This window comes from Sturnira hondurensis, unplaced genomic scaffold, assembly GCF_014824575.4.
Source record: "Sturnira hondurensis isolate 20B ecotype Veracruz unplaced genomic scaffold, ASM1482457v3 Scaffold0020787, whole genome shotgun sequence".
NCBI lineage: Eukaryota > Metazoa > Chordata > Mammalia > Chiroptera > Phyllostomidae > Sturnira > Sturnira hondurensis.
Window position 1 is genome coordinate 4,752,341 of NW_028093418.1, and position 70,017 is coordinate 4,822,357.

The 70,017-nt window shown below is 50.6% G+C and overlaps 3 protein-coding genes across 4 annotated transcripts; 2 read left to right on the forward strand and 1 right to left on the reverse strand.

Moving 5' to 3' along the window:
- The first annotated feature begins 14,555 nt into the window (after window positions 1–14,555).
- On the forward strand, window positions 14,556–19,491 carry RTP3 (receptor transporter protein 3). The gene is made up of 2 exons (XM_037030590.1): window positions 14,556–15,126; window positions 17,860–19,491. Exons 1-2 carry the CDS (start codon window positions 14,960–14,962, stop codon window positions 18,602–18,604), a joined length of 912 nt encoding a protein of 303 aa, XP_036886485.1. The 5' UTR covers window positions 14,556–14,959; the 3' UTR covers window positions 18,605–19,491.
- Window positions 19,492–22,625: 3,134 nt separating this feature from the next.
- Window positions 22,626–49,418, reverse strand: LRRC2 (leucine rich repeat containing 2). 2 transcript variants are annotated; one of them, XM_037030545.1, is made up of 9 exons: window positions 49,256–49,418; window positions 37,642–37,785; window positions 35,248–35,455; window positions 32,488–32,644; window positions 31,242–31,378; window positions 29,656–29,801; window positions 26,798–26,953; window positions 23,815–23,951; window positions 22,626–23,151 (listed from the first exon to the last, which is right to left on the reverse strand). In XM_037030545.1, exons 2-9 carry the CDS (start codon window positions 37,764–37,766, stop codon window positions 23,102–23,104), a joined length of 1,116 nt encoding a protein of 371 aa, XP_036886440.1. In that variant the 5' UTR covers window positions 37,767–37,785; window positions 49,256–49,418; the 3' UTR covers window positions 22,626–23,101. The 2 variants fall into 2 exon arrangements, with proteins under 2 accessions (XP_036886440.1, XP_036886439.1); XM_037030544.1 differs by having other exon boundaries at window positions 49,137–49,417.
- Window positions 49,419–60,525: 11,107 nt separating this feature from the next.
- On the forward strand, window positions 60,526–64,176 carry CRIPTO (cripto, EGF-CFC family member). Its single transcript, XM_037030469.1, has 7 exons — window positions 60,526–60,609; window positions 60,744–60,802; window positions 61,526–61,578; window positions 61,660–61,794; window positions 62,242–62,356; window positions 62,448–62,557; window positions 63,790–64,176. The coding sequence occupies exons 1-7, from the start codon at window positions 60,526–60,528 to the stop codon at window positions 63,897–63,899; spliced, it is 666 nt and encodes a 221-aa protein (XP_036886364.1). The 3' UTR covers window positions 63,900–64,176.
- The last annotated feature ends 5,841 nt before the right edge of the window (window positions 64,177–70,017 follow it).

Here is a 70,017-nt window from a genome sequence, read left to right on the forward strand (position 1 = left end):
ATGCACCCCTTTTCCAACGCCACAGACGTCCTCATCTTAGTGGACTAGCTTTCAGTCAAAGGCTTGCAGGTGACCCCAGAGGGGTCCTCAGCAGCCCAGGACCTCTGCTTCCAGCACCTTCCGGGGGTGGCCCTTCTCCAGGGACACACTCCCCCTCCTCCCAGAGCTGGATTCTCCCCTCCTCTTTCCCTCTCTGCTCTCCTTCAGCCGAAATCAGAAGTAAAGGCAGCATGAGCTCGGGTCCCTTTAGGAGGTGTTGCGTGTGAACTGAGCCCTTTACTCCTAAAGTGTGAACTATTACTGACATTACACTCTCCCACAGCCGCGCAGCAGGCGAGTAACAGAGAGTGGAGGCCCAGGGCTCTCTCCAGAGCATCCTGTCCACTCATCCTCAACTGCCTGCGTGTTCACGTGGAAAGGGAGGGCGGGGCAGAGCGGCGGAGAGGATGGCCCCTTTTCTCGCTCCACTGAGCAGATCCTGATCCCAAGCGAAATCTCCCTCCAGGGAGTATCAAGTTCCAGAAAACTCCATTTGGGATGAGACTCTAAAAGTTCAGCCTCCTGGCTGACCCTTTTGAAAAGAGATTTGAGGTCCCTGGAGCATGCGGTGTTTGTGGGGGTGAGGAGGAAGCTGGGGGCATGCGGGCCATGGCGCAGGACCAGCAGCGCCGTTGCCCAATGCTGCCGCATTTGCCGGGGGAAGTTGGCAATCAAAGAGCTTCTCTCTGCTTCCCCCTCCTGCCCCTCCTTCAGGTCTGCCTCTTCCCTCTCCGAGCCCCTGTCCCTCCTTCAGGTCCTTTCCTCACCCCTGTCTGGCAGGGGCGTGCCCAGGCTCTCAGCTGCTCCCTATACGGGCCAGCACCTGTGTGTCCCTTCCGATGTCCTTCTCCCTCACTCATGGCCTGTGACCTGATGCCCAAATGTCCTGCCTCTTGTGCCCACTCATTCCTTTTCAACCTTTTCAACGGTCACGAAACAGCCTTGAGCTCCTCCTGAGCGCTCCCCGCACCTCTCGTCTCCCCCACTGCGGTCCGTCCCTCAGGGAACCTTTCCAGACCTTGGAGCTAACAGTGGTTCCAAGGGCCCTCTCCTCACCCCTCCTCTCTTCTCCCTGTACTCTGTCCCTGTCGCACCTCCTCTCAATGAAGGAAGGCTCTGCCAGTAGGGCCAGGTCTACACACCAACCACCACACACTCTTATCCAGTCTGCTTTCTGCTCTATTTTATTACAGGCTGTGTTTACTGAGGGGAGTTACTGTTCCATTAAGATAGTGTCTATTTTGAAAAGCAAAAGAAAGGAAGAGAAGAAAGGGAGTAAAAGAGGAAAGGAAAGGAAAGGAAAGGAAAGGAAAGGAAAGGAAAGGAAAGGAAAGGAAAGGAAAGGAAAGGAAAGGAAAGGAAAGGAAAGGAAAGGAAAGGAAAATAGCACTAGTTTCTCCCATGACTCTGAAATCAGGACTTTGAATAGGCACGCAGGTCGGCCAAGCCAACATATTTGAGAAACGCGGGTGTGTGAGTGTGTGCACGGGCTGTGGAGGAGTACTCGTCATTGTCTGGGTGAACTCCTGTGAGAAGAGATCACTTTCTTATCGTTCTCCCCCCACACCCCCTCCGGCTTCTCTTGGTCCTGCCACCCTGTGAAGGGCTGCCCTCTGGCCTCGTGGTTGTTTCGATCTAGCCGCAGACAGCAGACCGTTGCTGGCCAAAGAGCCTTTTTGCAAACTCTTTGAATGACTCATACAGAGCAGTGCAAACACATAAGCATGTAATTTAACACATGATCCCAAACACTCAGGTTAAGCACCACCTGGGTCAAAAAAGAAAACATCGCGGAAGTTCAGAAAGCCCCTCACCCCCGTGCCCAAACCGGCACCCTCTCCCCACCGCCCACTTCAACTGCCCTCCTGATAGCTAAAGCTACAGTTCACCTTGCCTGTATTTGAACTCTATGTAAATGGAATTATACAATATGTTTTCTTTGTAGCTAATCTCTTTCACTCAACACGTTCGTCAGGTCATCCATTTTTTTCATTTTCTATTTCAGTTTCTAATGATTTCTAGTATTAGAAATACAAGCTACTTGGCATATTATCCCAATACCTTGCAGCCTCATTAAACTCACTTATTAATTCTAATTACTTGGGAATTTCTGCAAACACACCAAGAGGAGGGGAGCTTTGCTTCGTCCTTCCCACCGGTCTGCACTGGGAGAGGCTTGGGGTGCCACGCTGAGGGGTGTGGAAGAAGTGGAGTCCAGCTCAGAGAGCTTTTCACCGTCCCCATCAAATGTTTGTGAATTGAGGCATTTCCCGTCGGTGCCAGTTTTTAACATAAATGAATGTTGAATTTCAGCCTCTACTGACCTAACCATTTGGTTTTTCTCTTTTATGATGAACTGATTTATTTATAAATGCCACACCAGCCTTATATTTCACTTTTTAAAACCTTGGTGGGAGGAAAATGCAGACAACTGTAATCGAACAATGATAAAATAAATTTTTAAAACTATTATTAAAAAATTGTGTGTGTATGTGTGCATATATGTGTGTGTGTATAAATACCTTTCTCTCAGTCTGGTAATACTCAGCTTTTAAAAGCAAACTTTTTGTTGAAGTGAAATTTCCATAACAATGCAGGTACAAATCATAAGTGGATAGTGTGATGGATTTCAAAAATCTGAATTCTCTCTAGAAAACAGCTCCCAATTCAAGAAGCAGACTGTCACCAGCCCCCACATGCCCCCACGTGCCTCCTTCCCGTCACCACCCCAAAAGGTAACCACTACCCTAACATCTCACACAATGTATTTGTTTCAAGTGTTTGAGGTTTTTATAAACGGAACGATATAAAATGTATCTGATTTCTTTGGTTCAAACTTTCATTTATGAGGTTCTCCCACGTTGGCCCATAGAGAAACAGTTCTCACGTGTTCATTGCTACGTGCTCTTTGTTTGCGAGAATATACCAAATAACAACTTTTTCTCTCAGCAGCAGACACGTGGGCGGTCTTTTTAGTGCAGGGCTATCACCGCAGTGCCACCGTAAACACACGCCCTCGTTTCTGTCGGGCACACACACAGCTCACACTGCTGCCGTAGAAACTTCTGCCAGTTTTCCAGTTACCCGCGACAGATGCCCACCAGTGGGGCGAGTGTGCTGCTCACCCTTGCCAGCACTGGGGACTCTCTGCCTGGCTGTCTCCCCCATTCTGCTGAGGGAGCAGTGATGCACACAGCATTGCGGTTTTAATTTGAACTTTCTCTGATGCCTTATAAGCTGAGCACCCTTTCATTTTGGGGGGTGGGGTGGGGGGCATTGGGGTATCCCCTTTGTTCATGCAGCTGCTTGTGTCATTCACCCAGTTTTTAATTGCTTGGTCAGTGTTTTTTTTTTCTTCTTGGTTTAAAGGAATTCTTTATATAGTCTCCAAGTCACCTTTTCCCTCCAGTTCCCTCCCCCCAGCCGCCCCCCCACCCCCCGCCCTGTGCTCCTCTGCCCTTGGTTCACTGCATCCCACCCCAAGGCCATGCCCCTTTCCAGGTGAGTCCCTGGTCCCTTCCATCAGCCACTAGATAGGCTGAGGCCCTAAAAGGCAGAGGAGGTGATGGGAGTAAATACAACCACAGACAGGGGAGTTGGAACTCAGCCCCACCTCTCACCCACCTCCCAGATCTGGGGGAATTATTTCACCTGCCAGCCTCAGTGTCTCTGTGCGTGCCTCTCCCTGCCTCTGCGGCCTCCCTCACGGCCCCTGCCCTCTCCTCTCAGCCCCACCGACCCTCAAACTTCCCCTCCCGGCAGCCTCAGCGGCTCCTCTTGGCGCTTCCTGACTTGTCTCCCAGCTCACTGCCCCTGGCTGTCCGTCCTTCCCCTGCCTGTCGGTCCTTCCCCTGCTCTGCACCTGTTCCTTCCCCCAACCCCAAGGCCCCCTGGGCTGCAGGGGCGCCTTCCCAGAGCCCATGTGGCCACTTAGTCACTTCATCAAGAACTGAAGGTCACTACGTTGGTGCCTACGGGCAGGTGGTGGGCTCTGCCTATCAGCGGGCAATGGCAGGGGCCACAGAGAATGCTAGGGGCCAAGGGGAGAGTCCCGGCCCAGCTGGCTCTTAGCCGTCACCCCTGGTGACCAGGGAAGGGGCAGCCTGTTGAGGAAGCAGTGGCAGGAAGCAACATGGCTGCCAGAGGACCAAGACCGGGAGTGAAAGGAGAAGATGACTCAGAGAATGAGGAAGTGGGGGGCAAGGTCTGTGGACTGGTAGACGAAGCAGAACCTGATGGCTATTTGGAAATGAAGGAAAGAGGCAGGGAAGTGAGCGATTTCCAGGATATTTGGAAATATCCTAGCTTGAGGTTGCTCCAGTGAAATAATTTGGCAAAAAAAATCAGCCTCGAAGATGAATGTTTCCTTTGACACGGTGTCTCCAAGCCCAAAGGGGGTATGTGGCCTGCCCAGGCCTACCCAGCTAGGGCCACACAGAATCAGGCTTCTGGCTCCTCGCTGTGTTGGGGGATGGGGTAGGGAGCTCACTTCAACTGAAAACATCCTCGTGGAGCATTTACCCTGACCCCAGGCCCTCGTCCAGGGCTGGGGTCATCAACATGAGTCAGACTTGGTCCTTCCCCCAAGGACAACAGGCAAGGAGACAGGGAGCCACCGCCACAGGAGAGGAGAAAACGTCCAGGGAAAGGCGTGGAAGACCCGACCCCAGGACCTGATAATGGGCAGGGAGTCTGCCTCCCACCTGTAGCAGCTCTGGAGGGAAGAGGGAAAGCCCCCCCCCCCGCTCCTTCCCCTTGGCCTCTTCCAGCAACCTGTACAAGGTCAGCTTGGCTGGAACCAAATGACCAAGGGGTAGCTATAGGCACCAGGAACTGGGGGCCCTGTGGGTAACTGGAAGAACTTCCACCTTTACTCTGGGGGAGTAGGAGGCACTGGAGGGCGCTGAGAATAGAGAGAGAGATGGGGGCAAGGGAGGAGAAGAGAGACAGTTGCGCAGGTTCAGCAAGAATCCAGGGGAGAGATGAAACAGCTTAATCTGGGGCACAGCAGTGGGGAAGTGGGAGATGGGCGGGAGCCTGGACGTGTCTTACAGGTGGAGCCGAAGGGATTTGCCTACAGCACCGAGGGATGCCGGGCGTGAAGGCTAGGAGTGGAGGATGGCACCAAGGTGCTTGTCCTGAGAGGCCAGAGAGAGGGGCTTGCACTGCCGGAGATGGGGAAGACTGCGGGTGAAGCTCCGGAAGCGGGTAGACCAGACGCCTCATTCTGGACCCCACCAGATCAACAGAGCCTTGGGCCTCCAGGTGGATAGTGAGAAACAGAGCTCCCTAACTTGCTGCCACCAGAGTGTCACCAGTACTACAGATGTCAAAGGTACAGGTCTGGAACTTTGTTTAAAATTCTTTGTTTGGACCAGGAGTCCGTTCTCTCCCCAGGATAAGGCTGATGCCTAGTTACACAAAACGCCGTGTCTAACTCCACAGGCTCGTGAAATACCCTGCATCGTGACTACGCATGTTCTCACATTTGGGGACTCTAGGACCCCACAGCTTCCCTAACCACCCCTTCAAGCCCCGCTCTGACCTTTCTGCCCCGCCCTTCACCCCTTGCCTGCAGGGGTGGAGTGCAGACTGTGCCCTGAGCAAGCCCCCGGCTCAGTGGCACCCTTGAGGACACGGTGGTTCCTTCCTTGCAGGTGAGCTCAGGGAGGCCGAAGCTTTTCTCCGTGCAGTCCACGTCTGCCACAGAGCCTGCCTCTGTGACTCTCACAATCCAAGCTCTTTTCTGGCGGGCCACTGACCGCACTCGACGTGGCCTCTCCGCGAGAGAAGCAGAAGGAAGCGCTGGTCCTGGTTGCAGGGAGAACAATGGGTGCATTCACAAGCCACCGGAGGGTTTGTGTGCGTTCTGGACAGCATTTGCTACCCCACAGGCCACTCTGCTGCCCACAAATGTCAGCACACCAAAGAATTTATTGACACTCATCTGAGCAGTGACGCAAAAGACGTGGGAATTATGCCTTAGGAGAGGCCTCTAGAAAAAAGCAGAGCTTCCTCAAACTAGGCATCTGCTCAAGGGGACAGCCTGGCCCAGGCTTCCTTCCAGGAGGGCCAGGAGCCTGAAGCTTTAAAGGACAGGAGACCTGGACAGCAGGGACATATCTGCCAGTGGAAACACCCCCAGGTCCCCACCCCAGCCAATTCCCAAGGTATGAAATCCTCCCCCGTGGCCGTTTCCACATTACCAGCATGGATGGACATCACTAAATTTGGATTTAGGAAGAGAGGAGTAATGTGACACTATACAGTGTCCCCACCATACACAGACAATAGGCCTGAGTCACCTCGAGAGCCGCAGGAACGCAGGGGAAGAAGGTCGGAGAGACACCAGATTGCTCAAATCCCTGGCGATCTGACAGCCGGGTCTCAGGAGCCGGGATGAGCCAGCTCCCACACCGCTCCGCCTGGGACCAGGCAACACCTCGCTCGGTACACACAAGTCAGAAGTGTGTGTGCACTGAATACATAAATAGGAGTGTTCATAGGTGTGTGGCCCACAAACAGCCAAAAAGTGTCTTCATGGTAGGCAGGTGCTGGGACGAGGAAGCAAACCAACCAATGAGAAGGAACCCCATGCTACTGGCTGCTGCAGTATCGTTGCAGAACAGGGCCACGGCGGGTACAATACACTATTACCAAAAGGACCCCCCACTAGATTCACTATGCCTCTAGAAAAAAGGAAAGCCATCAGAGGAAAGCCATCCCTTAATGCAGAGATTTGTGAAAAGGAAAGGAAATGTTTATTTAAAGCTATACAAACTTAAAGTAGGGACCTAATGTCTTCATTGAAATATCAAAGTCCTTTAGGATACCCACAGATGCACACAGTCCTTCCTTCTCCCCCTGCCCTAATGTCTGTGATTCAGGCTCCCGGCACCATCAGCTGTGTCGTCGCCAGGATCTTCAGTTAGTCCAAAGCCATGTGGCACCTTCTCATGGCCCACTGGCGAAAGTGCTTTCACCCTTGTTCTTCCAGGCAAAGTCTTTCCTGCTCCACGAGCCATGTGGCCAAAGGGAGTACCCCAAACCTGTGGGGGTCCCCACTCTGGCAAAACCGCATGGTTCCCTCCTCACATGGCTGACCAGTCTGTGTTTAAATCCCCGAGCCAGCCTTCCTCTGTACCCCCATTTCCAACTCCTCCCACAATCAGTTACACCTGCCAGCATTCCTGTATTATCCCAAGTTCACTGGGCTGCCATCGTGAGTCTGGGCAGGTGTGGCCCCATGTCATGGAGCCAATCTTCTCCAAGCTCTCACACAGGTGCTGTAATCTGGGGGAGCTGCCCCCCAGTTACATCTTGGGCGGAAGTCCCTTCCATCCTCCTGGCTCAAAGCATGGCCACAGCTATTTAGCATATCTATGCAACCAGTTAAAGGTTATAGATATGTTAAATGACCATTCTAGAGGTTAGCTGCAAAGCTGATGCTGCACAAAACGGCTCTGCATGCTCCTGCTCCATGTGTCCCTTCCCCCAGCTCACACCTGTTGGGGTGGGGGTGGTGAGGCCATCCTATATATCTTTCTAATATTTCCTGGACACCTTGAGTTCTGGACCCCATTCCAAATCCCTACTTGGGCCCCCCTCTTGGCTGCACCCTGTTTCAATGTGACTGCATCAATAATCCTGAGCAAAAGGGAATGGACACAGGGGAGCACCTCCCACCTCAGCACATTTATAGAAAGCTCCAGAACAGGCCAAATGGGCCTATGGTGTCCCAGGATGGGAGGGGGCAACTTCTGGGCAGAGAGGCTGGGAAGTGATTGACAGGGGCTGGAGGGGGAGCCGGCTCCAGGATGCTGCTCACTGGGTCTTCTCCCCCCCGGCTGGGTGGTGATCACACGAAGGCGTGCCTTGGCGATGACTCCCCCAGCCCCGCACACCCTGACCGGTGTCTCTGAATGTACGCCCCACGGCACTGAAAAGTCTCCTTTTGGACAGGCCCCGACATGGGGGACTGCCTGTGATGGGGCCTTTCCGGGTCGGCCCCTCCCCTCGGCACCCCCAAGTGCTGCCCTTGCTTGGGGGCGTCAGGAATGATCCTCCAGGAGGCCCCCTACAATCCGCAGAGCAAAGCTTTTCTGGGAAAACAACCTCCTCCCTCAAAGGCCGCCCATCGTGGATGGCTGAAGAGGGAAGGGAGGAGGGGGGGTGGATAGTTGTAAAGGAATGGAAGTTATGGTACCCAAGTCAGAGTGGGGTGGGTGTTTGAGGTGGAGCATGGCCCAAGGGAGGGGGCAATGGGAAGGAAGGAGGGAGGGAGGGAGGAAGGAACGAAGATGGTCAGCAGCCCTGGCTGGCGTAGCTCAGTGGATGAAGGGCGAGCCTTCGAACCAAAGGATCACGGTTCGATTCCCACTCAGGGACTATGCCTGGGTTGCAGGCCATTTCCCAGCAGGGGACGCAGGAGAGGCAACCATACATTGATATTTCTCTCCCTCTCTCCTTCCCTTCCCTTCTAAAGATAAATAAAAGAAATTAAAAAAAAAAAAAGATGGTCAGAGACCATCACCCAAGCACAGTGCCCCTACAACAGAGGTTGGCCCTGCTGGCATCCCCAGAGCCCTTCTCACGGTGGGAAGGCTCCAGAGGGGGTGAATTTGGAGGGCCCTCCAGCCTGCCACTGGCCTAGGAGCTGTGCTCTCCTCCGTCCCCTAGAAAAGGAGGGGAGTAGTGGTGTCGCTGCTGGGAAGTACACGTCCCCACTGAGAAGTCAGTTCCCAGAAGGACCCGTAATGTTCTGCCCCAGAATGTTCTGCCAACGTCCCTCCCCCTCCCACACCGACAGCGAGCCATTATGACCTGGGGCCCTATCACGTTGCTGCCAATCAAAATTAGCTGTGGTTGAAGCAGGGACATCAAAGGAGCCCAGGGGAGGAATAAGGAAACAAAGGAAAAACAAGAGTCCAATGTCTTCAACCAGTGCTGATACATGAAGGAACACTATCTCATATCATACTCCCACCCCAACCCACCTCCAGTCAGGCAGGGCGAGAACCAGCCACTTTGGGGCAGAGAGGCCAGCTCTCCCACCCCCTGGGCTCTGCAGAGGGAGTTCCGGACTGGAAAGAGTCCACATGCCCTGAGGCCTGCTTCCTCCTGGCCCGCCTCCTGCTCTCCTGAGCCCCTGCCAGCCCCAGAGGAATGAGCCTTCTTCCTTTTCTTTTGTTGATTAGATTATGGAGCAGGTCCAACCTCAGCTCAGGGTGCAGCTGGAGTTTCGGGGGTCAGGGGAGCTGGTCTCAGAAGGCTCAGGGTGCAGCCTGGCTCAGCCGGAGGCAGGTGCCTGGAAGGGGGGATAAGCCCTGCTGGCTGGGCTCCAGCCTTGCTGTTCTGGGTTCTGGCTGTGCTCTGGGCCCAGACCAGCCAGGAGGGTGACTAGACGCTGGTCCCTGGGAGGGGAAGCAGAGCTCCCTGATGGGGAACAAGAGCGAGCAGGAATGAGTGAGGAGGTTCTGGGACAAGGAAGCAAATGGCGGTACAGGTCATCCACCCACAGGTCCCAAGACAGCTGCTGGCAAAGGAGGACCATCTACTTGCTTCATGTCAGCCCTGGGGATGCTGAGGTCACAGGCCAAGGCTGGTGGAGGTCAAGGTTCTGAGGACCGGACTTGACTCCCAGAGAGAGTGGGAGCCCCCTCGGAGGAAAGAGTCTGCAGGAGGCCCTGTCACGTAGAAGGCCTTCAACCCTTCACAGAACCCTCTATAGCTAACTAGCCCCTCTGCTTCCCACCGGCATTGGCCGTCACACAGACTGCGGCTACCATTTGTCAGGCATAGAAACCAAATTGTCAGCAGCCCACCCATCATCCCTGGGACCAAGGCCTCCCGGTGGGGCCCAGGTATGCATTGTGGCCACAGCATAAGGAGCTTTCCCTTTGTGCCAATGTGTGAGGGGGGCTCCCATCCACGTCCTGGGCTCACGTCACCCGGGAGGCAGTAGGAGGGAGGCAGCGGATGGCATCGAACCTGGAGGACTCTAGAGAGAAAGACCAGGGCTGCCACCCTCCATGCAAAGGACTCAGGAAGGAACTCAGAAGAAAAAGCCTCCTGAGGAACACCCCTCTGAATCTTTGTGGGCCTGTCACAGCCCCGGAAGAGGCCCAGAAAGGTGAGTGGACACAGGTGTCTGGGTTCCATGAACCAGGGAGGAAGGGCCTGTCTGTGCCACGAACCCGCTCTCCTGCAGTCGCACTGACAGACCCCTGCCCCCAGGGGGAGCTAGGAAGCAGCTCCCAGGTTTCCTGCCTTCTGACAGCCCAGAGAAGTGATGCTGGGGACATGACCTCAGACAGGGACAGTCACCTGGAGCTTGAGGGTGACATAAACCAGCCACAAGAGGAACGGCAGCCTCCAGCTTCCAACAGTATGCCTGGGCTGTAGGAGCAGCAGTTCTAATTCTTTCATCTGAATCCCAGTTTTCTCATCTCTAAAATGGAGGGAATAGGCTTCTGGTCAGGACGGCAGCATAGTCAGACATGGCTCACCTCTTTGCACAACCGCATCAAAATTACAACTAAAATATTGAGCAGCCATCACTCAGGACCATCAGAAATCAAGTTGAACAGAAGTCTGACATCTACAGAATTGAAGGAACCACATCCATCCAGACTGGTTGGAGGGGCGCAGACATGGAACAGGCTGGCCCCACATCCACGTAGATAAAAATTGGGGAGGGATATCTCAGGAGTGAGGAGTCCCAGACCCACACCAGGCCCCCCAGCCCAGGGTTCCAGGGCCAGGAGGATAAGCCCCCACGGCCGCTGGCTGTGAAAACCAGTGGGGCTTGAGTCAGGGGAGGAGGCTGCTGGAGCCCCAAGCAGTTCCTCTGTGGAACCCACACACGGACTCACCTACTCAGGCTCGCTCCCTCTGGGCTCCAGCACCAGGGTGGCAGTTTGAAGGGTACCAGTGGTGCACAGGGAGACACTGAAGTGTCTGGCATCGGGTAAGCAGAGACCATTGTCCCTTTGCTGAGCCCTCCCCCCAAACTGTAGGCTGGTGCCATACCTGTGACTCTGTCTACCTGGGTAACACTGTGTGACCCACCTTGGAGATCTACAGAAGCTCTACCCCACCCAACTTACAGGCCCACCCAAGCTGCTTTTCTATAAGAATGGCTCACCTTGGCTTCTAAAGCCTATTGAACAAGGAACAGCTGGCTTCAGCGACCCCTAGTGGCAACCAAGTGAGAGTCACAACTTGGCATCACCTGGGAATCTCTAAGCCCAGCACAAGTAGCAGCCATCTCAGATTGCTTTATAGCTCAGGCAGGGTGGCCCAGGCAAAACACAGGTGGGGGTTGACCTTGGCCTGCACCACCTGGGAAATCCCAGGGCCAGTGCACCCAGTGGACTGCTACAGACCTTGGCAGAGCTCCACCACCCTGTCCCTGCACAGCTGAGCCTCCATGGAGGGTGGAGATTGATGGTCAGTGGTCAGAGCCAGTCCTTGCAGATGACTGGCCTGGGTAAATCCCTCCCATTGACCTGCCAACAGCAACCAAGGCTCAACTACAAGAGGAGGGTGTATTCAGCCCACCCAAAGGGTGCATCTCAAGTACCCAGCTTGGGGGACAGGGGAGGCTGTGCCACTGGACCCTACAGGACACCTACTGCATTAGGCCACACTACCAAGACACGGAGTCAAAGCAGCTCTACCTAACACACAGAAACAAACACAAGGTGGCTGCCAAAATGAGGAGACAAAGAAACTCGGCCCAAATGAAAGGACAGATCAAAACTCCAGAAAAAGAGCTAAACAAAATGGAGATAAGCAATCCATCAGACGCAGAGTTCAAAACACTGGTTAGAAGGACGCTCAGTGAACTCAGTGAGGCCCTCAGCTGCGTAAAAAATACCCAGTCAGAAACGAAGGGCACACTCATTGAAATAAAGAACAATTTACAGGGAAACAACAGTAGAGTGGACGAAGCTGAGAATCAAATCCATGATTTGGAACATAAGGAAGCAAAAAACAACCATGCAGAACAAGAAGAAAAAATAATTTTTTAAAAAATGAGGATAGTATAAACAGCCTCTGGGACAACTTTAAGAGGTCCAACATTCGCCTCATAGGGATGCCAGAAGGAGAAGAGAAAAAGCAAGAAACTAGAAATCTGTTTGGAAAAATAATGAACGAAATCTTTCCTAATTTGGTGAAGCAAATAGACATGCAAGTCCAGGAAGCACAGAGAATCCCAGTTATGATGGATACAAAGAGGCCCACTCCAAGACACATCAATATTAAAAGGCCAAAGGTTAAAGATAGAGAATCTTTAAAAAAAAAAAAAAAACAAGAGAAAAAAGTCAGTTACCAGAAAGTTGCCAGATGGAAGATGGGAGGGGGAGAATGGGTGGAGAGATGAAGGAATTAAGACGTACCAATAGGTAGTTACAGAATAGCCATGGGGATGTAAAACACAGTAAAGGAAATGGAGTAGCCGAAGAACTTACATTCATGACCCGTGGACATGAACAATGGTGGGGGGATTGCCTGGGGCAGTGGTGAGGGAGGGGGGCAACAGGGGGAAAATCAGGATAATTGTAATTGCATGATCAATGAAATATAATTTAAAAAATAAAATAAAATGGGGGTAAATAATCTCTCAGGGTTGTAGTGAGGATTCGATCATTTATGTAAAAAAAATCAGGGCACAGATAATTCAGTGTCTGACCCAAAGGATTGTTGGTTCCAGTGTCCCTTTCTGCCCTGCCTGCCATCCCTCAAAAGCTGCACACGGCTGCTGTGATGCAGCCCCTCGATACATGATAGATGATTGAGTGAAGGGATGGTGGGAGAAAAGAGGCAGGAAGGCGGAGAGGCCCCGGGAAGGAGGGGGACTAGGAGGCAGGGTGGGAGGGCGTAGGAGGGAGGAACGCTGGTCAATGAGGTTCCTCGGAGCCCCCCAGGGGTTCCAAGGGACCCAGGACTCCAGGTGCAGGGCTCTCCCCCAACGTCCCTGCACCCCTCCTCGCCCCACCCCACCCCACCACCTCTGTCAAAGGACTGCAGACTTCACCGAACTTGCCAAGGGGTCATGGAGGTCTCCAGGAAGAGCCAGGGCTGCCTCTCCCCCGGGGCAGGAAAGTGCCTGAAGTTCCCAGATGCCTCTGCCACTGCCAGGACACACGTGTCTCCTCTGTAGTGGCCTCACTACACCCCAGAAGGGACTGAGCCTGAGTGAATGGGTGTTGGGAGGTTTTGTGGAAATGACCAATAACCATGTTGTTCTCTGTCTCTCTCTCAAATCAATCAGACCCTTTCCTAAAAGGCAGAGAGCCGTAGGCCAGGAAGGCTGGATACCCCTGGGAAGGGGAAGCAAGCAGAAGTCCTACTTCCAATGCCCTCCGTGGGGTCAAGGGTTGGGGGCTGAGGCAGCCAGGGTTCAGGCCTGCTGGACACGTTGAGACCTTTACTCCTGAGAGCTTTAACTCCTGAAAATAAAAATCTGCGGGGTCTCTCCAGCTCAGCCAAGCCCTGAAGGAGGGGGTGGGGGGACTGCATAGCAACAGGCCCCTGCTCTTCTTCCCTGAGACTCAGACAGCCCAAGGGGCTCCTGGCATCCGTTCACCCAGCTGACATTTGAGAGCTGGGCTCAGCCAAGGAAATGCCAGTGACACAGGCCCCTTCCTTCCCGGAACTGACTTAGGGGGTCAGTGAGAGGCAAGCAGACAGGTCACATAAACATCCTCGGCCACTCAGAAACATGATTAGAACTGTTGAAAAACAAACTGAGGCATATCACAATTTTTAAGAGTTTATTTGAGCAAAAATAAATTGCAATCGGGCAACACCAAGCCGGAAGTGGTGCGGAGTGCTCCCCCTACAGGAGGTGGGGGGTGGGGGCGAGACCGATACAGACAGGATGTGGAAGCGAAGAAGGATGCTCTTGACTGGCTGTAGCTTACAGCCTAGTTGCCTGTTTGTGATTGGTTGTCCCTAGTGATTTGATTCCCTGGATTTGAGCCATTTACAGGCTTAGGCTGAGGTTTGCTTATGTAGGCCACCAAAACATTACAGCCACCTCTGTCTAGGGGCCTCCTTGTCTCACCCACTCAACACAGCCTCCTCCGGCAGCCGTGTCCAGAGCCTTTACAATCACTACATCTCCTTCCGCACTCACCACATCCCAGATGGTGGGGTGGATCCTCGGCTCACAGCCGGCAGCGGGCCAGCAGGGCACGACCCCCTTCTCACTCACTCTGGGTGTGTGTCCCTAGAACAGGTTCTTGAGCTTCTCCTTGAGGGGGCGGGGGGGGGGGGTATGCAGGGGGCAGAGCACTTAGGGATGAAGCCAGTGGCCCCTCACCCAGGCAAGGACCTTGTAGCCACATCTGGGCACAGGGACTGCCCTGGCTTCTGTCTCTAATGGGAGGAAGATTGGGTTAGGGAGTCACCGTGGGCAGCTCAGCGTCTGTGAAATACTACCCCACAGAGAGACCGGACACGAGAGAGAGAGAGGAAAGAGGAAGTAAGGAGCAGGAAGCAGGGACACGGGACTCAGGGGAGGGCCCCTGGCGACAGCCCTGCTTTGCTGTCTCCACCACGCACAGGCCTCGGGGGTAAGAAACGCGTCCCATACTGAGGGGAGGCAACAGCAGAGCCAGGCTGAGGTCCGTCCTCCTGACACGGGGTCTGGAGGGCTGGCTCCTGGGGTGACATTTTGCTGAATAAAGGCAGGCGCCTTCCATATCGTTCCCCTGGAACGCCTTGCTGCTCTCTGAACGTGGAGCCAGACTCAGCTGAACTTTGTCCTTCGGGCAAAGCTTGGTCCACAGGCCAGGTCCAGGTGCATAAAGGGGAGCAGGTAGGAGCCTGTGCTCTCTAAAGGGGGAACCCTCATGCCCTGCCAGAGACCCGCCAGAGCCCGGGAGACCCTGACACCCCCCAGCTCACCATGCCAGCGGCCACAGGTCAGGACCTAAAGGCGTGGCAGAAATTGTTCCAGGAGCTAATTCAGGAGGTGAAGCCGAGGCACCAGTGGACGCTGACACTCGACAAAGGCCTCGCTCCCAACGTCCTGCAGCCAGGGTGGACGCAGTACCGGCAGTGGGCCTTTGCCAGGTGAGTGGGGGATGGGATGGTACGTGTTCCAGAAAATTCTCCCTGATTTCTTACTGTGTACACTGCATATTTTTCTTATTCCATTCAGGCTTGCTTGCAAACTGAAGAGTACAGGAGGGAAGGTGCCTATCACCCAGGAAGTTTTAGTGTCATTAGAGATTGTTTTCTTATTACATGAACCCCAAAACAATACCAGAACTGGGCTCTGGTGTGGACGAATGCCTTAGGTACAGAGAAATCAGCTGCGAGGGGTGAGGGCGAAGTGCAGAGAGGCCCAGGAGAAATGGGGGAGGAGGGCTTGGTGCCCATACGCCCTGCATCTGGAAACCTGGGGCCCACCGGGGGGCCCATGAGGAGGGCCCTCTTGCACTGAGGACACCTGAGGGGGAGGAGGGGGAGGAGGCGGAGGACGGGAGGAGCTGAGCCACACGCAGCCATCTTAATCCTCTCTGCTCTGAGCTAAGGGAATGGTTAGAAAAACAGGACCCTTAGAAGACATCCCAAGCCTCATCCTCTCTTTCCCAAGTGGGAAATCAGAACCCCCAGGATGGGGGTCACCTACCGAGGATGGGGGCACCGAGGATGGGGGCCCGGGACGGAGATGGGGCTTGTTGCCTGCCCCCTTCCTGGAGGGGGTCTAAGAAGAGGAAACATCTCTTTTCTCCTTATAATCCGTGGTTCTCCCAGGCCAGCAGCTGGCATCAAAAGCAGCCGAGCAAAGTCTCGGCTCTTGTTTTGTTTGTTCTGTTTTGTTTTTTTGAAAACTTTGAACCCTGAGCTTACACACCAGCACAGCAGCACAGACCAGAGGAGGGCAGGGAGGCTGCAGCCCAGAAGAACAGGGCCCAGGCCCCTTCGCCCCAGTGAGGTCCTCTGGCCCACAGAGGTCAGAGCTGCTGGGCACCTTCCCTTCATTTCATCCTTGAGTTCATCCCAGGAGGTGAGACTAGAATCAAGATACAGAAGGGAGCCCTGGCCAGCGTGGCTCAGTGGGTTGGGCGTCATCCCTAAAACCAAAAGGTCGATGGTTCGATTCCCAATCAGGGCACATGCCTGGGTTACCGGCCAGGTCCCCAGTTGGGAGTGTGCCAGAGGCAACCGATCAATGTTTCTCTCCCTGTCATTCTTCCATCCTTCCCCTCTCTCTAAAAACAAATAAATATAATATTTTTTAAAGTGCAGAAGGTAAACCTTGACTGAGTCTTCCCCAGCCCCCTCTGATTTCACCCTCCCAGGCTCCAGGGGCCCCTGCACCAAGCCAGCCCAAGGTTAGGCTTGGCTGCTGTGACCAGTAAGCCCTGCAGTGTCGGTGATTTAACCCAACACACGGCCCCAGGTTCACCGAGGTGCAGGACAGGGAGAGCTGGGAGGCCTTTCAAGGGCCTCGGTGCCAGGTCTGGGAGCAGCGCCCGCCACTTTGGCCCGCATCCCATCAGCCACGTGCTCACGTTGCCCCAATCTCACGGCCAGGGGACTAGGAAACGGGAGGGAGGGCGAGGACAACGTGGGGAGCGCTAAAGCCCCCCCACACAGCAGCCCCCCGCTCTCCCATGACTCCTGCCCTGGGGGCCGTGGCTTCTCTGCCCTTTTTCCTCCCTCCGTCTGTCCTGACAGGTATTTGTCCAGCTGTCTTCACTCAGAAAGTTGCCCTCCTCCCTGTTGGGATGAAGGGTCATCCTTTTGTACCCTGTCTGAGGCCAGAGCATGAGGAATACGTGTTGTTTCAGGCCTCTTTGACCAACGAATTGGGTTGGAGGGGGTAAAGGAGAGAGAGCTGGACACGGTACCCTCCCAGCAATACTGGCGGTCTGGGGCAGAGAGCAAAGCAACACTCGTCCCTAGGACACTGGAGCTTTGAGGGTCTGCCCCTGCCCTGGAGGCCTGTGAGTTGCTGTCTTAGTCTTTTTTGGAGCTGCTATGAAAATGTAAAAATAAATCAATAAATCAAAATTTTAAAACACAGGCCCAGAAGCTTATAAACAACAGAAGTGTCTTGCTCAGAGTTCTGGAGGCCGGGAGTCCAACACCAGGGTGCCGGCTGGTCAGGCGAGGGCCGCCTTCTGGGTCTCAGACTTCCTGTTGTGTCCTCACCTGGCAGAAAGGTCTGGGGCGCTTCCTGGAGTCTCTTTTATAAGGGTGCTAATGCCATTCATGGGAGCTCCACCCTAATGAGCCAATCACCTCCCAAAGGCCCCACCCGCCTCCTCACACTGTGGCCTTGGGTGTTAGGATTTCAAGTTGTGACTTGGAGGGGAAACAGGAGTTCAGCCTGCAGCACTTACTCCGCCCGTCTGTGTTCGTGTGCGGGCTCCATTCAGGCTTCCTGGGGGCTGACATCGCAGTCCTGGTGCACTTCAGGCTGCGTTTGAAGAAGCCTGGCTTCGGAGCCAGGACACCAGGGTTCCTGTCCTGCTGAGTCTCTGGGCCTGATGAGTTCCAAGCGCGTGCCTCACGTCTAAATCGATCCCATTGGACTTCGGAGGTGCCCAGTATCCCTTTCGGCTCTGACAGCTTGTCACCTGCTGTCTTCACAATAGACACCTGTGCGTCACGGAGCACATTGGTGGCGCAGTGGAGAGAGGGACACGTGACTCGGTAGTTCTTTCCCCCTCTCACCCATGACCCCAGCCCAGCCAGGTCTCTGTGATTTGGGGGCCCCCTTCTTCCCTCTGGCACAGCCCACAGTTTAGCCACACTGAGCCAAGCTGAGGGTCTTGTTTTCTGTCTCCACAGGTTCAAGTGCTCCTTGTGCTTTCGCAGCTGGGCCTCTGCCCAAGTGTGTGTCCTTTCCCACATGCACTGGAGTAAGATAGAATCCAAGGGCCAGGTGAAGATGAGGATCTTCGCCCAGAGATGTAAGAAGTGCTCTCGGCCTCCATTTGAGGTTCCTGAGTTCACCGAAGAGAACATGTCGAGGATCCTGAACAACCTGGTGCTCCGAATTCTCAGGAACTGCTACAAAGAAGGATCCAAGTCAGCGGAGGAGATCCCTACAATCAGGGACACCACTCTTGAAGGGCCACACGACGTGAACAACTGTGAGGCGTGTCTGCAGGGCTCGTGTGCTCGGGGCAGGTTGGGTCTGGCCAAACAGTCACTCGTGTCCCCGTCACTTCCCGCACTAAGCTCACCTAGTGGCGGGATACCCGCCTACCAGCCTTCTCCCGCAAGGAGCAGCTTCACAGGGGACACAGCAACGTGGGGCGCCCGGCTGAAGAGAGGGGTGGGGCCTCCCAGCCCCTGGTTTTCTGAGCCCCCACTGGCCAGGACTCCCAGGGCGGTCACCGCCTACGGGAGGGAGAGTATAATCAACGTGTCCTCAATTCAGGATTCATATCCCCACGTGGTCCGGAATCGCACGCCCTGGTATGAAAGTCCTGGATGCAAGATTTCAAGTACTTGTTGCTGCAACTCAACCGCTTGTTGCTGTTTAGTCATTCTAATCTTAGCTGTGGCTCTGTGGTGGTCATTTTCCTAAAAACCACTCTATGAACTTCGAAGATGTTGTGCCAAGTTTAAAAGGTCACATATTGTGCCATCCCGTCGATGTGAAATGTTTGGAACAGGTAAATCCAGGGATGGGAAGTAGATTGGTGGCTACCAGCATCTGGAGGAGAGGGAGGTAGAAGCCACTGGGGTTTTTCGGGGGTGGGGAAGGGGCAATGGCAAAAATGTCTGGGAACGAGAGTGGGTGGCTGTACAACTTGTGAAGGCACTAAATGCCACTGCACTGTCTGCTCTAAAATGATTAATTTAATGTGAATTTCACCTCTTTTTTAAAAAAGTGCTGAAATGTCATTCATTCTCTGGAGAACGGAGAACTTGGTTTCTACGGCTCACAGAACCATTTGGAAATCTCACAGGAAACCCAGGGGCCTTCTCACCAGAAAATCTCACCCGGCCCTCGGCTGCGGGGGCCTTTCCAGGCAGGAGCCTCCACAGTGGGGTGCACGCAGCTGGGGGGGGCAATGCAGGACCAGTTGTGAGGTGGTGGAGAAAGCCTTAAAACCCCATTTAACTCTCCCTTACACTTCGCTGTTTCTTGCCACATATTTTATAACATGCTGGTACATGAGTAGGACAGTATTATACTGTATAAAGAAATAAACCTATACACATTTGGAGCGTGTGCTCAGTCGTTCACTGACAGGCCACACTACGAAAAACCCCGGGGGGCCCCAGGTCTGCAGGGCCGAGGGCGGCCTCTGGGCATGGATTCTCGCCAGGTTTCTGGAGCCAAGGGGCTTTTTATTTCTGTTTGGATTCATGGGAATCATTTTCGGACTCATTCTCACATCTTTTTTACCTGGAAATAGGACACCTTCGGTTTAGGCGGCTAAAATGAAAGCAATGGTCATTTACTGCGAACACTTCTTTTCTCCCCCCACCCCCGTCGCTTCATCTCCGGTTACTCCCCCACGCACAGTGTGGCCAGACCCAGCCTCTGCCTGCACCGTGCCTTCTGGAACCGTCTCTAGAACTTCTCATTTTCCACAACTGAAAGCCGGTACCCACTACACAACCTCCCTATTCCACGCCCCCAGGCCCTGCTGACCAGCATTCTTCCTTCCGCCTCAGACATCTGACTACTTCAGACGCCTTGACACTTGAACTACGCAGCACTCATCTTCCTGTGTCTGGCTGACTTCACTTACCTGATGTCCTCCAGGCCCATCCATGCTGTAGCAGGCGTCAGAATTTCCTTCCTTTTTAAGGGTGAACAATATTCCATCATATGGATGTTGCTTATTCGTTCATCCACCAGTAGATAGTTGGGCCACTTCCCCGTCTCTGCTCGTGAGCAGTGCTGCTGTGAACACGGTGTTAGGGACATGTCTTTGTGACCCTGCCTCCAACTTTGGGACACGCAGGGCGGAGCATAATCAGGCTTACTGTTGTCCATGTGGAAAATAATGTGATAATGAATAAATAACCATACAAGATTAAACTCCGTGTTTCGCGTACTCACAACTGTCAACTCACTTTTGCCCAGCCCGTGTACTCAGCAGTGACATTGCCGAATCCTATGGCATTTGCATGTTTCATTTTTTGAGAAACCACCACACTGTTTCCCACACCAGACGCATTTTGCAATCCCACCGACAGTGCACAAGAGTCCCAATTCTCCACATCCTTGCCGCACACTTATTTTCTGTTATTTTTTAAAATATATAACAGCAATACCAGTGGGTGTGAGGTGATATCTTACTATCTTTGACTTGCATTTCTAGAAAATGTAGTTTTTAAGGTGCAAGTTTACCCTCCAAAGCAAATATCAGAAATAGCACCTATACCTCTCAGCACAGAGATAATTATTGGGAACCCGACAGGCTCGTGTGGGTAATGTCTCCAGACCTGCTATGCGTCCTCAAACACTTGAGCACCGTGCACATGTCCGCTCACTGCAGGCACTTCAAATGCAGTGGTGGCACTGGAGAGACATGAGCACGTGCCTGAGAAACAAGCACGTAAGGAAGCCAGTGTGTCCCAGCAGCTTGCAAACAGCCAGACACGGAGTGACCGGTGAGGTGGGGAAGACATGCTGGGTCGTTAATACACGCATTGTGCAAAATTTTCAGATCTCTATGTTTTTGTTAAGATGCATATTCTACTTTAGAATCTGTATTTTTATTGATATGAATAAATTAAATAGTATCTCTATGAGCATTGTATTCAATGATATATTTGGGGTGCTATGTAACATGAAATAATTATATATCAATGCCATATTACTTATTTATTTATTTTATTCATTAATTTTTAGAGAACGGAAGGGAGGAAGAGAGGGAAACATCAGTGCGTGGTGGCCTCTTGCACACCCCCTACTGGGGAGCCTGGCCCACAACTGAGGCATGTGCCCTGACTGGGAATCGCACCAGTGAACCTTTGGTTCACAGGCCAGCATTCAATTCACTGAGCCACACCAGCCAGGGCTTATTTATTTATATGAACACCAAGAAAAGATTTTTGCACAAAAGACTGGCTTTACTGAAGTAAAATTTATATAAGTTCTGGACAGTCAATTGGTACAAAAGCCCCCATTTCCCTCCCCCTGTTCAGACATATTTCCATTTGACTATAAATAGCATAACCTTGCCATGAAATGAAACACCAAAATCATTCAAGAGGTATAACTAATAAATCTCAATTACATTGTTAAGCACTGAAAAAGAAAAATACAATTGTTTGAGGGTCAATTACAGTGATTTCTCATTTTCCTATTCTTCCCATCTTTTAAACCTACTTCTCGAGTTTGTCTTTAAGCCAAAGCAATCCCCAACGGTGGTTTCAGACTGCTCTGCCTGTTCTACAGATGCTGAGGATAAAATATTTGGAATTACGATTAGGCCCCTCAAGACAAGACACTGGGGTGTCAGGAGTAACCCATGTTACATGCACTCCCCTGGGGACAGACCGATTCTTCAGATAAGAGAAAATAAAAGTCACCCTTCATTTTTAGCCCAGATTAACTTCCAAAGAACCCACCTGGCTAGACCCAAGCTGTCCAACAGGGTAGCCCCCTCTGGCTATTTAAATTTAAATTAAATTAAATATAGTGCTCAAGGAGCACCTGGCCCGGTGGTCCTGCCATGGGACACACAGACACAGGAGTTGCCGTCCCCACAGGAAGTTTCGTTGGACAGCACTGGGCAGACCACAGAGGAGTCGATTTGTGTATAAACTACTTGTTCAAGCTTATCTTCCACACCCAGTCCTGCTCAGGTGAGCCCCAGACAGTGGTACAATGGTGGACAGGGTACAATCTCTCCAAACCACGTGATGTGATATAAGCGTCCAAAGTCCCGTAAGGAAACCACCCCATCGTTAACCATGCAAAACAGTCCCGCGAGCGCACTCTGGGCCACGGCACCTTGGCCGTGGGCAGCCTCTCCTGCGGCACCCTTGAGGAAGGCTTGCCAGGGACCCCTCACCAACTCAGATTAGTCCTGCCCGCCACACTGCATGGCCACTTTAGCCGGGGGTCCCTGAGGACACTGCCTCTGCTCCCTGCTCTCAGGTGGGTCCTGGGACCCTGAGGTGCCCACTCAGGGCAAGATGACCATCCTGCAGGCCATGCAAAGCTTCTGTGACCAGCCTGAACCCCCCTCCCACCACGAGGGTGGCCAGCACATCACCTGAGCGTCCTGTGCCCAATGCAAGGGCAGACACCCTGCCCTCCTTCCTACCTTCAAGGCCCAGTTCTACCCAAAGTCTCTCCTGAGAGCCCACACTTGCAAGACTTAATTTAAAACATTTGGAAATAGCAGTTTGTATACACCTCAGGACAATTATTCTCAGTAAAAGAAATAATGCATTAAAACTCCTTAAAAAAAACAGCCCTGGCTGGTGTGGCTCAGCGGACTGAGCTCGGGCTGCGAACCACGGAGTCGCCAGTTCAATTCCCAGTCAGGGCACATGCCTGGGTTGCAGGCCAGGTCCCCAGTTGGGGCCACGTGAGAGGCAACCACACACTGATGTTTCCCTCTCTTCCTCCCTCCTTTCCCCTATCTCTAAAAATAAATAAATAAAATCTTTGAAACAAAAAAAAGTCCCTTAAAAAATGACAAAGTTAACTCTCATCTGACTAGTCCAATAGAAACACTCTTTTTCACGAGCCCTTTATTCCTTGATTCCTGAAAACTGCACAATCAACTCCAGAATTTGGTCTAAGTGATCATTTTAAAAAGTAATACATGTTCTAAAATATTAAATGGGCATCCTTGGAACCAAGTATATGCAAATGAACCTTTAAATATCAACATATAAACCCACAGATCAATTCCCCAGTCCACAGAGAGACGTATTCACTGATTTGAAATTGGAAAATCATTTTTCCAAACACTTCTGACCGCCGTTTCTGGCCTTCCTGCTTAAGTACAAGCCATTACCCCTCCACGACCTGACCCACAACACAAAGAGGTACAGCCCCACGGACAGGGAGGTGCTGCAGGCTCCCAATGGCGGTGTCAGGGGGTCAGAGCTGAAGGCTGAAAGACACTTTGGTGGTATAGCTGGGAACCGATTCTGTAATAAAAAGAAAACATATACTCAACTTTATGCTCTCCTTTCATTAGGCACCATCTGAAGAATAAAGACGGATTTGCGCCTTTTTCCTGTTTACACATCCTTGTGACGGGAGGATGGGCACTTGGGAAACGGCCGCCCGGAGGAACACTTCCCGCCCTTTCCTGCAGCCGCCTTGCCCCTCTGTGGTGTCAGCGCCCGGAGGAAAGCCCAGAGGAAGGGGTTGACTGCCTAACCTCACGTTTGTGCTCTTGGGATTTTGACATAGGTGTACCCTGATTTATATGAGATGAGTTTCTCAGATGTGGAATTTAAATGCATTTTGAAATGGAATTTTATTGTCACATTAACTAGGATACTTACTCTTCTGTCAATGTCGTTTAGTTTAAAACTCATGTATGATTAGTAATGAGACCCTCCCATTGTAAGTGGATGTTTCTCTGTCAAATGGCTGACAGCGTAGCAAGCATTTGAGTGCGCTAGGCCAATCGGAAATCTTAAGGAAGAGGATCTCTCTTTCTTGGTAAATGGAAAAATAATTTACAAAGTAAACTGCCCCTCACCAGTTAACGTTTTGTCAATCTGTCTTATAGCAATACATGCATTGCCTGAGTTCATGGCATTCTGTTTATTCATCTGAAATATTTTAAATGAGTAACCTACCTCTTTCTTTAAGATCTTCAATATAGGCTTTCATAAATTCTTTATCAAAGTGTTGACGATCTTGTTCACTTTCCACCATTTCGTCACCATCTTGACACTGGGTCTTATCAATAGGATTGTCCATAAGGTTTACAAATCTATTCGAAAAAATATGGACAATGTCACACTTTTCCCTGTGCATTTTTAACTGCAAAAATCCCTCCCATTAGAAGTTGACCTTTGTGGTTCTAAATCCCAGGATCTTACTTATTCTTGAAAGTCACAGTTGACCACATACAGTCGGCATCACCAGTGGAGTTCCACTGTGGGAACTCTATGGGACAGACTCTGAACCACTGTGGGACAGTTCACCGCGATGACGGAATCGGTCTTAAGGCAGAGGCTGTCCAGAGGCCTGATGGGAGAAAGGAGAGCTACCCAGCCCCAGACAGAGGGCGATGGGCGGGAGGCCGAGAGGCAGACAATGACGCTTTCTCTCAGTCAGGTCCGTAAAACAGGATATCTCACTATGCTGGATATTACTCCCAATCAGTGACACCAGCGCTGAAACGGGGTGGCCTAATGAAGAAGGACCCAGATAAAACCCACACAAAAAAGGAGGGGGAGGGGGAGGAGGGGGGGGAAGAGGGAGGAGGGGGAGGGGGAGGGGGTATTCTTGAAAGTCACAGTTGACCACATACGGTCGGCNGGGGGGGGAGGGGAGGGGAGGGGGAGGAGGGGGGAGGAGGGGGGAGGAGGGGGGAGGAGGGGAGGAGGGGGGAGGAGGGGACTGGGAAGAGGAAGAAGGAGAAAAAGAGGAGGAAGAAGCTAAAGGAGAAAAACTGAAACGTCATTTGGTTTTCTGTCTTCACAATTTTAAAAGATGTTACGAGGTAAAGATGACATAATTAATTCAATTCAAAATAGGAAATTCCTCAAATAGCCTTTGGTCACAATGGTAGGAGTCCCTGCTATCTTGGGTATTAGCCTCAGTCTAATTGGTTTTAGAAGATTATATATATTTAGATATAATATCTTCCATTTGCATATATATGGCGTATCCACACATATCTGTCAGATTTTAGCATATATACTTCCCAGTTCATTTTCCTTTTTAATTTTATTTAATATTTAAATATGGAGAAAGCAAAAAAAGTTTTCATTCTTATGTAGAAAGATCCCTTGGACTTTGCTTTACAGTCTCTTTCATTGAATTGTCATTGTCCTTCCTGGCCCCCCCCTCAAAGAAATCTGCCTACATTTGCCCATTCTTCAATTTCTTTTATTAAAGGAATCACTGTACACGCATATGTCTTTTCATCTGAACGATGCAATGGCACCGTCTCTCACCCTGCCTGTGGTGACTCACAGGCCCAGAGGCCGTATCTTCCACAGGCCAGTCACTATTTCAGCTCATTCCACAGCACTATCTTTCACCGAAGGACAGAAAGTTCCATGTGGTTCAGTCAAGTGGAGGTGCCCCCTCCCTTCTCTTCAGCTCCCCAGCCTCCCACCTCCCGATTTTTGTCACCTGTACCTTCACTTTTGCCAAATTTATTATGACAGTTTTCAAACATTCAGAAAAGTTGAAAATTCTATTGCTCATGTTTCAAAATTATCACTGCTGTTTTTAGCTTTTTTACCTTTCACATAGACTTTCAAATTCTTTTTTCAAGTTCCATCAAAGAAATCCCAGTCAAGTGATGATTAGAATCATATTCTACCTGAGCGTAATTTTTGGAAGAAATCACATCCTTAGAGTCTTTTTGTCTGGAAAGAGTATGTCTCTCCAAATATTCGAGATCTCTTTGACATTCTTTGGGGACATTTCTTAGTTCCCTTCACATAAGAGACCTTTTTCCTCCTAGGATTTTGCCTAGATATTTTATATTTGGGGATCATTGCTGTGAATGCCATCACTCTTCCCCTTTTTCTATGGGTTGTTTCTAAGATATCAGTAAGCTAGTGACTTTTTAAAGACTTATGTCTAGTCTTTTTACTGAACTGTTTATTAATTCAAAGAGCTTTCCTCTGGTTCTCTGAGATCTCCAAGCCCTGCAGTTACAGTGTTGGAATTGACTTCAGTTACCTGCACACAGGTTACAATTTTACCCTGACCAGAGGCTTCCCCTCCCGCCCTTGATGTAAGTAAGCTCTGCCTGCTGCCAGTTGTCCCCTGAATGTGGGAGGGGCCCTAGGGGTGGCTCCTGCTATGCCTCCCACCAGTGGGCCGCTCTCACTCAGACGGCATTCCCAGCTACAGACAGTGGGAGTCCCATTCCAGTGGAAGCAGTTGGGTGGGGAGGGGCAGGCTGGGGGGTGGAGAAGATGTCTCACACCCCTGTTACACTTGTGCTTATGCAGGAACAAATTTAGTCTATCTCTTTGCAATAGCTAACCTCTTTATTTGTGTTTGCTGTGCATCTTCCTGCAGGACCAGAGGTAGGAAAGATTCACGCCGATACAAGCATTTGCCATCGAGGGCACTGGGAGTCTAGGGGAAATACCTCCTCGGCTGGTGGCTGGAACAAGCAGACAGGTCTCTGGACACAGCGGGGAAGGGGCTCTCACTGGGGCGGCCTCGTGGGAAGGTTCCTGGGAGGCTTCCAGTGCCTGAGAAGGGGCTAAGATGGGCTGGGGGTGGAAGTGACAGGGAGTCTCCAAAGCTCCAAATCCTGGCAGGATGCTCCAGCGGGGAGCCAAGGGGAAGTGCCATGGAGTCAGCTTCAGGGGAGTGGCAGGCCCAAGAGGCCCAGGCATCTACGCCACTGTGCCCTCAACCGGGACGCAGCATTGTCTAGAAGTCCTCTGAGCTCCCCCTCCCCATGTTGCGTCCCATAACTTCAAAATCCTGTAAAAAGGCATCAGAACTCCTGGGATCTGAGTCTCAGAGTAGGATGACGAGCGTCTGATCCGCTTCCAGAGACAGGTGCCCATGCCCCCCTGCTCCTCGCTCCTTTCCACGTGTCTGAATGTATCTCTGCCGGGACGCTGGTCTACTCACTTTAAAGGGGTGGAGGAGTCGCAGAGGGCGGTGGGCAGCTCCACCAGACGGTCCCCGCTGACAACTAACAGGGTGAGCTTCTTCAGGTTGAGCAGGGCGTAGGGCAGGTAGGTCAGCTTGTTCTTATACAGGAGGAACGTCTGCAGTTCTTCTAGCCTAAGGAGCCGGGAAAGGGATCGGAGCACAAGGACTTAGCTTTGCAGCGAAGAAAACTGGAGTGAATCACAAATAAATCCCAGCAGGAAATCCCCACTTAGTTTACTTTTCATATGTGACCCTTATGAGAAAGATCTAACTTTTAAAATTAAATAAATGAAGCTGTGTCAGTTGATAGTTTTCTGTGTGTTAGTTTTTTACTCAATTGCCAATCGAAGGCACAGACACAGTGGCAGAATAAGCAGAGCGCACATGCGCAGTAGACCATGCACATCCTTCCAAAGTGAGTGTCTCTCCTCTGTGCTTTACACCTGAAACTAACGCCAAATGACGTTGAACGCAAACTGTTGTTGAAAAGCTTTTTTAAAACACCAATCTTTCCCATCCCAGCCTGTGTGGCTCCCTTGGGTGGGCAATGTCCTGAAACCCAAAAGTCTCTGGTTTGATTCCCAGAAGGGCACATGCCTGGGTGGCGGGCTCGGTCCCCAGTCAGGGTGCATACAGAAGACAGCCCATCAATGTTTCTCTCTCACATCGGTGTTTCTCTCCCTCTCTTTGTCCCTCCCTTCCCCCTCTCTCTAAAACCAAAAATAAAATGTTTAAAAATCAAAATATCCCTCCAAGTGCCTGTCTCATTCCAAGGGTGAACAGGGCATGGGAAAGAAGTCGCACTAGAGTTGCAGCGGAAATAAACGCACTTCAGCCACTGTTTCCTTTTGTGTATCTGGAAAGCACAGTTACTCCTCTCTCATCCTATTTGCTAACTTTAAAGTAGGAAGAAACCTGCAGAGAGAAAAGGAGGTGAGCCAACTCTGCTCCAGAGGCATTTTACTCTGTTCAGCTTAGTGACCCCTCCACCCCCGCTCCAATTTTTTCCTTCATTCATTTGCAAAATCTTAAGTGATCCCATAAATATTTCGCAAAGCTCCCCTGTGTTTCAAACGAAAAGAATTTCCCTCGAGTCTCGCAAACCGAGAAAGCATGGGCACACACACCAGATGTACCAGGAGTAGAAACAGAAATATGAGACGGCCTTGAGGACTAGGCCACTGGCGGCGTCCGCGTCCTGACAGTCCCCTGATGCTGCTTTGTGAAGAAGGTCGTGGACTCCAGGAGGCCGGGGATTTTGTTTCACTGACCACTTTAAACCCGGCCCGCTCATCAGACCTCCCACATGGGGCCAGGTAATATTGGCAGGATGAATGAATGAATGAATCTTATGTGATTCGAAACCCTTACTTAAGCATACTAATCTCATTTGAAAGATTAGGTGTAGTAAATCCACAGATAAAATGAAAAATTATTCTCACCAATATCCTAAACATAGAGTGAGGTGTTTCTATCCCACACATAATCATTTTACTTTTCTACTTCTGTGGAGTGAAGAAAAGTTAACGATGCCACTCTGCCGGGGACCAAAGGAAATTCAAGTTCACCAAGGCAGCGAAGATTTGTTCAAATGCACATTAACAGTGGGCAAAACTAGGTTTATAGTTGTCCATATGGAATATACTCCAATAATCAATAAATGCTAATACAAAATAAACTGCGTTTTGTGTACTCACAAGTGTAATCCTACTTTTGCCCACCCCTATATATACATGAGGTCTGTCCAGAAAGTATCCAGCCATGTACTATGACAAATAGAGACATTTATTGAAGAAGAAACAAGATACAAGAAACATGGTACACAGGACAATGACACCTCAGTCCCCTTCAACACAGGCACCTTGGGACCTCACACAGTTCTCCCTGTTGCCATCAGCTGCCCTGTCGTATTTTCCTGAATCTCACTGACGGTCTGAAATCTCTTCCCTTTCGAAGGTGATTTTAGTTTGGGGAAAAGCCAGAAGTTGCAGGGCACCAAATCTGGGCTGCAGGGGGACTGAGTCACCTGAATGACTTGATGGTTTGCCCAAAAACTCTGCACAAGACACAATGTATGAGCAGACATGTTGTCATGATGAAGCTGCCAATCACCAGTTCACAGTAGCTGTGGTCTTCTGAACCATCCAAATAGCTTCCACAGAGGAATGTTTAAGCTCAATGCAAAATCGGATGCATATTCATTGCTCTACTTGCTCACTCATTTTGAATGTGATGGCCCCATAGTACACATGCTCACTCAACAGTGTCTACTGCCCCCACTGACTAGTACAGTGAAGTCGTCATTGTTCACACATGCGCATTCCAGTCCACTCTCCTTGGCTGCCAGGTTACATTGATGTTGAGCAAACCATTCTGGTTATATTACCAATAGCTGGGCTTTTTCCAGCCAGGCCTCCTCATATACAAGTACATGTATGATGTAGACTAGAAACTGTCTTATTACATAAAGAACCAAACTCATTTTCTGGAAACAAAGGACTCTGGAAAATACACCAATTTCAAAGAACATTCATATGTCATAAAAGTTGAAAATGTTGCCCTGGCTGGTGTGGCTCAGTGGATTGAGTGCTGGCCTGCAAACCAAAGGGTCAATGTTTCGATTCCCAGTCAGGGCACATGCCTGGGTTGCAGTCCAGGTCCCCAGTACGGGGTGCACGAGAGGCAACCACACAGTGATGTTTCTCTCTCTCTCTTTCTCCAACCCTTCCCCTCTCTCCTAAAATAAATAAACATGTTTAAAGGTTAAAATGTTAACAGTGTGTAAGATGTTAGTAACTATTCATACACCTCACCTTCAAAGCGCAAGTAGCTACCTGTCTATGTCTTGCGGCAGGTCGTTCAGGTTGTTGTTGCTGATGTCCAACCACTGCAGGTTAGACATCCTCAGGACGCAGATGGGGACACTGGAAAACTTGTTTGCCGAGATATCTACAAATGTCACTTGCTTCAAATTACTTAACTAGAAAGGAACAACAAAATATTCTAATTGCTTTTGTAAGAAAAAGAATTATGTTCACTGATAATTTTTCAATTGCTAGCTCTTCTCAAAGACATTTCTATGAACATATGCAAAAGAGATCAAGACAGTGTGCATTTTGGAGCACCATGCACCGCACCAGGGGTGCTAAAGTGAACAGCTCACGGAGGCTGCCCGTGAAGAGCGGGTGATGTCATAAACGAGCAACACAATTCTATAGAGTGGGCAAGACAGACTTCTTAGGGGGTGCTGGAAATACCCTAAAACTGAATTGGCGAAACGTACATTTATAATGGGTGAGTTTCACGGCATATAAATTATGTCTCCATAAAGGAGAGGAGAGTGGAGAAGGAAGAGAGAGACCAGCCCAGGAGGCTGTTGTCCCAGTCTAAACAACAGACAACACGGGCTCGGACTAGGGTGCTGGCGGAAAGGCACTAGACGGGGTTGGATACGGAACACGGAACACGTTCTGGAGGGCCTGCTCAAAGGACTGACCGACGAGCGCATATGGGCCACGGGAGCAAGAGGGGTCAGAGATGGCTTGGCTTCTTCCAGCCTGAACACCTGAGAGAAGGTCAAGCCATTTTCTAAACTGGGGAGGACATGGGGTGCACAGTGTGCAGGGAACTGGGACCCTCGGTGGTGTCCCCTCACCTGGACCACTATTTTTTCCTGGGGCTAGATGGACACCGACAATAGAAGCAGCCACTCCCTCTCACACAGAAGTTTTCAGGAAAGGGGATTAACAGCTGCCCCAGGACCACCCTCAGCAGCCCTGCCCTGTCCCACCCTCACCAGGGAACACTTCACCAGGGGGGCTGGGAGACCCCTCACCTGAGCACAAGAAGCTTGCAGAGCTTGATTTGGCCATAAAAACTGTTCACAATAATCTCCATTTTATCAGAAAATGACTTAAAATCATTTCTCCAATGAATTTAGACCAAAAGAAACTAATAAATATTTTTAAATTAATAAACACCTTAAATCCTGTCTGTAGGACTAACTTTAGTTACCTACAAGTTATGTTGAATACATAAATTTTTAAAAATTTTACCCCTTTATTTATTTCCAACAGTTTCCAACTTTATTTCACCAATGTGGATAAATTGGGGTCTGCATTACAGCCAACAGGCATCGTATATCCCATTGGCACTAAATGAAAATATGTTGCATGAAAACAGGACTTTTTGCCTAATTTCCCATGTATGGCATTTCTGGAGTCAAATTCAGGTCCTAGCCTAGTGTAAAGACATTTTAAAGACCTTACAATAACTGGAAGAGGGTGACTGAAATGTCAGGGAAATGTGACATAATCAGGATGGATTTTATCTTTTAAAGTTTCTTCCCCATGTTATTGGGCATTCCATGTCATAAACCAAAGACAAGAAAATCACGGTGCAAATACGTTTACTCTCTTACTTCAAAGGGGAGCTCCGTTAACTCTAGATTTCCAGAACAATCCAGCTTCTCTAGATTTTCACAGTCTCCCAGTTCTGGAGGAATGCTCTCCAGATGGTTGAAGCTCACGTTGAGTTCTCTCAGGTTCTTCAAACAGCCTGTCACCAGAAGGAAAACAACAACAACATCACAGTGCAGGTCCTTTAAAGTCTTTTAAGAACAGAACACAAAACAAAAATGTGAAACTTTTGCATAAACGATGGACTAGGCATCAAACAGAAGTTTGATTTTGTTTTGGGGTTGGGGGAAGCAGTGGCCCCTCAAGCACTCCTACCTTGTACACACTGAGCCTGAGAAACAGGTACCGCTGGCAAAGCGGCAGGACGGAGAAGGGGCTACGATAAAGAAAAGACGGCTCCTCGTCTGGGGAGGCCTGGAAGCACATGACCACACTAACGATCTCCAAAACCACGTGAGGGCAACTAGGACACGTCTGCAACCCAGAAGAGGGCCCCTGATCGCGGACTCCCAGCCTCCAGAGCTGTGAGCCATCAATTCCTTTTGTTTCACAGCAGACAGTAAGCATGTCCACTCTTCATCAGCAGGCAGCCCCTCATGCCAGCCTGGCTGTGAAGGTGGTCAGGGCCTCGTCATCTTGGCACAAGTGGCGGAGGCCCAACAAGCTGCCCTCTGTCTCACACCGCCCCTGGTGAGTTTCCACGTGAGCGGGGCGGCCACTGGTTCTGGGGCACGTGTTGCAGGATGGAGCTCTGCACAGCCCCCCGACCTTCAGCCCCACACCCCCAGAGAAAGAGAAGCAGTAATGACCGCTTGCGGTCTTCAACAACAAAATGAGAAGAATAAAGTGTTGATCGAAATGACATAATAAGCTAATCTAAATTTATCAATGGACTAGTTTATGGGAATGACGTGTTGTGTTTTATGTTTACAATAAACGTCTCATGGCAGGTTTGTATTTCTGCAACTGAAACAAATAAAAAGTTCCTAAACATGGTGTTGCTCACGCAAGAGACCTCCAGTTTCTGAGCATTTGGCAAATGTCTCTCTGTGCCATTACACAGATGAGAGCATGGCACCGCCACCCAGAGAGGGACACTGGGGACAAGCAGCTCTGGGGACACAGGCAACAACCCTGCCCACAACTTCCCCGGGGACAGGAGGCCACAGGGCTCCGTTCTCACTGCACTACCACCCGCCCACCAGCTGCCTGCCTGCCAGAGGCCTCAGGCTCTGCTAAGAGACTTACCAATCTCAGCCGGAAGACGGGAGATTTGGTTTTTTTGCAGATCCAGAACTCTCATCGCTTGGAACAGCTCGATGTAGGTAGGAATGACCTGAATCAGGGTATTGTTTATGTGCCATTCTTTCAGGTGCGTCTGCTCCCTCAGTGAATCCGGGAGCTCCTGGAACAGAGGAGGGACAGCGATCGGCCCTCGGTCCTCAGCGCGGCGGCATTGAGTGGTGCTGTGCGCAAAGCCAAGGGACGCCTGCACTTATTTCAAAAGCCAGAAGTGAGAGAACCTGTGTGGGAGCATTAGACGTAACTGCCAGCCGGCTCTCTGATTTCAGAAAGAAAGAAAGAGACACTGCAGTTGTCCCTAATCTCACAATAAGAGATTAGCCCAAACTGAAAGCTGCCCTGAATTCATGAGATTATTCGAATCAGATGCCTGGTGAACACAGATAATCCAGCTCACGCCCATGCCAGCCACCACATGTCTTATTTATTTACAATACACCAATTCCACACCTTCTAAAAATAAAACCTGTCTGCCCTGGCTGGTGTAGCTCAGTGGATTGAGCGCAGGCCTGCGAACCAGACGATCACGCTTTGATTCCCAGTCAGGGCACATGCCTGGGTTGCAGGCCAGTTCCTGGCAGGGGACACAACAGAGGCAACCATACACTGATATTTCTCTCCCTCTCTCCTTCCCTTCCCCTTTAAAGATAAATAAATAAAAATCTTGCCCTGGCTGGTGTAGCTCAGTGGATTGAGCGCAAGCCTTCGAACCAGGGGATCGCGGTTCAATTCCCAGTCAGGGCACATGCCTGGGTTGCAGGCCAGTTCCCTGCAGGCCAGTTCCCAGCAGGGGATGCACGAAAGGCAACCATACATTGATGTTTCTCTCCCTCTCTCCTTCCCCTCTAAAGATAAATAAATAAATAAAATCTAAAAAAAATTACAAAAATAAAAAATAAAAATAAAATCTGTCCTTGCATTCGATTGTTAAGTTCAGATGACATTTCCCTTCCTTTGTAGTCGGTTTTAAAAATGCTTTAGAAACATCTAACACTTGCTGGGCCAAACTTCTACATATCTGTACGAGTCTACAGGAAGGGGAAAGCGCCAGAAGGCTTTCCAGGCTCCGTAGTTGTCCAGGGGGGCCACCTGCCTGGGCCTTCGCCTCTGAAGTGACAGATAGGAACACACCGGGGGCTCCAAAACTGCCCCGCCCCCGGTGTCCTAGGTAAAACTGGAACAGTGTTGAGATGCACTTATAGACCTGAGGGTGGCACTTGTCCAGGTGAAGAAACCCGGTTCACTGAGTCTTACCTCTGCAGACAGGTGAGCTCTGCATGAGGGGGCGGAACAAAGGTGAGGACAGCACACATGCCCCCAGAGCACACGGCACCATCAGCACACTGTGGCAGGTGCGCAGGGGTAGGTAGGGCAAGGCCAGAGGGGTGGAGGTGGCAGGAAGCCCAGGTGACCCCTTTGCTTGGCGCTTGGTACTTGTAATGTGCTTTGTGATCAGGGCTATTCGACCCGCAGTTAAGCTTTCAACTTACAAAATTATTTTCACACTAAATATGGTTTCACGTTCGTCCCGTAAGATGGGCAGAGTGAGCACTACTCAGGCTCACTCGAAGAGAAGAATTGAAACCCACCCACATTTAAATGAGTCCCTAAGGGTAACAACCAGCTACATAGTTTCAGAAACTAGTATAAAAGGAAAATGGAGGCACTTTTTTAAAAATTGTTAAGAATTTTCAAGCCCCAACTGGTGTGGCTCAGTTGTTTGGGTGTCACCCCACAGAGCGAGAGGTCGCTAGTCGACTCCGGTCAGGACATGTGCCTGGGTTGCTGGTTCAGTCCCCCGCAGGGCACATAGAAGAGGCAACCAATCGGCTTCTCTCCACATCGACGTTTCTCTCTCTCTCTTTCTCCTTTCCCTACTCTCTAAAAATAAATAGAGTCTTGAAGAGAGAAAAAAACTGAATTTTTAAGACAGTGACAGCAGAGCATTCAACCAAGCACAGCTCCCAGCCCTGGCCAAACCAGCCCGGGCCCCTTCTGATCTGAACCCCACCCCCTGCGGCTGAGCCAAAGCCAAGAGCCAGCTCACTGGGGCACCATCCCCAGGGTCATTGGGGGTGAAGGACAGGCCCCAGAGAACCCTGTCCCCCTGAAAGCAACAACAGCCCATGTTCACTTGTCCAGGGCACACCAAGTGCAGCTCCAACCAGGAGACAGCAGCCCATGGGGCATGGGCGTGTGGCTCTCCAGGCAAAGCTGCAGGTGGTGGGGAATGAGTGCAAGAAGCACCTGTAAACCCCTGAGGAAAGAAAGAGGAGACCCGTGTGTCCTGGCCCCAGAATCTCGGAGGAAAATCTGCTCATGGGTAAGCAAAGTCACCACCCACTGTGGAGTGTTAGAGGGTGAAAGGCTCTGTTTGTTTGAAAATTTTAAAGGCAAGAGTTATATTAAGGGGAGAGGGGACAAGCAGCAGCTTTAAGCATTTTAAAGGTTATGCCATCCTGGGCGGGGCCGCTGGGGTCCTGGCCACTCCCTACGTGGAAGGGATCCAAGTAGACAGACCCCCGCTGCTCTATGCAGGAGGACACGGTCTTTATGGAAGAGAACACACGAGAACCCAGTTCAAAGCAGATCCTCCCAGGCTAGAGCGCTCTGCCGGCCAAGGCCAAGGCCAAGGCCTGGAGCTCCCAGTATACATCAGTGCGGAGCCGAAGTGAGCCTCTGCTGGCTGGGAACACCCCCACTCACCTTCCAGTGCTCCCCCGAGAGTTCAAACACAAATGGGCTTCTCCTTTTGTCTCCGGCCTTGGAAGGGGAACTCCGGCTTAGGAGAGAGTTCCTTTCGATCTTTTCCAGAAGCCTCACGCCGCTGTCTACGAAGCCATTCCTGCAGTACTCAGCCTGGGGGATGCCTTTCCTCCGGCACTCGGCCACGAAGTTCCACTCCTCCTTTATCCTAAAACGCCCCGCAGAGGCCACAGTCAGCCCCCTGCAGCCACGGCCACACCTGCCCGGAGCAGGCCACAGGGGCGCATACGCAGGCGCAGTCCTCCCTGCCGCTCCCTGGCACCCTGCACCCGCTTCTTACCTTCTCCTGACCCCCCTTTTCTCGTTGCCTCCACCGCGGTGGGGAATATAGAGGAAACGTAAAACCTCAGAGTTGTGAATTACTAGCAACTTTGACTTTTAAAAGTTAGAGTTGAGTCAGATGGAATTCCTGGCTAACGTTTCTGCCAAAATTACCTACGCATTTGATTAATCACGATTTCCTTGGAAAGCCTGTGGTGCCAATACAAGTTTTTTAAATACGAAAAGCCGCAGGAATGTGCTGATCTTTCAAGGGCATTTGGATAGAAACAAACAGGCAGCCCCAGTATAAAATACCTGCCTGGAGAATGTCGCCTGTCGGCCACCTTGGGAAACCTTGCTCCTGCGGGTGGGCCCATTGTCCTTCATGACCTGCAGGTCCAGGGGGCGCTGGAGGCGGCTCAGGACTCTCCCCCGCTCCCCGCCCCCCACCGCTCGTCAGTACCTCCTTAGTCATTGTCTGACCTATAACTTTCCAGTTTATTCCCCCCAGCTGGATCACAAACTCCACAGCGCTGGGTGCCGCACAATGGTTAGAACAGTGTTCTGCATGCAGTGGGCCTTTCCCCCTTAGGAACTTGGTGTCTGCTCCCAGGCTTCGCCAGGCTAATAGTCTGAGGTACAACAGAACGTGTTGCCCTGGCTGCTGTGGCTCAGTAGACCGAGTGCCGGCCTGTGAACCAGGGGGTCACCGGTTCAGTTCCCAGTCAGGGCACATGCCTGGCTTGTGAGCAGGTCCCCACTGGGAGGTGTGCAGGAGGCAGCCACACACGGACGCTTCTCTCCTTCCCTTCCCCTCTGTCTAAAAGCAAATACAACATTTTTGAAAAAATGAAATGTGTTGGAGTTTTCCTTCAAAGCCATCAGGCAGACACTGTCCCCAAACAGGCAGCCCCCTTTGATGATAGGAACTTGGTGCGCTCCCCTCTCCGGAAGGCTCCCGGACCCTACTCAGGGGCTCAGGGGCCGGCAGGATGGAGGACTTCTAGAAGGGGCAATTCTAGAAACCGACCGCACATACAGGTCCCCTCCCTACACAGCCAGGCGCAGTACAGGTGCTAAATGCCAGGAGAAAAGCAGTTCCAGCCGTCTGTGATGACAGCATTATGTAGGGGAAAGGGCAGGGGCAAGTTACTTGGGCCCCCACCCCTTGTCTTCAGACTCGGGATCATGACAACCACCTGAAATGGCCGCGATGCCTACTTAGAGTAGCCACCTAATTATCGAGCGTGAGCAGATTAGGTATTTGCTGGATCCATGCAGTTCATAAAAGTGGAGGACCAGGAATAGACAGTCCCGCCTGACACATTTTGTTTTAACTTAAAGCACAGAAATGCATCCCACTTTGCCAACTTTGCAGAGGGTCATGGACTTCCTTCCGGAACGGGTGCGCCCATCCACGCCCCATCCTGCCTTTCCTAGATTAACCATGCCCACCACACCTCCCCCGAGAGCCCCAGGTTGGGTCTCTTCTCAGGGGATAAGAAACATTACAGACAGGCAAAGCCACCTGGGTGTGCGACTTTCCCAGCTTGTCCTAGTTTCATCCGTCTTGTACGGTGTTGATTCAGTTGTGTGGTTCATATTTATCACAAATGTAGCTTTTCCAAACATGCTCGATTTAATTGTCATCAACAGGACAACTCACCTTTATGAATTTGCATAACAGTAGTGAGCTTTCAAATTACATCATTACGGTCGAGTCAGAATGGCATCAACAGAGGAATCTTATCCTGGGTGAGGGCTGACGTGCGTGACAGGGAGCAGCCACCAGTCACATGGGTCGCCCAGCGCAGTGTCACACTTAGTGGTCATGTCCTCGCTGTCCTCCCTGTGCTGGTGCCTGGGCTGTGTGGGGGTCCTTACGGCTACGGGTGGTAGTTGGTAGGAGTCGGGTGTCCCTTCTGGGCAACAGCGTGAAGGTGCTGATGTCCGATAAGCAGGGGTCACCGACAGTGAGAAACCCCAGAAGAAAGACACCCCCTCCTCCACGCAACAGTGGCCTGCCAGGGCTCCATTCACCAAAGCAGCTACAAGCAAGTACAGAAAACTTACTTTTCCAAAGCGCTTTTCTCGAGTCTTTCTTCCTCCTTTTTCTGCAAAGCTCTGTGCTTCTTGACACGCGTCTCCCACAAGGCTCTGACGACAGAAATGTCGAATACGACCACTTTATGTCCCATTCTGGGAGCATGAAATTACCTGTTTAAAAATATACATATATGTCAGCTTCACCCACACACAGAAGAAAAGAGTTTTGCCGTGAACTGTAAAGTGAGATGTGAATGAATCAATGGTCTCAAGTTCCGATGGAATAAATGCCTTGTTAGTTCAGGGTGGCAGGTTGCCAACGTTCTTCAGGCCCGAGAGTACCTGTGTGAAGGCCAAGTGCGTTCACCTGGGGTCATCTCCTCTAGGGTGCCATGCTGCTCTCACCTGAATCGTGGGTTCCCGAAGTCCCCTTGGCAGCCCTCAAGCTCCATGGTCCCATGTCCTACTGAATTTCGTAACACCTAGTCTTCCCAGTAGGTTCTGACATACTGAAGGGCAAGTTCGATGAGTTCATCAGAAAACACACACACACACACACCCCTGTCTAGCTCAGGCGACACACTGGCCACCAGTAAGTAACACAAGCAAACACTGCACAGAGCTCAGCTGAGCGCTTTCCCACCTGGGTGTGACCACAGTCTGGGGACACGTCCTGTGACGTTCTTCTGCAACATGACCCTCACAAGCTGCTGGCCTCTGTTTACGCATTTTCCAAGTGCAAGGAAAGCCCAATTCAGGCACGTCTTAGCTATCGCATCTTAGTGAGACATAGTACAGTGCCTGGCACAAAGTAGGTGCTCCATAAATGCTTGTTGAATGACTACACGAGCAAGTGAACAAATGAGTAGTGAATAAAAGATTTGCATCCAGAACGCTTCATTCTCAGGCCACCCAATGAGCTCTCTCTCCTCTTTTTATTTTTAAAAATCATCTTTGCTGCTTGTTTTAAGTGATTATTTGTACACTGCAAAAATTTTTCTCAGGACATAAAAGTGCACTTCAATGTATTTCACTAAGTTATAGTTATCTCCCTTATCGAAGTAAAATAACTTTCTAGGGATTGTTTTAAACTTCCCCGACCTACAGCATAGAAATCCGGCTAAATCCATTTCCTGACTCGCACAAACACAGAGTGTCAGTTGACAAATAGTAGGGCCATTGAATATTCCCTGCTCCAACTCCAGACACTTCTAAATAGCAGTCAGTGGGGATGCAAAACCAAATGTTTACTCTTCTGACTCAAGTGTGTCCTCTCCGTTAGAGGCTTGCCAATGTGGTGGGGAAACGGGCTCATGTCTGTGCATTTGCACTCCATCACGTCAGTGTACAGAGCTGAAATGCTGACCCTAAGATTCCCCTCTTTCTTTAATTTCTGACATCTGGGACTGTCTTTTGTCTCCCTCAAAACCCTTTTACCTGAAGGAGATTTCTAAAAAGGAGCAAGTGATGCAAGTTTCTGCGTGGACATCATGTGTTCAATTCTCTTGCGTAAATACCCTACACAGGCACGAAACTGGAAGGCCATATAATAATTCTAAGTCTCGCCTTTTCGGAACCTGCCAGACTGTTTTCCAAAGCGGTTGCATCACTTTCATTTCCACCAGCAGTGTGTGATGTTTCCAGTCCTCCACATTTTCTCAACACTTGTTATTTTTTATTATTACTATAGCCATCCCTGGAGGTGTGAAGTGGTACCTCACTGTGGCTCTGATTTGCATTTCCCTGATGACTAATCATGCCCGAGCATCTTCTCCTGTGCTTTTTGGCCATTTATATATATTCTTGGGAGAAGTGTCTATTCAGATCCTTCGTTATTTTTTTTAATTGGGCCACTTGTCGTTTTTTGTTGACGAGGAATAGTTCTGTATATATTCTAAATACAGGTCCTTTACCAGATATATGATTTGCAAAAGTTTTGTGACTCAACTGTCTTTTCACTTAGTGGACTCCATCCTTTTACTTTTAACCTAAATAAACGGTTATATTTGATGTGGGGGTTTGCAGACAGCAACTTGCTGGGTCACTCACTAACCCAGTCTAACAAGGTCTTGTAATCGGTGTGTTTAGGCACTTTACACTTAATAATTACTGACAGGTTTGCAAATAAAACTACCATTTAGGTGTAAATTAATTTACTATTCCCTTTCTCTTTGATCCCTGTTTTGTTTTCCTCTTTTACTTTCCTGCCTTGTTTCTGCTTTCGGAATGTTTTTTAGTACTCCGTTTGATTTTTTCTGTGGTGCTTTTCCCTGTGTTTGCTGGTGTAGTCTTTTCTTTGTCATGGCTGCCCTAGGGAATGTAAGATACCTGCTTAACTCCTCATAGTCCGCTCAGAAACAATACTTTACCACTACAAGTGACAGGTAGAAGCCTTCCTGCTATTCAGGGCCCCCGAGGCCCCCACCTTCGTGTGCCAGCTGTGCTACGTACGTATTCTATCTGTGGGTGTTTCATGACTGGCTTCCCATCATCAAATTTATCCTACACGACTCATGGGGAGGAAGCCAGCCCCATGGCCCCCAACTGGTACGGACCACACCCACTGCTTGTCCTTGGTCCCCATCGTCCCAAGTTCTCCTCTACTTTCATTTCCTTCTGTCTAGAATGACTTCTCTTACCAAAGAGAAGGGCTTCTTTCAGAAGTCTGCTGGGAAACTCTGTTTTCCTTCATTGAGGATATCTTTGTATGAAGACGACGTCTCCACTCCTGAAGAATATTTTTGCGGAATACTGAATCCTGAGTTGACAATTCTTTTCTTCGAGCTCTTAAAAAATAGGGTGCCTGTTTCTTTTAGGCTCCATGGTTTCCGATGAGAAATCTGCCTTCACGTAAGTCGTAACTCTCCCATGGGGAGTGCATCATTTTTCTCTCCACACTTGCAAGATTTTTTTTCTTTGAGTTTTCCTTAATTTAATTATGATGAATCTGGACATGGACTTCTTTGTGTGTATCCTGTCAGAGATTTGCCTACTTCCTCCAATCAGTAGATTTGACCTTTTTTGCCAAAATTGAGGATATTCAACTGTTATTTCTTCAACTATATTTTTCTGCACTATACTCTTTCACCCCTCATTCTGGGATGCTGATAACACAAACATTAGGTCTTTTGCTATTTTTCCATAGAATCTTGAGGCCCTATTTACTATTAGTAGATCTCTTTTCTTTTTTTTTTTCAGATTGATAATACCCAGCAATCTATCTTCAACTTTCATATTCTTTCCTATGTTATCTCCATTATGTTTTGTAAGCCTATCCAGGGAATATTTTATTTCAATTATTGTTTATTTCATTTGGTTCTTTTTTTAAAGATTTTATTTATTTATCTTTAGAGGGGAAGGGAAGGAGAGAGGGAGAGAAACATCAATGTATGGTTGCCTCTCGTGTGTCCCCTGCCGGGAACCGGCCTGCAACCCAGGCATGTGCCCTGACTGGGAATCAAACCGTGAACCTTTGGTTTGCAGCCCCGCGCTCAATACACTGAGCTACACCAGCCAGGGCTCATTTGGTTCTCTATATCTCCTATTTCTTTGCTGATACTTTCTATCTTTCTATTCCTTCTCCAAAGCAGATGGAGAGCACCCAAGGAAAGGGTTCAGACCTCACTGAAGAAGTTGTGGTTCTCCCCACCAGACAGCAGAGGAATCCTGGTTTGGTCAGGCTGCTTTGGCTTGCCGGGTGACTAATAGGCCACCACGCCCCGCCAACCCCAGAGTGCAGGTGGGAGACCAGCTGACCAGCAACCTCAGTGTGGACAGGCAGGGGGAGCCCGGGGACAGGCAGAGCAGGAGGCTTTCAGAATGTGAGCCACACAGGGCCTGGCAGATGACTGGCAGCTTGGTCTGTGACCCATCAGATCACAGGAAGCTGTCTGTGGGCAGGCCCAGTGGATGCAGAGCAAGTCCAGGTACGAGAGTGGACAGGAGGACTTCCAGGCATGTGAGCTACACGGGGGCTCTGCTTCCTGGGTTGAAGGGGCTGCAGAAAGGTCACTGCCAGCCAAGGCAGCCAGGATGCAAAGGGACCACATCTGGGCCCGTGTCTGGGACGGACTCCCGTAGGTGGCCCACACTGCTGAGGCCCAGCCCACACTCAAAGAGGCAGGAAGCCTCTTCCTACCATGCTGTCCTCTACTGAGAAATTTTAAAGGACAAATACTTGAAGGATTCCATTGTATCTCACGGAGCACATACACTGAAGATGCATTCAGAGCCAGAAGGCAGCATATTGGTAACCACCATGGCAGGTAACCACCATAGCAGGTAACCACTTGGGTCGGGGTCAGCCCTCCCACCCCAGCCTGCATCCTATGGAGTGCAATCGCTCCACCAGAGGAGTCTTCACTGGGCTGTGCTATTCAGCTGGTCCACACACTGGCCTGCGACGGGTGATGGTCTGTCCTGGCATTCCACTCTAACAGACTTCGGCTGGGCAGGGTCAGATGCACCCGTGCAGCTCGGGGATGAGCCCAGAAGTTCATAATCAGCCTTGCGGGGTTGCTCTCCCAAGCCCCCCACCTCCGTGATCTCCCTGGTCCTTCCAGATGCCTGGGGCTCCCTATTCCAGTCCTCCAGCCTGAGACCTGGGGCTTCAGTTACCCTGCTTTGCTGTGCACTTTCTACAAATGTACCCTCATCGTGGCCAAGTAGCGAGAGGGCTGTAGGAAGAAGAAAGCAGAGAGAGTGTTCTCCACCCTCTGAGGACACACAGCTCCCCTGGTCAGAAAGGAAGGGTCCCCTCCCTCGAAGCTTTGGGTGCCTGAGGTCTTCCATTCCCACCTTCTCCCACCCCCACAAAGCCCCCCAGAATCCTAGTGGGGCTGAGGCAGGAGAGAATGGAGAAGAAAAAAAAACAGAAAAAAAAGCAATAGGGATTTATCCCTCCTTTAGCATCCGTCATCCTGGAGCAAAACCAGAGGTCTACGTGTCCTGCTCTGGGTTCCAGGCTGCCACGGGTTCAGGATGCTTTGCATCCTGGAGCCCTCCCTCATTCTCCCGCCCCATCCCCTTTCAGAGTCCTCCGCCTGCTGCCCCACATACCCTACCCAGGCTCCACACCTGCAGTGAGTGCATGGGAGAGGCAGGGCGGGGTGCGCATCCCCTCTCACCCAGAGCCAGACACCGTTGGCCTTTCATTTTCCTCTTACCACGCCCCTTGCGCCGCTGCCTTCAGCTCAGGAACATCTAAGCTGCAAGGGTCTTAATAAGGCATTGACATAAAAGCCAGCCAAGCATCGGCCTGAAAACAAGAGATTGAAGCCCATGGCCAGTAAGGGAGAAAAAAGTTTTAAAGAGAAAGAATTGGGCAGCCAAGTTTCTTAGGGGCAATCTCGGCACATAGTATGAGTCTACGCATAAAAGCCAACCGCAAGGGCCGGCGTGGTGAACGGCGGCATCTCAGCGGTGCGGACAGCTTAGCCAGCCGAGAGTAATTAAAGCCGGAAGAACCGCTCACCGACTGGTCTGTGCCACCCTGGCTCAGCCGGCCTCGGCTCAGATCCCATTGCTGAGTTTCTTTCATTTCCTTAGGCCAATAAACCCCTAAGCAGTAACCAGATCTGTACATTAACTGCTCCCACATTTTAAAAAAACCATTGCTCATTACTTTGGAGAAAGGTAATTCAAGTTCCCATCTTAGAGGAATAGTCTCTCCTTGACGTCTTTCAGCTCTATTTCTGAATGTTGTAAATCATGATCAGTGTCAGTATTTTGGTAGGAAAGAGTATTTCCTGTCTTCTAACCATGTTCACCACCTCCCCTGTGTTCCACAAAGTGGAGAAGGAGGTCCTATTCTTCCATTAAGGGGGTTTTGAATGTGCCGGGATTTAAATCAGGGTCTTGCCTGTAAGATGCTCTGTTTATAAATGTATGTAATGAAAACTGGAGACTTGTCCTGGCTGGTATGGCTCAGTGGATTGAGCGCAGGCCTACAAACCAAAGGGTTACCAGTTCAATTCCCAGTCAGGACTTATGCCTGGGCTGCAGGACAGGTCCCAGTAGGGGGCGCATGAGAGGCAACCCATACGTTGATGTTTCCCTCTCGTTCTCCTTCTCTTCCTCTTCTCCAAATATAAATAAGTAAAATCTTTTGAAAAAAGAAAACTGGAGACTCTAAGAATGGTAAGTGATGACCATGTTTTCTAGGAATCTGCGTGTAATGTCCTGGGAAGCTAGGAAATACCAGCTCCTAAAGACCAGGTCCAGCCCAGCCCCTGAAGTCTTGTATAGGACGGGACTGAGTCCAGGCCTCCCTAGACAACTAAATGCCTTTGACCTTCACCCAGGAGACAGCAGCCCCATGAGACTGGAACAGTGGCTTTATGACAGCAGCCCTTGAGTCACTCCAGGACAAGCAGAAGACCCCTGGTCCAGAAACAAAGCCACACTGGGGACCGGAGAAGAGGGAGATGTCAGGGACAGACACAGGTGCCAGTCACTTAGCAGCTTAGAGGAGAGAAACAGGCACATTTACAAAGCTAATCTCTTCTGTGTAGCATAAACTCCAGGCAACACAGCCTGTTGGGCAAACACACAAATGTAATTTTCTAAGCATGAACTTTCTCCAGCACTACAGACATATGAGCAGGACACACTCTACCACAGCAGGACAGAGAGAAGGTAACCTACAGGATCCAGGCTGGAGAGCCCAGACACGAACAGAGCTACCGCTTTGTAGAGGACACGTGACAACCAAGTGGACTCCCCCAACCACCACAAGGATGCGCGGCTTTCGTCTGGGCCCTCCCTGAATCTGACACCAAGATCCGTGGCTCCTGGGAGACACCGGAGTCCAGTTCCCTGGTGGAGACCCAGCTTTGCCTGGTTGTCGCAGAATCATGAGCACACGTCTTCCTAGATCTGGCTGCACTGTCCACAGCCACTGAGCATGTGCAGAGAAGAAAACACCAGGACTGTGAGAGGAGAGGGAAGCAATGATGTCATTGTGACAGAGGGGACATGGGGACCATGTGGTGAGGATCCTGCCTCTCCAGTGCTTCGGGGTCCAGGCCCCGAGTGCGCATGTCAGCAATCAGAGACTCTCAGAGGTTAGATTCATAGTGGAAAAGTAAATTCCTCCTGGAAAAACCTCCTGCTTCACTGCAGGGGTCAGCAAACTTTTCAATAAAGGGCAAGGTAGTGCACGTGTCGGGCCTTGCGAGCCAACAGACAAAATGGAAGCTATTATGTGGGTACTTACTGAACAGAACAGAACAGAATGCTCAGGCCCTGCCCCTCCCTGCAGGCCCGGGGCGGGCCTGCAGGAGCTGTGGGCACACTTCCATGCTTCTGCCTGGCTGTCACCTGCTGGACACATGCTTAGGACAAGAGTGGCTGGCCCACTGAGAAAGGCCCAGCAGAGGTGAGCAGTGGGGCAGGGGAGAGGGGGCTTGTGGCAGACAGTTTCACTCTGCCCCAGGGACACCCAGATGCTTGCATGTCCCCTCCTCCCGTCATCTCAAGCTGGGCAGCTGGTTGGAGGCTAGGTGACTTGCTAAGTAACCAACTGCCCGGCGTCCTGGCAGCTGCCAAGAGCAGAGTCTCCCACGTGCAGTGGCAGCCAGTGTGGACCTTGGGCAGCAGCAAGATACAGCTGGCCACGTAGACAGGCGCTGCGAGGCGAGGAGGACTGGGACAAAGGGGGACACCGTGCCTTGGCCTCCATGGCTCACAGGGTCCGCCTGCTCCAGCAGCGCCCGTGTGCCAGACAAAAGCAGGTGCCAGGCCCATGGGGGACAGCTTACTGGTCCCAGCTTCCGTGAACAATAAAATATAGAATAGTTTGCTTTGGTGGAAGTGATGGCTTTGAATTACACCCACTAATTCCTTGCCATTCTTCCCTTCGTAAAGGTAGAACTTAATTCTTCTCCGCTTGAGCAAAGGGCTGGACTTAGCGACTCACTTCTTTTTTTTTTAATTTGAGAGAGAAAGAGAAACACTGATTTGTTGTTCCACTTAATCATGGATGTATTGGTTGATTCTAGTATGGGCCCTGACCAGGGATAGAACCCACGACCTTGGCATATCGGGACAACTCTCAAAGCAACTGAGCCGACCAGGGCAGTGACTCAGTTCTAATGAACAGAATAGGGTAGAAGTGATGGTGTGTGACTTCTGAGACTAGGTCCTACAAGGCTTCTCTCTCTCTCTCCCGCCGCCTCATTGGGAGAAGTCAGCCACCACGTCATAAGGATGCTCAAGCAGCCCTACTCAGAAGCAGCTGAGGCCTCCCGCCAACAGCCATGTGAGCGGAAGCTGTCTCAAAGGCAGACCCTCCGTCCCCAGGGGAGATGACTTCAGATGACTGGAGCCCAGGCCAACACTGTGACAGCAACTTCAGGAAAGACCCTGAGCCAGAACCACCCATCCAAGCCACTCCAGATTTCTGACCCTCAGAAACTGCGAGATAATATGACTTGTTGTTTGAAGCTGTTAGGGGCTGGGTGACTTTGTCTTACAGCAGCACTAAATAACCAGAATGGTAGACAGGGAGATAAGATGCACTTACAAACATCAGTTTTATGCTATAGTGACATCTGGTGACTATGTCTCCAGCTGATTCCTTTGACACATCCACTAGGAGTGCCTCATGCATATCTCAGAGAAACACGATTCCTTCTAAACTTACCCGTTTAGAACAATCCATCCCTAGTCGCCTTAACTCCCATCTCAAGAAGGATGCCATGTGTATCTGGAATTCCACTCCTTTACGCTGCCTCCTGTGTCCTCGCTCCGCCCGCCCGTATGCAGATGTGTGTGCATACACACACTGATGCACACACGCTCCCATGCGCACACCCAATTCATCACCTGAGTCTTAGCGGGCATGAGATTCTCACCACCAATTTGTGCACATCTGGCCTCAGTTATGCAAAACTCCCAGCTGGCCTCCTGACTTCCCACTCTCCCATGTCCAATCCATTTGCCACACAATAGTGACAGTCATTTCTCAAGAACCAGATCATGCTGCTTGCCACCTGGCTCAAGTCATCCAAAGACCTCCCTTTGGAATGAGAGGGAGACCCCAGCTCCTCCCAGGGCCCAATAAGACCCTCCTACTCACCCCGACCAACCTCTATCCTCAGTGCTTGTCCCCCCAGCCTCTCCCCCCTCAGGCTCCCGCTGCCTTGAGGCTGTTCCCCATTCATGTACGCAGCTACAGCGTCCTCTCCTCAGCCCCGCCTTCCTGCCCCTTCACGGGAGGTAGACCCACCTGTTATTTCCTCTCTCTCAGACTCTTGCTTATTTACTTCACAGCACATAATACAAGTCAAATTATTCAGTTCTTTGATTATACTTTATCTGCTCACAGACTGAGCTGAGAAGAGCCACACTCTAGGACAGGGGCAGCCACCTGGGAGACCCCAGGCTTGGGCTCAGAACCTGGGCCCCCCAAGTCGGTCCCCCAGCCCCCTAACACTGAGCAGTCACCCAGGAGCACCAGCTGGAAGGCTACAGATGCTGGGCTCCTGCTTCTGAACCTCCACACAGGAACCCAGTGCTCTGAGCCAGTTTACGAGGTGTGTGTATTTCTGTCCTTTGATTCCTGGGAACCCTAAATACTGGACATTCAACGGCACTCACTAAATACAGAAAGGTAAATGTCCTTGCACCTGAGTTCTCGATCTGGAGGGGAGAGCATGCTGAAAGGGGCTCATTTCAACGCAGCAGCGTGAGGGTTCAAGGCCAGAGGCTGTTCGAGCTGCTGTGGGAGCCAGAGGAGGAGGGATGGCCTCAAGTGCGGGTGAAAGGTTGGGGGCAGTCAGAGGCCGGTCCTGCCGGCACCGTGAGGAAAGGAAATAATTTCCCACGCTCCCTCCCCACCCCAGGTATTCGGGGATCACTTTCAGACCCGCCCCCGAGCAGGAGGCATGCCTGGAAAAAATGTCCCCTGGCAGCAGAACACACGTTTTCACTCAGAAGTCACAGGCCAGGGTACCAGACGGGCGGGGGGGAGGGAACTTTCCGGTCACCTTGTCCTCTCCTTTCTTGACAGATGATAAACTGCACTGGGAGGGAGGGGAGGAGATCAGGCCAACATCTGAGAGAATCTGGGGCGTGTGGGCGGAGGCCCAAAAACGTCCACAGTCCAGGTGCCAGGCCCTCCTTGGTGCTCCCTCTTCCAGGTCTATTGGAGGGTCAACAGCAAAGGGGAAAGGGGGGAGGGGGGGTACCAAGCCAGTGTCAGAGGATCATCTAAACTAGCCATGGGGAGAGAGGCCTGGCTCCCCGCCTCCCCACCTGCCCCTCGGAGTCAGCAGGGCCCCCCTTTCCCGTGGGCGGACTGGCCCCAAGCCCTCTGCAGCCTTCTTCCAGACCTATCTGCCTCGCTGGACCCAAGCGAGTGACAGTGATTGGTGGGTATTTCTGGTGACACCAAGGTACAGCGGAGACCATACGGCACACAAGGGGCTTTAGTGACGCACAAATTCCATTCTGTCATCACAGGAGGCTACCATCTGGCCCCCAGAGTGAGTTTTGTGATAGAGACAGTGAGGTCAACAAAAGCTAACTGTGGAAGTGAGGTCAGTATAGCCGTAATATTTCAACCAAATTCTGAGTTAGATTACATGTTATGTCACATGATACAGTATCCCGGGGGGGGGGGGGGACACGAAGCCTCTCTGCACCTTGGCACTCTCACCCAGACACGGGTGTGACAGCAGCTCTGAGCTCATAGCACCGGTGAGGGGATGACGTGTGACAGTTGTGCCAAGTGCCCAAGACAGTACCTGGCCCCTAGCAAAGCTCAAAAATGTCAGTTATGTTTTTTTTAAAGAAATCAAGACAGACATTGTCACCAATTACATATAAGACAAAAAACGACAGGGACACCAGCATCGGGGTCATTCCCAGCCCCACCCCCTCAGGGGCCTGGTTAGCAGAGGTGGTTTGGGAGGACGCCCCAGCCCCGAGCTATGGGAGAGGCTCGGGTCCAGCAGGAGAGCCACCAGCGCGGCCCAGCTGCCTGCAAAGGCGGGCAGTTCTCCTCCGGGTGCTGAGCACTGTTTCACCCTCGCCCGCAGCCAGGGCAGTCTCTAGGAGGAAAGACGCCGGGGACAGACATCAGTCATCCCTTTCAGGCACTGAAGAAGTCACAAACAAAGTTGATTTATCTTCCCTGGACTGCACTTGGGACCACGAAGTTCCGAGCTTGGCCTTAGGCACCAGGGCAATATGCTGGGAGTACCCACTACCCAAGGAGCAGGAGTGTGGTGACCCCGCCACAGCAGCAGCCGGGTCTCCTGCTCCCCGCCTCATTCAATTCCAGTCCTTGTCCTCAAACGCGGATTACTGTGTAATCCTCCACCCTGTGTGTCCTGTTGGGGATGTCCACCCCTGTCCTGCCACGGGAAGAAGATAAACAAGGAAGGCACTGCCCCATCCTCCGGGCAGGTGCCACAGGACGCCACCCTCCCGGTCCCCGCCGTCGCCCCGGGTCTCGGGAGCAGCCGCTCGCTCACGCCCCCACGCCCCCCAACCACGACCGACCGACCACCACCTACCCGTGACCGCGCCGCAGCCCGAGCCCCGGCCGGCCGCTGCGCCACACTGGAGCCGGAAGCGCTCCAGGCTCCCGAGCCTCCGCCAGCGCGCTAACAGGCTATATTTGTAAGCTGCAAACCTGATCTGCAGGACATGTGCTGATAAACTGTCTATCTATTCTATGTGACTCAGCCGGCAGGAGACAAAACAGCCTTCAGAGGGGAGGGCTTGGCCCCAGGCAAACAGCCCGCGGGCCAGTGTGCCCCGGTAACCCGGGATTACCTGCACCTCCCGGCAGGTGGCGGGGCCGTTCGACCTTGGAAATGACTAAGTGCGTCGCCTAAAACCGGCCAGAAAAGCGAACGGGGCCGAGCCTCAGCCCTCTAGGCTGGGAGCCGCACAAAAAGCAGGGTAAGAAAGCCAAGTGTCGCAGGGAATGTAAAATGTTTTTTCAACGTTTGAAGCCACAGAAGTCTTGATTTTATTCTTACGGATTTTTTTTTCCTTTTGAATTTCCTAAGACATATGTGAGTTGAGGTTCTCTTTGAGATGTGACTCCCTGGGAGAGAATGATTTGTTGATGTCCAACATTGTGACAATTTGAGTTGGTTAATCACTAGGAATGGAGCACCCTGCCCCCCCCACTCAAACCCCGCCCCCATGGCAGCGCCCCTCCTACTCCTTGGCCCTAAACAGAAAACCACCTCTGTCCCATACTCGCACCATAGCTCTCACTACAGAATGGCTGGGTTTTGAAAGGACTAATTCCTACGTAGAACATTTTCTAGTTGTTGACATTTACAGTTGGTGGCATTTATAATTGCTGACACTTACATTATCATTTTACATTGGATACCGAATTGATGGGGCACCAAAAAAGTCTTTCTGACTATTAAATCAGATCTCTAAAGTGTTGGATGTGCATTTTACTAGTTAGGACAGAATGTTTATAATTTTTCCCTTTTGATAAATAATGTAAGTTACCTACTTAGTAGTTAGTGTTTGGTGTGGGTTTTGTTTTGATTTGTTGTTTGGGGTTTTTTTTTGTGGTATTATGAACCAAAGAATATAAATGGAAAAAGCGGTGTCAGTTCAGGTACTATTTAAATACTCTTTCAATTTTTCAAAAGATTTTATTTATTTATTTATTTATTTATTTAATAAATTTTAGAGAGAGAGCAACATCGATGTGTGGTTGCCTCTCAGGAGCCCCTTACCAGGGACCTGGCCTGCAACCCAGGCACATGGCCTAGACTGGGAATCAAACCAGCAACCCTTTGATTCATAAGCCAGCACTCAATCCACTGAGCTACACCATTCAGGGCCTATTTGAACTTATGAGAGCTAAATATTCAAAAGTGTACTCATATTGAAGCGGAAAAACTATTTTTCTCCATAAATACATCAAAAGGCAATGTGCTGCTTTGGTGGTGTACATACGGGAGAAGTGGGCCACTATATGGCCCGGCTCCTTCGACCGTAACGTGTACCCAGATGGGCCTGAGAAATCCAGCAAAGAAAAATGCTTTCAGTACATTTGAGTTTCAGATAAGCAAGTCGTTTTACACAAGTGTGTCTCAAATAGTGCATGTCATACACACACACAAAATATCTGTTGTTTATCTGAAATGTAAGTATAACTAGCTACCCGATAGTCTATCCAAAAAGCCTCTGCCCAGACCACCAGGGGGCAACTGCTCAACACATACGGGTTTTATCAGGGCAATTTAAACATTTCGGGACTGGGTAGGGGGGTAGCTGCCCAACACTGTGAATGCAGTGAAAGCCCCTGAATTGGCCACTTTACAACGGTTGATTTATGCTGTGTGACTTTCATTTCATTTAATACATAAGCAGATAATAAGTAGAATATGTAGTATAGAATATCAGATATAACAAATATAATATTTACTGGTTATATGATTCTCTATGTTGATGATCCAAAGGAATCTACAGATAAACTAGAAGACTTGGTAAGTTTTATGAGCTGAATTGGATCACGTCAGAATTTATATGCTGAAGTCTTCACCTCCAGTTCCTCAGAAATAACTGTTAGAGACAGAGCCTTTAAAGAGGTAATTCAGATAAAATGAGATCATATGGCTAGACCCTAATCCAATATGACTGGTGTGCTTATAAGAACAGCTTAGGCCCTGGCTGGCGTGGCTCAGTGGACTGAGTGGTGGCCTGTGAACCAAAAGGTCGCCAATTTGATTCTCAGTCAGGGCACATACCTGGGTTGCAGACCAGGTCCCCAGTGGGGGCCATGTGAGAGGCAACAACATACTGATGTTTCTCTCTATCTCTTTCTCCCTCCCTTCCCATCTCTCTAAAAGTAAATAAATAAAACCTTTTAAAATAAGAAGAAAAAGCCTTGGCTGGTGTAGCTCAGTGGATTGAGTGTGGACCTGTGAAGCAAAGGGTCGCTGGTTCGATTCCCAGTCAGGGCACATGCCTGGGTTGCAGGCCAGGTCCCCAGTAGGGGGCACATGAGAGACAACCACACAATGTTTCTCTCCCATGCTTTCTCCTTCCCTTCCCCTCTCTCTAAAAATAAATAAAATATTTTTTAAGAAAGAAGAACGTGGGCCTGTGAAACAGAGAATCGCGGTTCGATTCCCAGTCAGGGCACATGCCTGGGTTGCAGGCTGGTTTCCTGCAGGCCAACTCCCAGCAGGGGACGCAGGAAAGGCAACCATACATTGATGTTTCTCTCCTTCCCCTCTAAAGATAAATAAATAAATAAAATCTTTAAAAAAAAAGAAAGAAGAAAAAGAAGAGCTTAGAACAAAGACGTGCACATAGAGCAGAGACTGTGACAGAGGAGAGAGAAGGCGGCTGTCTGCAAGCCAAGGAGAGAGGCCGCAGAAAAAACCAAACCAGCAGGCAGCTTCATCTTGGACTCCCAGCCTTCGGAGCTCTGACAAAAGAAATTTCTGCTGCTTGAGCCCCTCAGTGTGTGGCATTTGTTGTGGTAGCCTGAGCGGACTGACAGAATAAGTAAGTTTCACCAGGTCGACTGGACCCAGGGGTGCAGATATTGTAAATATCTGATATAAATCAGATCTATAAATCTGATATAAAAATATCTGCACCCATGAAAATGGGAATGAAAGACACTATTTCTCTCGACACTAAAAAAAAACAAATGTTTAGGTATAATCTAACAAAAATGTACAAACCTCTATAGAGAAAACTATATAAATTACTGGAAGAACTTAAACAACACCTGAAGAAATCTTCATGGACTGGAAGGCTCAACATGACACAAATATTAACTCCAGCTCCCCTCTGAAGAGTCAATGTAGTTCGGAACTTATTTAAAAATTAGATGGAGCCCTGGCTGGTGTAGCTCAGTGGATTGAGGATGGGCCTGTGAAGCAAAGGGTCACTGGTTCAACTCCCAGTCAGGGCACATGCCTGGGTTGTAGGCCAGGTCCCCAGTAGGGGACACATGAGAGGCAACCACACACTGATGTTTCTCTCCCACTCTTTTTCCTTCCCTTCCCCTCGCTCTAAAAATAAATAAATATATATATTATTTTTTAATTAGATGGAAATGTAAAAGGCCAAATATAGTCAGGAGAGCCTTGGATACAAAGCCCAGAGGGAGAGCACCTGCTATGCCAAATACCCAGGACCATTACAAAGTCACAGGACTTCCGCCAAGATGGGGGCATAGGTGGAAACACTGTGCCTTCTCCCACAACCAAGTTTGAATACAACAAAGGTTTGGAGAACAAAGATGCAGCCAAAGAACAGAAAATTGATCTATATGGAAGTCCAACAATAACGAACTGTTCAACGGGACCGGTAAGAGAGGCGGAGCCAGCAGCAGAGCAGGGTCGGGCAGGAAGGATCCACCGACCCAGGCACCCAGGCACCTCCATGTCGGGCTGACCCAGTGAGGGCTCGGGGTGGCAGGCTGGCCACGGTCACACATTCTCGCGCAGATAAACCAGCAGGGGAATGAGCAGTGAGACAGACCGCATGGCCCCGGCGGTGGGAGGCAGCAGAGGGGCGCCCACCATTGCTTTCCTTTGACCCCGCCCCCACATACAGCGTCACAACCCAGCGACTGAGTGGCCCCGCCCTGGTGAACACCTAGGGCTCTGCTCCTCATACATAACAGGCACGGACAGTCCAAAACATGGCTCAGGAAGAACTCAAAGCCCCAGAGCCGATAACTCTAAGCAACCAAGAAATAGCCAGCCTCTCAGATGCATAGTTCAAAACACCGGTGATCAGGATGCTCACAGAACTGGTTGATTTTAGTCACAAATTAGAGGAACATATGAAGGCTAAATTAGAGGAACAATTAGGCTAAACTAATTGAAATAAAGAGAAATGCTCAGGAAATCAATAGTGATGGAAAGGAAACTGGGATTCAAATCAATGGAGTGGACCAGAAGGAAGAACGAAATATCCAACCAGAAAAGAATGAAGAAACAAGCATTCAAAAAAATGAGGAGAGGCTTAGGAACCTCCAGGACATCTTTAAACATTCCAACATCCGAATTACAGGGGTACCAGAAGGGGGAAAGAAACAGCCACGAGTGGAAAACTTATTTGAACAAATAATAAAGGAGAACTTCCCCAGTCCGGCAAAGGAAATAGACTTCCAGGAAATCCAGGAAGCTCAGAGAGTGCCAAAGAAGTTGGACCCAAGAAGGAACACACCAAGACACATCATCATTTTTGTAACATGGAATACTACATTAGCCAAGATTAAAATGAAGGAGAGAATCCTAGAAGCAGCAAGAGATAAGGGGACAGTCACCTACAAAGGAGTTCCCATCAGACTGTCAGCTGATTTCTCAAAAGAGACCTTACAGGCAAGAAGGGGCTGGAAAGAAGTATTCCATGTTACAAAAATGCAAGGACCTACATCCAAGATTGCTCTATCCAGCAAAGCTTTCATTTAGAATGGAAGGACATATAAAGTGCTTCTCAGATAAGATCAAATTCAAGGAGTTCATCATCACCAAGCCCTTATTATCTGAAATGTTAAAGGGACTTATCTAAGAAAAAGAAGATAAAAAATATGAACAGTGAAAGGACAGCAAACTCAGTTACTAACAACCATACCTAAAACAAAAGCAAACCAAGAGAACAGCTAGATCAGAAGCAGAAACACAGAAATGGAGATCACATGGAGGGTTAGCAACAGGGGAGTGGGAGGAGGAGAAGGGGAGAGAAGATACAGAAAATAAGTAGCATAGATGGTAGGTAAAAAATAGATAGGGGGGAGGGCAAGANGTGGGGGGCGGGGGGGGAGAGGAGAAGGGGGAGAAGATACAGAGAATAAGTAGCATAGACGGTACATAGAAAATAGACAGGGGGAGGGCAAGAGTAGTATGGGAAATGTAGAAGCTAAAGAACTTGAGACACATGGTCATAAACTAAAGGGGGGAATGGTGGGGGAGGGTGTGTGGAGGGTGGAGGGGAATGAAGGGGGGAATAGAACAACTGTAATGGTATAATCAATAAAATATATTTTTTAAAAAGTCACAGTAACGAGGGCAGGGTGGCATTGCACAGGAGCGCCAACCACACAGAACAGGGCATAAGAAAACCAGCTCACAAACACACAGTTGGCAAATTCCGGATGAAAACAGTGTGGCAGAGCAGTAAGGGGAGAAAGATTTCACCAACAAACAGTGCTGAATGAACAGGGCACGGAGTCGACAACGTCGTCATGCCTACAGAAGGTGACAGATGGGTACGAGACTTATCGTGATAACTTTGTTAGGTATATAAATGTTGGATCACTACGTTGTGCACCCGAAGCTACTATTGTGCATCAACTATAGTTAAAAATAAAATGAATAAGCAGCACTGAATCTGTGTGTGGAGTCAACGCAATGGAATACTATACAGCAGTGAACATGGGCAAACGTCCGCAAACATCATGGACGACTGTCACCCACACACAGGGGAGCAAAGAGAAGTAGAAGTGCACGCACAGTTATACACCGTTTCAAAGCCATGGGACACCCAACCTGGAGGATTAGAAACCAGCAAAGTGGCTTTGGGAAAGGGAGATGGGGTGCTGATGGTAAAGAGGCATAAGGTGCTTTTCTGGAGTCCGAGCGTTAATCTTCTTGACCTGAGTAGGGGTCACATGGTGCTCACTTGGGGATCATTGGCTAACTTGTAACCCTTATTATCTGTACACTTTTATGACTGTTTAATATACTTCAATAAAAGAAGTTTTCTCGGTATTTGTACTCATTTGACAGTGCTGTGTAACAAATTCCCACAAACTCAGTGGCTTAACACCCCGTCCTTTATTATGTCACAGCTCCCATAGGTCAGAAGTCTGGCCGAGCGCAGCTGCATTTCCAGGGTGGGGCACCCCTCAAAGTGCCTGGGATCATCTGCATACAGGAACTCTCCTCCCCACAGCACTTGAACTCTTTTCTGATACAGGCTGGGTTTCGCACTCCCGCCTCCCTCCGCTTGCATGTAATCCATTTCAAAACCTCTAAGAGCTGCGAAGAATGCCTGGATGTAAACAAATACCAAACCCACTTAGGAAGCACTTTAAATGAGATTCTGCAGGGGTTGTGAGCCCCAGCGAGACCCCAGCTTGCCTTCCCAAGTCTCCCACCTGGGAGTCTGTCTGCCCCTCCGGCTGTCTGCTGGGGCCATTGGCCTTGGGATCAGGAAGTGACTGCCTGATTTCACATTTTTTGATAACACTAAAATGACACTTGGCATAGACTTCTGGGTCTGTCTTATCTGGGGGGTGAGGGGCAGGAGGAGGGAGTAAGAGCCGTCTGGGAGAGCCCTCCCTCCTCACTGTGCTCAGCACAGAGTAGCATAGTAAATATTTGTTGAATTTGGTTGGAAGGAGAAACATTTTGGTGAGAAAAATTTTTCTCAAAAATTTTTTGAGAAATTCTCAACCATAGCCATGTCTAAAAGCCCATGTCAGACCTTCCCTACCCTAACACGATTTCCAGGGAGTGCATGGAGATGATCTCGTCTTTCACATACAGCAAACTCTCTTGAATAAGCTGCCCCCGAATGAATTCATCATTGCTGGGAATTCTCAGGATTTTTTTCTCTTCTTTGTTGTACTTCCTGGCTCAGGGTAGGCAAGTGAGTTGCTTTCCTGGGGTGCTTCCCAAAGTCCTGACCTTGCCACGCCCACACCCCTTTTTAGAAACTAGGGCCAAGACTTCCCACTCCCATCAGATGGAGTGAGATTAAGCCAGAGAAAGCCAGCACGGGCAGACTCTGCACTAGAAGGTGGGTGGGGAAGCTGAGATTTCAGGGAGACCAGGTTTCTGGACCACGGCATCTGGGGGGATAAAGGACAGGGGGAGGGGGCTGGGTGAAGGACAAGGAAACAAGCAGTTTACAATCCAGTGTTGACAGTGAGGTAAATTCTGGCGATGGGGTTGGGGGTGGGGAGGGAGGGCACTAGGCAGCGCCTCTCAACCAGAAACCAGGGAAGCCCAGCCAGAGCAAATGGCCTCTGGGCTGTCTCCAAAAAGAAGCCAGTTCAAGTTCCCTTTAAGAATGACCTTCCAAGTCATAGAAAAAGAAATACTGTTGACCCTTGAACAACATGGGGTTTGGGGCACTGACCCCCAAGCACAGCTGAAAATCCACATATAACTTGTGACTCCCCCAAAACTTAACTATTAACAGCCAACTATTGACTGGAAGGAAGCCTTACCCAAAACTGTCCACTAACACGTATTTTGTATGTGATATCTATTATATACCCTACTCTCACAATGAAATAAGCTAAAGGAAACATTACCAAGAAAGTCAAGAGAGAAAATACGTTACAGCCTTGACTAAGAAAAGCCTGCATGTCAGGGGACCCACGCAGTTCGAATCCACATCGCTCAAGGTCACCAGTACAAGCATCCCATGAACAAGAGGAAACAACACAAATCCGAACAACAAGATGAATTAGCAAAAATTAAGAGGCTCCATACAGCCAGCTGGTAAGGATATGGAGGGCATGTGGGGGAGGGGAGAAGGGGAGGAAAGGAGACGGGTACAACCTTCTTGGAAAACTAATTAGGAAAGGTTCACCTTTTAACCAAGCAATTCCAGGGCTAGAAATTTACCAGCTGGTCACACTCTCCAGTATTCCCCAGGACGCTCATCCACAGAGCTCCCTGCAAAATGCAGAAACACGCCAAGTGTCCACTCGCTGATTAAATAATGTATAATGTGTCTCTAGAGGAATTTGTATGACATACCACCCCCCAATACACATGCAAAGGAGTCCTCTGATAAACCCTTCTCTTCCTATCCCGTTTAAATGGCTGGATTGAGTCTGTCTGTCTTCCCCAGAGATCGCATAATCTGTGTGAGCAAGAAGCTATCCTTGCAAACCCCACACAGAGATCTGTGGCAAATGCTGACAGACCAGGTTTCCAGTCACCGTTTAAATTCCTCGGTGAGAACAGAAAGCCATTAACTTGTTAATGAACGGGCGCGGTTTCATCCCGAGCTGTTGGGCGAGGAGCTAGGTGGGATTAGACGGCCTGCCCACCTCCCCCGGAGGGACTCCCCAGCCCAGCCTGCCGGAATGTTCCGGGAACAGTGACAGGTAAGACGCGCCGCGCCCCTACGAGTTCTGTGATAAAAGTAACCTTCTACCTTAAAGCCTCGTCATCGTGCCGCAGAAATGGCTGTCTTTTCGGCTGACTCTCTAATTGGGGTTTAACGCCGCACGTTCTCCACCAAGCTAATCTCAGCGCCTGCGGCATCTTGCTTGAGTTTTAGACACACGCTGGAAGTCTGTCTTTTGATCATGATGTTTTGGATTTGACTGTTCTTGGTTGGTTGGATGGTGTTAAGTCAAATGCTTATTTGTGTGACTTTGGACACACGGGTCTGTCTCTCTGGCCCCAGTTTTTAACGCACAGGCACCTCACAGGGCGACGGGGAAACGTCCCAAGGCCGAGAGCATCATTTTTTCCTTTTCAGTCTTCAGTGCCCTCCCTAAGGGAGGGGGCGGCTGCCCAGGGCTGGACAACCCCCATTTCACAAGCCTCCTAACCCCAAGCCTGCTGCTCTCTGGGACTCGGACAGGGAGCATTCACTGGCTGGCGGCTGGTGGCCTCTGTCAGTTCTAGCAGTGACTGGGCACAGGCGTCCAGGGGCCGCTCTACAATCGCTGCTCAATTCCCCCACTCAGAGGCAGAAGCAAGTTTTTGCAGTTACCACAATTACAGTCACTGATTATCATCCTTTTTTCTCCCCTTCGACAGGATGGGGTAACTTCTGAGTCCCCAGAGCCCCTCCCTCAACCGCAACACAGTAGACGCATTAAATGCCTATTAAGCAAACAGCCTGGCGGTCCCCAGACCAATCGCAGATACCCAGCCACTCAAATACCACAGCGCCCCCCCTCAATCCTGAAACCCCCGACCGGGCTCTCTCTAGGCTGCATACACCTGACTCCCCGCCCTCTGCGCCTGGGAGGAACGCAGGTCTTCGGTGAGTTCCCTCCCCTGACGAGAAGGGACTTGGTGTGGCTGGGAGGCTGACGGCCTTGGGGTGTGGGCTGAGCTCACCCATCGCCAGACTTAGGGTCCTGTTCCTTCCTCTGAAAATGGGGAGGCTCCTCCCAGGGGTCCTAGTTCAAGTTCTAAAACTTCCACAACAGCCCCTTTGGATAAGGAGGCACCCATGCTGCCAGTGTAGCCACAGACCTGCCCACCCTCCGTGAGGAAGACCTTTAAACCCCCAAGTGCAGGGAGTGGTGTGTCCCTAACGTGAGACCTAGCGATGCCCTCGCCACCTGCGTCTGGGTTTTGAGGGCTGTGAGCGCTGCCCAAGTCCTTCCTTTGTTTTCCTGAAGCCTCCTCGCAGCTCCCGGGCTGGGTGGGTAGCCGCCTACGCACCGCCCTCCCCCACATCCGGCTTCCAGAGCAGGGGCCAAGTTGCAGGGTCCCCTAGGAATGCCTGCAGCCCCCGGGAGCCGGAAGGCCACACGGGGAGTTCAAGGGCAGCGGGGACTCCACGGCCAGCGGCTGCATGCTTGGGAGTGCATCGAGCCCTAAGTAAATGAGCTGCATCCACCCATCGGTCTGATATGGCCCTCCCCGCCCCCAATAAACATAATTTGACATTTAACTCTCCCGAGATGCAGCCGTGGTGGCAAAGAACGGCCTTTCTCGGCTCTAGTGGACCCAGTGCGGTGACACTGGCGAAAAAGGGCCTCGCGCGACGGCTTGCTTCTGCCGCGTGTAGAACCGGGGAACGGGCTGGTGACAACGGAATTCCAGAAAAGCTGCCCATTTGCGTGACTTGCGGTGCTTGGTAGACGCCAGGCTTTGACTTTAAAAATTAGAGTTAAATTGTCTTTAAGAACTACCCATGCCTTTGGGCGTATTTAGTAACAAATTAAATACTCTGGGGCGCACCTCGCCGGCTGGGGCGTGGCCACCAAATAAACGCGTGGAGGCTAACCGCGGACACCTCCGGATTTGGGGTTAATGCTGGTGTTGTGGGGGGTGGGGCGGCGAGGGCTTGGCAGGGGGACAGCCCGGCCGGCGCTGGGAGGTGGATAAAATCTCGGCCGAGCCGAGCCGGCCTCCCATTGCCGTGTTTCTAGAACTTTCTCCTGGGGCAGGCCTGGCGCCCTGACTGCGGACCCCCAGGCCGCCCCCTCGCACCTTCCCCTGCTTCCTTCCAGTTTCCACAGGCAATTCCAGGAATTTACAGGCAGTCACGTGAGGTCAGGAACCCCTCCGGGGCCCTTCCCGACCCTGAACTTGGATCAGCATTGCTGGCTGCCTCGCCTTCGCCCCGCCCCCCACTCGCTGAACTCCCCGCCGGCCCACCCGAGTGTGCGTAGGCCAGAGCACGGGGCCGACGCTCCTTTCTTGGAACCTCAAAGCAAAGTTCAAGAATTAAAACTTGGCCATCAAGTATCGAACGCAGTGAGAGTCCCACAGGCCGTGTCTAGAATTTCCTGATTAAAGCCATTACTTCCCACCACTCCTCCAACCTGGAATCACCGCTGGGCGGTGTCGTTGAATTGCCTCTTTTTTCCCCAAAAATGAGTCTGATATTTTTTACCCGGAATTAACGATAGGTATTAGGCCTGGTTAACCCAGTCTTACAAGACTCCACCTTTTCCACTGACTCTTTGGGTGGCTTTTCTCCCCTCGCCCCAGGGGGGAGGTTAGGCGCTGTCAGAGGTGTGGGTCCTGCCTCATGGGGCCCTGCATCCCCGCCTCCCCGGCCCCCCCCCCCCCCCCCCCCCCCCCCCCCCGTTGCCCCAGACGTCCTGGCTTCTGCTGCTCCTAAGACCTGAGAAATACATTTCTCATCTGAGATATTTTTCTTTTTCAGTTCCCATTTGCATATCGGGATAGCAATGAATTAAAGCCTGGTGACATTTCTCCCCCTGAATTGTTAGGAGCCATGGGCTGCATGAAGATGGAGCGCTTCTCTTCCAGGTATGACCCCGACTTTCCCGGGGACTTTTGGCTGCTAGAGCTTGCCAGCGTGAGAAAGAATGTCCCCTGCTTCTCTGTCGTTTGATTTCATCTGCCCACACCGTGAAAGACCTGCCCACCACGCCGCTGTTCTTCCTGAAAGACCTGGCTGTCACTTGCACCCCTTTGCCCTTGGCTTTTAAGGTTTTCAATCGGGTCAGTGGCTCTGTCACCAGTGTTTTTCGACTCCCGTGTAAGAAAAGGTCAGCTATTACAACGAAATTAAAAATCTGTTTCTGAGAACATTAAAGGCATGGTCAGCATTTGCAAAACCATTGAGACTAAGGGGAAATTTTTTGAACTTAAAAAAAATCTTTCAACTGACTGGTTTAAATGAAATAGTAAAATGTGATCTGTCAGTTACACGAAACGTTATGCCGCATTTTAAAGTTCGTATATGAAAACTACATACAGGAGAAATATATACATGAAGTAGATGATAATAGATTTATACCTACTTAAATTAAGGTGCACATGAGAACAAAGCCAAAGAAGTAATACTACATATTGAAAAGAGTTGGATGGTAGGTGGGTTTTATTCTCCTCATTTTTCTTTTTGTTGTTACATGAATTAAAGGAAAGGGAAATGAAGGAAAGAAAGGCCATACTTGAGAATTACTCTAGAATTTCTCCTCAGTACTCTGTGGTCTTGACCTGGTGATGGGATTGAGCGCGGGCCTGTGACCCAGACGATCGCGGTTCGATTCCCAGTCAGGGCACATGCCTGGGTTGCAGGCTGGTTCCTTGCAGGCTAACTACCAGCAGGGGACGCGCAAAAGGCAACCATACATTGATGTTTCTCTCCCTCTCTCCTTCCCCTCTAAAGATAAATAAAAATAAATAAATAAATTTTTTTTAAAAACCTACTTAAAAAAAAAAAGGTTCTATTTGTTTTGCTTTGCTAACAGTGTCGGATCTCGTCCTAGGGTGGTTCTGATCATGGTCATTTCCAAAGCATTTGAACTGGAATTAGTTACTGGTAAGAGACTTTTGGTTCTTTGGATCACTAGCAATTTTTATGTGCCCCGAAACAGACTCATGAGTCGATTTCCTCATTCAGGGTTGGGCCACCGTGAACGCGCACGTCCGTCACAGGGAGACCCGGCCTTCTGGCAGGACGGCCTCCAGTCCCCAGAGGAGCCAGCTATCCGTCATCGGCCTTTCCACTTCGTGCCGCCCCTGAGAATCCAGGACAGTAAGCCCTACCTGCGTTAGGTCTACACTGTGGGCGATGTCACTCTCCCGGTCTTCTCTGTGTCTCTGTCTTCTCCTCTCTGTCACCTGAGAGAGCAGGAGGAAACCCGCTGCTGAGTTTGGGCAGATGGCTGGGCAGGTGTTCATTGTGGAGGCAAGTCAGGCGCATGCCTCACACCCCTGGAGTTCCCTTCACCTGCTTCCAGGTCACACTGGGGACTTGGGGAGCCACCACTGACCTTTGCGTGAAAAAGGCTCTCTGCTCAAAGGCATAGGTAGCAAGAGGAACACTGAAAACCAGAGCCTCTCTCTGCAAGTGAGGTTAACACTATTTAGACACCTCCCAACACCTCCAGGAGATGACATCCTTGACGCTGTGCTAGCCTTTGCTGACAGGAGCCTGGCTTTTTAACTACCCGCCCTCTCTCGGCCACCTCTTGCATTTCAGGTGAGCAGCTCAACAAGACCTGCTGCCTGAATGGGGGGACCTGCATGCTGGGGTCCTTTTGTGCCTGCCCCCCCTCCTTCTACGGACGGAACTGTGAGCACGACCGGCGCAGAGAGTAAGCCAGTAGGAGGGGGTGTGGTGGAGAGGAGGGGAAGAGAAGTGGGGACTCTAAATACGCATGTATCGCCTCCCCCGCTCGTTCTCAGGAGCTGTGGGTCTGTGCCCCATGACACCTGGCTGCCCCGGAAGTGTTCCATGTGTAAATGCTGGCACGGCCAGCTGCGCTGCTTCCGTCAGACGTTCCTACCCGGCTGTGGTAAGTGGCCATTGTCCTTTCTGGTTGTTAGTAAGTGGCCTGTGGGCACTTAGCTGATGGGGTCTTTGTCTGACCTCAGGACTGCTAGAGACTGGCAGCCAAAGTTCTGTTCATAAAAACGTCAAGGGCTCCAGATGGCAGTCACCTTGGCATCCTTGATTGTTATGCTCCCAAAGTGTCACTAGCCCTGCTGCCTTTTGGATGGAGAGTTATTCTAAGTCTCTCTGACATTTTATAGTATGTGAATGTCTGTTGAGGTAAACAAACAAAAAAAAGACTTGGCCTCTTAAGACAGCAAGGGATGCTTTCTGGTGTTCGTTTCCTTTAGGCAGGGGGGCCCCAAAAATCTCCAGGGGGAAAGGTCAGTTAGTACCCACCCCAGCAGCAGGGTGGGGGGCACCCAACTCCAATTAATGCTCTTAAATTATACCAGAAGCTCGGCCCCACCCTCATTCCTTAGGGACTTTATGGTTTTTAAAAAGTCCCTGCACAGACCACTCCCTCTCTGGTGACTGGTCTCAGACCCCTTTCACCTGGTTGACTTTTACTGATATGAAGAAAACAATGACAAGAAGGACAGAGACCTAAAGGGGGAGCAGAGGAGAGGGCTCTGTCCCCGGTACGACCTAAGCCAGATTTCTGGGTCTACCCAAGTTCAGGGGCCTCTCCCGGTTAAGACCCTGTAGGAGCTAGGAAGGGCAACTGCTCCACTCGGGAAAGTGGGTGAAAGCAGTTGCTTCTCTTGAGTACAAGATGGGACCCCCAACCCTGGGGGTAACGGCGTCTGCATCCATCCCATTTGCATCCTGAGTCAGGCCGGGACAGGCATTTGGTGCATGTGAGTCTGATGACTGGATGGGTGGGGACTGTATTTTCCGCCTGCAACTTGGGACCCAAAGCATGCTGTGCCCTTGACCTCAGAGGCTAACCGAGCTCAGCTGCACCCCTGCGATTGATTGAAGGTGTCACTGGCTGGGGTAGGTGACCAGGTGTGAGAGCACACGTCCAGGGAAGAGTAAGTTCACAGTCAGCTCGTGGCAGCTCTCGCTGAGAGATTTTTTTCAGGAGCCTGAATTTATGTAGTCGGTACTGTTGATCCCATAAACACCCTGCGCTCATGAACTGTTGGGGCCCTGCTGATTTTTGGCTCGTGTAGACACGCCACGTGTGTGGGCAGCAGGATCTACTGCCGGAGGGATTTCCTTTAATGACCAAGCGTCCCCACCTTCCAGATGGCCAAGTGACGGATGAGCACCTCCCGGCTTCCAGCGCTCCAGGACTGACACCGTCTACATGCTCCACTCTCCTGCTGGCTGGCACCTGCCTTGCCATACGGAGTTAATATCAGTCAACATTTGCGTGTGACATTTGTCATGAGGATTTTATGACCTGCAAAGCTGTCTCTCCAAGGTCCTGAGAGATGGTCATTTGTTAGTTGCCTTGAAGTAGTGAGAGATTTCCATTATGGTCCCTGACACTCCTCACAGTGCAAGCATGCCTCCAAGATATTGCGGGTTTGGTTCCAGACCGCTGCCATGAAGCAAATGTCACACTAAAGTGAGTCACACAATTTTTCCGGTTTCCCAGTGCATATAAAAGTTATGTTTACACTATACTGTAGTCTAGTGTGTCTGCAACAACATACAGACCTTAATTAAATATATTTTGTTTCTAAAAAATGCTAACCATCATGGGAGCCTTCAATGAGAAGTAATCTTTCTGTGGGTGAAGGGTATTAACCTTCAATTTGTAAAAAAAAAAAACACCCGTAATGTCTTTATTTTGTGAAGCACAAATAAAGCAAAGCACAATCAGTCTGCCTGAATCAGCTATTCACCTCTGCCCGGCCCTTTCCAAAAAACTACTTCAGGAAAAAAACCCTCAGCCATATCTACATGTGCCCGATTCCTATGTTTCTTAATACATGTAACTCTGCCAAGAGCTTCTTAATTATCTTCCTTTGAACAATTCTGTCCTCAGATTAGCTCAGCTAATGTAGAACTGAGGCTAACGCTTTGCATAGGTGGAGCTGATTACAATCGATTAAAGACTGGTATCTAGAGAGCCAGTGAGAGGGTCTGGGCCTCTACCAGAGGTGATGGGCTGGACCCCTACCAGAGGTGATGGACAGGATGCAGATGCTGGGGGAAGGAAGGGGTGTGGCCAGGAACACCGGGGGAAGGGAAACAGCAAAGTGGAATGCTGGGCTGGTGATTCGAGGGGCAAGTTTCTGTAGGAAGCTGTAGAAGACAAGGACGCCCCTTTTTTCTCAAGGCATTATGAAGAGAATAAAGTCTTCTTGGGGACAAAAAATATCTAAATTTCTCCAACAAGAGTGCTTAATCAGCTGTTTTTTCCCAAGCCAGGCAGTTATTTTAACTGTTGTAAGAGAAAATATTCCCAATGTATTTAGTTGTAAACCAAGGGAGAGAGCTGTAACACCCATTTAAAATGGGGTGTGTAGGCCGTGGCTGGCATAGCCCATTGCATTGAGCACGGGCCTGCGAATCAGGGTCGCTGGTTTGATTCCCAGTCTAGGCCACATGTTGAGGATGCAGGCCAGGTCCCCAGTGGAATACGCGAGAGGCAACCACGTATTGATGTTTCTATCCCTCTCTTCTTCCCTCCCTTCTCTCTAAAAATAAAATCTTTTTTAAAAAAGATTCACGTTAAAAAAAATAACAAAATAGGTTGTGTAGGTAGGCAAGAATGAAGTAAGCACATCTTACTCAGCGTCTCTACACATCAGTCTCACACCAGACATGATCCAGAAACATCCCTCAGCAAAATGACGAATTACTTACAAGGTATTAGAGATCTTTGTTAGACTCCAGAAGAGTAGAGAGTCCTGCCTCCAAGATCTATGAAAGTCAGGGTGTTAAGTTCCGGGTTGTGAACCCTGGTTCTCAGATTTCTTCTGAGTATAACTCATCCTGTTGGTTCTACTCCATGGATCCGGACTGGGGCGGGACCAGTCCCTGGGGTTGGGGGTGGGGGCGGTTGGAAAAGCGTAGGAGTGATGAAAGCACTTGAGTTTCCACAATAAAGGAATTATTGGCGTTTCATGGGAAACTAGAGCAAAGCCAGCATAATAAAATTTTGCCCCTCTCCAAATGCCGAAGGCTCTTCTACGTGGAGCCTCTCATTCCACTTTTTTTTTTTTTTGGATTAATGGTCCTTCCAGTTTAGGCTTGAGTTCACCTTTTGACTCTTGCCAGAAACCATGCTTGACCTCTAAGGTCTCAAGCTCATAGTTGACAGACATTTCATTCCTTTGTGTGTCCAAAGAGCACTGGTTTCTCACTCTCTCCACTTTACGGACTGTAAGAAAGAACATGCTGTGCAACCCAAAAAAGAAAAAAAAATAAACTAGGTTGTGTATATGCGCATGCCCAGTAAAGACGGGAAGTGGACTGACCCAAATGTGAACTGCGGTTATTTCTCAGCGGCGCCAGGACTGGTGCTTTGTGGGTTTTGCGTGGTGAGGGCGTGTTCCATCTGTTTTCACTTCTGGAACCGAGGGGCTGGAAGAGTCGGCAGTCCAGGCGGTGCCCAGTGTTGTGGCCGGCATTGGTGTGTGTTCTGCTTGAGGGACAAGACTTGTTCCCACCATTTAGCTGCTGATTGATCTGCCACCCGTGTTTTTCCAAGCCAACGCCCTGCAGATGCAGAATTCCAACCGAGTGGCATTCTTTGCAGTGCCCAGGGGACAGGAGGTAAAAGGGGTTAAGCGGATGGCGGCGAGGGGGCACCCCAAAGACCTCATAGCAGAAGGTGGGCAGCCCAGGGTGGGGGGCCAGTCTGGCCGGTCTGGTCCTTCTGGCCATTCATCAGCACGGGCCAGCTTCCCAATCCGTGAACCTGGGTTCAAGCCTAAGCCGCGGTGTTGTCAGAATGAAGTGAAAGGCAGTAGAACACTGGTACAAAAGAGGTTTCCAACCAACCTCACATTTCTTCTCTCCCTACCTGCCTCTTTACCAGAGTGGCTCTAAAACGTTTCTTTTTGCCCAGAAATGGAAAATGTAAGAGAGAAATAAAGGAAGAAAACTTTAGAGTATTGAAAGAAGCCTTTTCCTAACCACACCGGGCACGGCTGGGACAGGGTCTTCCAAACTTGGGCATTCAAAGACCACCTTGCTTTGGGCCCCATCATCTGTGTTTAATGTTTTTCTTTACATCAACTCACTGTTTTCACTGTAAAAGAACACATAACATAAAACTAACCATTCTCACCATTGTCAGGTGGGAAGGTCAGTGGTGTTAAGCACTTTTCATCTTCCCCAGTGGAGACTCTGCCCGTGAAACAGGAGCCCCCATCGGCCCTGTCCCAGGGACGGCAATCGCCATTCCGCTTTGTCCCCAGGCCCTCACCTAGGTGAAGTCATACAGTGCACGTCCTTCTGTGACTGGCATTCCCGCTCCCCACACCCCACCCTCCACCCTCACTCACCCTGACCACCACAGGGGTGGAGCCACGGTCTCATAGACCCCATAACACTCCTTTGGGGACTTGTCTCCACATCAGCCTCTCCCCAGTGGAATGTAAGGACCCTCAGCACCTGTGTACCAACCGCTGGGGACCCTGGAGCTGCTGGGGAGACACAGAAAGGGAGAAGCGGTGAGGCAGGCAGGCAGGCACAGGCTTTCCTTATCTTCTGCAGCAGCAACTACTAAGACCATTAGCACCTCCTGAGACCACACCCACATCCCCTCAGGGGGAGACGATGGAGGAAGAGCTGTTTGACCAAAGGCGTCCCCAGCAGTGTCTGGCACCTCCAGGGGTCTCCCCTTCCCTGCAGACTCGCCAGCTCCAGCTGCTGATCAGAGGGGTGTGAGGGGATGGAGGAGAAATCCGCCCGCTTTCTTCTAAGCAATGCAGCCCTCCTAAACTACACAATGACCCCTCATATTGAACGTGGAGTAAACCAGCCCTGATGGCCCAGCCGCAGCTCCGTGGGGCGTTCTCCCCACAGATGCCGATGCCAGGGGTCCGAAGGCAGGTGAGAAGTCATCTGGTTCCAAATCACTCAGGTTTCCTTTCAACTGGGAAAAAAAAGGCAGCCAAGGACTATGGACTAGATAGATCAGCACGTAATCATGTGAATCGTGAAAAAATGGCATTGATTATCATGGGCTTTCATTCTCAAAAAAGTCAAAACTGACTTTGGACTTACCAGACATCAAAACCTACGTGCTATGAAAAGAAAAGCAAATCTCATTCAGTATTGGGGAAAGTCAGATGCTGATTTTTTTGTAGCACTTGGAGATCTTTGAGAGATGGCGCCTCCCCCTCTATAAGGAGCCATAGGTCCACTGCGTGCACAAACTCATCAGTTAGAAATATTGATAGCCCCCCCAGACGAAAAGTGGCCTTGGTTAGATCCTTTGCAGAAGGCCCTTGCCTCCAAGTTTAAGGCTGTCTGCACTCCCAGCTGCTGACAGCAACCACCATGCACCACTAGACTCCATCAGCCCAGCCACAGCCTGGCCAAGGGCCTCCGTCACCCCAAGTCCAAGACTTCTCCCTGTCTGAGCAGGGGAGAGATGAGGGGAGTCCACCAGGGGAAGTCAGTTCAATTGCTTTGCAACTCCATGAGCCCCTAAGAGCCTCAAGTGAGAAGCATCGGGACAGTCACTGGTGACGTGGCCACCTCCTTCCTGAGCCTTCCTGCCCCATCCCTGCCTCTCCCTCGAGCCTGGGAAGCAAATGCAAGTTCTGGGCCAAAGTCACTCAGAGCAGCTCTTAGGAGCTGGTTCTGAATCCAGCTGGTTCTGGCCTCCTCTCCCCTCTTAGGACAGAGAGTGACAGCCCCCTGGTGTGCACTGGGCTCCAAAGCCACCAGCCACCAAGAGCGCAGATTTGGAAAGATTTGACCCTGTTCCCAGATGTCCCCATCCCAGCCTCCTTTCCCCTTGAAACTGCTGGGTGGGCAGAGCTGATTGACAAGCATCTGCCATCTACCCAGCATTCCCAGAGCTCTTGGAAATGAACATGGCTCTTGCCTAGCTTCTGTCGATCCCAGGGGCAGGTGCTCTCACAGAGCTGTCCAAACTACCCATTTGAAAATAGCCAGAAGGAAGTTCAGAGCCCTAAACAGAGTGATCGGTATGTGTGTGCATGCATACACACATACACACCCCGTTCATACATACTCCTGGAGACCAGACACCAGCCAGGCCGGTTCTGCCTTCTCACCGAAGGGCCAGCTGCCCCTTGGACCCAGAGAAGGCTGAGCCAGCCCTTTCCTGGTGCTCAGGGCAAAAACCTTTCCCAGGTTAGACCTCTGCTGGGAAGAGCAGGAGCTATGAGAAAGAGGGGCCTTTGGAGAGAACGGAAGGGAGCAGGAAACCTCAGACACCCCTTCTCAGGCTTCCAAGAGCAGGTCTGTTTAAACCTTGGTCTTTTTCCCAACACTTTGTGTTTAGACTCAGACAGACTGAAAGCCGGGCCAGTTACTTAACAGCCTGCTCTTTGGCCGGAGGAGGGCATGGCAGGCTGTTCAGTGGGGTCTCAGCCAGGGCAGGGCTCAATAAATCTGTTGAAAGGTGGTGTGGGGAAGGTCTGGCCATTGCACTTCCCAGCATCCCTCAGCTCCCTCCCTGCAGGCCCCTTCCACCCACTCTCCCCGATACAGTGTGTGGGCTCAACACCCCTGGCCCACAGCAAGCACAGCCCTGGCTCCCTGGCTTTAGGAAGCAGGCTGATGAGGTTCTCATCTCAATTGCATTACTAAGAGCATTGTTTTCTTTTTTCCTTCCCTTTATGATTTTTTCAATTGTTTTGCACACATTTTCATGGCACCCACAGAGTAGTGCTCAGTCACTTGAGCTCAGCAACTGGGCAGCCTGTCCAGGTCGCAGTGCCCCTCAGCCCCACTCCTGAGTGGGACGTCGGGCATTACACGGCCAGGCTACCCAGGCTGGGCCTCTCTGCCCCGGCGCCCCCTCCATAGATGTTAGGACCAAAAACCAACAGGTGACTTTCCTGTATGTTGCAGGGGTATCTACGTCACTTTTGTTATTCTTGCCTGAAAATAAGGTTTGCCCCTGTCGGCCGGCAGCCCCAGCAGGTTGGTGGGTGGGGGGCGGGGGTTCTTCTTCTGCAAGGTGAGGGTCATCTCTGGGCTCCTGCCAACCAGGCCGGGCCCCGGGACGGCACAGAGGAGCAGCTGGCCGTCTGGAACTCCTCTCTGTGCCCCAGCTGGCCTCTCCAAGCTGCCAGGAGGACAAGCCTGTGCCCAGAACCCTGACCATGGGCTCCTGCACTTTGACGTGTGTGGGGGTGCCCTCAGGGAGGGCCCCACTGAGACAGCCTTCTGATGCTCTGAGGTCACTGGTGCTGACACCTCTCACAGGTCTTGTCTGCATCCCGACACCCGTCACGTACGAAAGCAGCAGTCTCATGTGTGTTGTCTGTCCCCTCCACCAGGATGGACGCTCCGTGAGGGCTGGTGTCTCTC

Bases quoted from the DNA above. Each gene is read 5' to 3' on its own strand.
- LRRC2 (XM_037030545.1), bottom strand. From the start codon at position 37,766: ATGGGACATAAAGTGGTCGTATTCGACATTTCTGTCGTCAGAGCCTTG. The intron at 29,802-31,241 runs GTAAGAGAGTAA...GTTCCTTTCTAG, and splicing joins TAACGGAGCTCCCCTTTGAA to TTAAGTAATTTGAAGCAAGT. The intron at 23,152-23,814 runs GTAGGTTACTCA...TTTTTATTACAG, and splicing joins TGAAGATCTTAAAGAAAGAG to AATCGGTTCCCAGCTATACC.
- RTP3 (XM_037030590.1), top strand. From the start codon at position 14,960: ATGCCAGCGGCCACAGGTCAGGACCTAAAGGCGTGGCAGAAATTGTTC. The intron at 15,127-17,859 runs GTGAGTGGGGGA...CTGTCTCCACAG, and splicing joins CGGCAGTGGGCCTTTGCCAG to GTTCAAGTGCTCCTTGTGCT.
- CRIPTO (XM_037030469.1), top strand. From the start codon at position 60,526: ATGGGCTGCATGAAGATGGAGCGCTTCTCTTCCAGGTATGACCCCGAC. The intron at 60,803-61,525 runs GTCAGCTATTAC...ATCTCGTCCTAG, and splicing joins CGACTCCCGTGTAAGAAAAG to GGTGGTTCTGATCATGGTCA. The intron at 61,795-62,241 runs GTAAGCCCTACC...CTTGCATTTCAG, and splicing joins GCCCCTGAGAATCCAGGACA to GTGAGCAGCTCAACAAGACC.